Below are 72,089 nucleotides of genomic sequence, written 5' to 3'. Positions count from 1 at the left end.
ATATATATTTCATGGAAAATCACAGTGACACACATAGTATATGCAGGTTCACAAAGGAAGGAGGGAAAAAGGAGGCCAGGCAGATTGGGGAGTCTATTCCTCCCCTCTGCAATGGAAGGACACCACCTTTACTAGAGGATGTGTTACATTCAACAATATGTAGGGCCTTCCATTTGAGAATCTAAGAGCACTTCACAAGCTTCAGAAGATGAGATAGATTAGTATTTTCCATGTTTTACAGGAACAGAAACAGAGGCACATAGGTAAAGTGTCTTGTCCAGTATCAGAGCATGACAGTAAGAACAGAAAAGAATTCTGATCTCCTGTGCCTCAGAACTGCACTGTTGCTAGATAAGACACACCTTATAAACTGATTTGGCTGAGATTAAGAGCAACAAGGCCCAAAATACTCGTAATCTTTTTTTCCCAGAGGAGCTGAGCATCCATAGTTCTCACTGATTACAATGGAAGTAGCCAGCACTCCGCTGTACAGGCTGTTAGTTTCTTGCATCTTATGTTCACTGTAGCCCCTCAGGACTTTCCAGTCAATAGATACAAGAAACAGATTGTAATAATGATGCAATGGAAAGTCCCATCACAGTTTAACATACATCTAACCTTATAAACCCTTCATATAGTGACTCTAAAGCAGTGAACATCAACCAAAAAAATACTTAATGCTGCATTATCCTGAATTCCTCAAGAGTTAGGGCAAACACAAATATCTAGTGGGTACACAGGCAACTAAGGCACGGCATGAAGGGAGAACATGCTTGCTTATCAGTCTGTGATGCTGACAGGCAGGGCATGTTATATTTCTTGTTCCATGTAACACAGGAAGGCGTACATGAGGGTAACAAACCATAAGATGGTCTGATAGGAGTCACTACAGTGACTCTATTTATAACTTTGTACTATTTCATTCACTGACATCTGCATTTATGAGGATCTTCTCCTCTACACACTCCTATGGAATAAAAGCCAACATGAGGAGAAATAATGTAAACGCATCAATTATTACACCTGAGAAATCGAAGTGTGCAAATAAGGAGACACTCACATCACTAAAGGATTCAGAGCCAAAGTTAAATTTCTTCCCAGACAGCATCACCTGGAGCTCCTCAAGACTGGCATCAATACAATTCAGAAAATCCTGAATCTCTTCCCTAAAAGAAATAGAATGACGATGTAAAAAGCAAGACGCATCAGGAAACCAGACATGTGCACTATACTGCAGGCTGCGAACAGTCCAGGCGATAATCCAGTGGCCAAGTGATAGGAGGAGAACAACGTGAAACGGTCAGGACCCATAGTGGGCCACTGCAAGTACAAGATATGTCTCATTCCCGTGCCACAGACCCTATTACACTGCAGTGTTGACAAATATAGCACTGTTTACTTTTCAAGTAGTCTTCCTCCTCATGTCAATATACCAAAATCTGTATCAAAAAGAAGCAGGAAAACCATCTTTGATTCTCCCCTTTCTGCATATATTTTGCTCTCATGTTAAAATTTCTTCCAAATATTCAGGATCCTGCTGTGGTCTGAAATACATGAAGTTTCTTTATTTTAGCTCAGGTTCAGGATGCGCAGCGCTTGCCTTATAGACAGCAGCGCTGAATGCAGCACGACAAGAACCTGTTTTCAGGAAAGTCGGTCTGTACGGACACTGCTTATGTTGTAACACGAGCAGCCAGACTCTTACCAAGCTGTACCTGCTTCCTATGGTGGCTGGCAGAACACAAAGGGCCTGGCCTCAAATGGAAAGGAAATGTGTAAAGAATGCAGACTGGCACGCGAGCCAGGAAGGAGAGAGACTGCAACCCCTCACTGTATGTTGAACTACTTTCCACAGTGGAAAGATATATATACAGCTAAACAAAAAACTGTACAAGTGCAATGCAATACTCCAGGTCTTGAATTCTCAGTGAGGTGATATACTACTGGATATTGGGGATTTGCACCCACCACTCCAACAACTGTGTATTGCTGCAGCTATTCATTCCTGAAGGATAGCACCAGGTCACTATGAAAGAGAGTTATTAGGTGTCATTTGTTCAGTAACAATTCTTGTCAATATGGCTCTGTTCTTATGAAACAGAATAAAGGAGCATTCAACCTGAAGCAAGAGTTAATGATAAAAGAATATGCTGCTAGAGGACTGCTTGGTAGAGAGACTATCACCTTTAAGTTACTGATCCAAACCTAGCCCGGGACAGTACTAACAGTCACCAGTGGTTTTCCACATGGCTTACGCGGAGTTTATCTCAGTCCAACTTCTCTTTATCTAATGTGCACTCCCATCCAATAGAACTCATAAAAATGGCACTATTCAGTCCCCTTATTAGCAATCCCAGCTACGGTTGAATGGACCATTGAGAGAATTAACTCTCCACCTGTTCTACACGGAATTAATTCCCCATCTGCTTGAGAACCTGGATGTGTAAACCTTCATGTCATTCTGAGATACCCGTTTTGTAGGATAACAAAGCACCTCAGTTTGTGGGGCTGGTCAGCCTAACTTCCTTTCCCAGCAGCATATAAATTCCCTGCTGACAGCCTCAAACCCCAGCCAGAGGCAAAGGATTTTTTGTGGTGGTTGGGAGAAGTCCAGCTACATGTTTATTGCTCCCCTCATCTATGCTAACATGGACTTTTAGAATAGGTATTTGCCATGTTATATTGACAGATACAATTAAGTTAGAGATTTCTACCCAGAACAGACAATGCTCAGTTTCAGGAAATGAGACCTATTCCCGCAGGAATGCCAAGTAGTATTAAGCATTACCCTCATTTAGGGCTTATTTTGAGAACGCTGGTACAGATGGAGAACAGATGATACCTGCTTTGAATTAGCCACACATGCCCAACAGCTTTCTGTATGACACAGCGAAAAATTTGAGGATCCGCTTATTTTTTCCTATGAAGCCTTGAACAGTTTGTGAAACAATAACCCAAATCACTTAATTTGAAAACAAAAATTGGAGTGGGTATGTTACAAACTATTGTGTTGAGGAAAAAAAGTTGTTTTTTTTTGTTTGTTTTGTTTTTAATTTACCAAGAGACTCAATACTGCTATCCTGTCTTGCAGGGTTTACTGAACACAGCCTACGGCAGCATTCTCCTCAGAGCTGTCATGTGCCTGTTTTTGCCTGGGCTGTTGTCTCAGAACGTTTTGATCCCATGTATCAAAGGTTGATCTGAGTGCATTGTTTTGGACAGTTACTCCTTTTCCCAGAGGGCTCTTTTACGTAGGATTCCATTCAGTCCTGTTCAGTGTGTATGAGGAGCAAGCGGAAGAGACAGCGAGACTGATTTGGGCTGCGATGCCATCAGGATACAAGAGACGCACAGATCTATGTCTAATATTTCCACCAGATCCAGAGGGTTTGGCATTTTTTTCTTTCCTAGTGCTTGACTGAGAATGGCATTTGGAGGGGAACAAATTGACTAAAACTAACTCTGGACAAGATGCAGCATATGATAGAGGGTTGCAGGCAGAGAACAGAAATGTGTAGCTCCTATCGCAACTACTTTGCCCAAGGGGTTTGCAGTTGGAGAGTACTTGCATACCACCAATTAGTATTGGTAGCAGTGATAGATGACAACACCTGATTTCACTTTAAAGTATTCAGGACCATGTCTCTTTGATCTGGACTTCACTAATGCTGCGCATACCGTTGGAACTTATACACTGGATAACTGCAAGTGCTCCACAGGGAGCCACCTTACAATATCCCTTAGCACCAGCTGCATGGAACTATTACACAAAAACTTCAACAAATCCACTGGCTTTCTGATTTCTTCTTGGTGCATTTCAAGCTGCTGATTCTGATTTTTAAAGCCCTACCATATACAGCATGACTCCTGACTAGCAGAAAGTCTGCCTCTCTCTACAAACTACCATGGTAGTCGATGACAGTGGGGCCATTTGAGGGGACAATCCTGAGATTTTTTTTTTTTAGTATCTGGAGGATATACATTCTCCGTGAATGACCCACAGCTCTGGAATTCACTCCCCCTGATCTAGTACAGATTGTGCTGACCTTCAACACATGGTGCAAGACCCATCTCTTTTCCAAAGCTTCTGAATGAGGAGTGGAGAATTATGATTAATGGAGGGAAGAGAGGAAGGTCTACATTTTTCAAAAGTATTTGCTGTGTTCCAATATGTACACACGTCTGTAATTAGAAGCATTTTATAAAATCAGCACGTTATGTCACAAGAATACTAGTATATAGACTAGTCACCAGAATTATATTAGTATAAAGATAGTCTGTACCTTTCTAGAAAAGCATCATTGTGAGTAGTGGAGCTGCTCTCATTCAAGATGGAATCAATCACCGATGCAGGATCTTCGGGAGCATTAACTTGTGCAGAATGCAGCTCTACAGCATCATTTCCTACTGCACTGGACTCGAGGGGATTGTCAGCAACTTGGGCTGGACAGTCTGGTTCTGTGTGACTTAACTCAAGAGGCTGTGACACTTCGCAGATAGGCAGATCCTGTTCTTGAGCAGTCTGGGGCTCTCTAAGAAATACAAGACACATAATGAAAAGTCTCAGTAGAGCTCAGCTACTGCAATAGTTCATAAAAAACATAACAGCCATAATGGGTCAGATCAATGGTCCATCTAGCCTAGATGCCTTCAGATGCTTCAGAGGAAATGAAAAGAACAGGGCAATTAATGAGTGACTGATCCCCAGTCTCAGTTTATGGCAATCAGAGGTTTAGGGACACCTGGGGCAGGGGAATGCATCCCTCACCATCTTGGCGAACAGCCACTGATGGACCTATCCTCCATAAACTTTATCTAATTCTTTTTTGAACCCAGTTATACTTCTGGCCATCACAGCATCACACGGCAACAAGTTCCACAGGCTGGCTCCGTGTTGAGACAAGGTACTTCCTTCTCTTTGTTTTAAACCTGCTATGTATTCATTTCAATAGATGACCCCAGTTCTTGAGTTATATGATGGAGTAAACAACACTTCCTTATTCACTGCCTCCACACCATTCAATATTTTATAGACCTCTATCATAGTCCCTCTTGTATGTCTCTTTCCTAAGCTGAACAGTCCCAGTCTTTTCAAGCTCTCCTTGTATGGAAATTGTTCCATATTCCTAAACCTATTTGTTGCCCTTCTCTGTATTCTTTCCAGTTCTAATAAACCTCTTGAGGTGGGGTGACCAGAACTGCACCTGGTATTCAAGATGTGCGTGTGCCATGGATTTATATAGTGGCCTTATGATATTTCTGTCTTATTGTCCATCCCATTCCTAATGGTTCCTAACACTTAACTTTTTAGGCTGTCCCTGCATAATGAGCAGATGTTAGAACTATTCACAATGAGTCCACGATCGCTTTCTTGAGTGGTAACAGGTAATTCAAACCCTATCATTTTATATGTATAGTTAGGATTAGATTTTCCTTCTTGTATTACTTTGCATTTATCAACAATGAATGTCATCTATTTTCTTGCCCAGATACCTAGTTGTAGCAGATCCCTCTGGAACGCTTCATAGTCTGCTTTGAACTTAACCATCTTCAGTAATTTTGTATTGTCAGCAAACTTTGCCACCTTACTGGCTACTCCTTTTTCCAGATCATTAATGAATATGTTGAATAGTGCTGGTCCCAGTACACGTTGTTGGGAGGGAGCTGCCATTACCTGTCTCCACTCTGAACACCGACCATTTATTCCTATCCTTTTTCTCCTATCTTTTAACCAGTTACTGATCCACAAAAGGACCTTCCCTCTTATCCTATGACTGCTTAGTTTCCTTAAGAGTCTTTGGTGAGGGACCTTGTTAAAGGCTTTCTGAAAGTTCAAGTACGCTATATCGACTAGATCACCCTTGCCCACATACTTCTTGACACCCTCAAAGAATTCTAATGGATTGGTGAGGCATGCTTTCGCTTTATAAAAGCCACTTTGACTCTTCAACGTATCATGTTCATGCTATGATAATTCTGTTCTTTTCGATTGTTTCAGTAAATTTGTCTGATACTGAAGTTAGGCTTACAGGCCTGTAATTACAGTGATAGCTTTTTTAAAAATCAGTGTTACATTTGCTACCTTTCCATCTGGCACAGTGGCTGATTTAAGCGATAGGTTACATACCACAATCAGTAGTTCTGCAATTTCATATCTGAGTTCCTTCAGAACTCTTGGGTGAATACCCTCTGGTCCTTTTGACTTACTGCTGTTACAGTAATAAATTTTTTCTGAAACCTCCTCTACTGACATCTCAATCTGGGACAGTTCCTCAGATCTGTCATTTAAAAAGAATGGCTCAGATGTGGGAATCTCCCTCACATCCTCTGCAGTGAAGACTAATACAAAGAATTAATTTAGCTTTTCCATAAATGAGTTGTCTTCCTTGAGTGCTCCTTTTAGCACCTCAATTGTCCAGTGGCTCACTGATGTTCAGCAGGCTTCCTGTTTCTAACATACATAAAGAAAATCTGCTATTAGTTTGTGTCTCTTGCTAATTGCTCTTCAAATTCTTGTTTGGCCAGCCTAATTATACTTTTACACTTGACTTGCCAGAGTTTATGCCCCATTCTATTTTCCTTAGTAGAATTTGACTTAGAATTAAAAAAAATCCTTTTAAAAATTAGGTTATTTAGCCAGGGTTGCATTTTTTTAGTCCTATTATTGGTAGGGTTTTCTCTTAAATTTGCACTTAGTTTGAGCCTCTATCATAAGGTTTTTTAACCAGGGATTTCACTTATGACTGTTCCCTTTAATTTACATTTAACCAATCTCGTCATTTTTGTATAGTTTCGCATCTGAAGTGAAATACTACTGTGGTGGGTTTCTTTCACATTTTCCACCCTTTAAAATTTAAATTACATTACGGTCATTACTACTGACTGGTTCAGCTATTAAAGTCTAACAGTGGTTCACCTGTTAGACCAAATCCTGTTCTCCACTTAGGACTAAATCAAGAATTGCTTCTCCCCTTGTTGGTTCTAGGACTAGCTGCTCCAAGCAGTAGTCATTAATGGTGTCAATTTTCTCTCTGCATCCCATCCTGAGGTGACATGCACCCAGTCAATATGGGGCCAGTCGAAGTCCCCATTATTGTGTTTTCCGACTTTGCAGCCTCACTAATCTCCTTGAGCATTTCACAATCACAGTTATGCTCCCTGGTAGTATATGCCTACTGCTACACTTGTTATTATGGTACACTGAGTCATTCATGATTTTACTATATTTGACTCTATGCTTTCTTTCACATATATTGCAACTCCCTCAACCAGCATGACCTACTCAGTCGTTCCTGTATGTTTTATATTCTGCTATAATCATGTCCCACTGATTATCATCAGTCCATCAGGTTTCTGTGATGCCTATTATGCCAATATTTTCATTTAATATCAGGCACTCCAGTTCATTCATCATAGTATTTAGATTTCTAGCATTTGTATACAAACATTTATAAAATTTGTCAATATTAAGTTGTCTGCTTTCTGTAATGCAGCGGTGTGCAAACTATCGCCCGCAGGCCAGATCTGGCCCCTCAGGGCTTTCGATCCAGCCCGCGGGATTGCCCCTCGTGATGCCATGGGCCCCATGCTGCTCGGGGAAGAGATCTCCATGCGTTGCCCTTGACTCCAGGCACCGCCCCGTCACAGCTCCCATTGCCTGGAAATGGGGAACCATAGCCAATAGGAGCTTCGGGGTACCTGGAGGTGCAGCAAGTGCAGCCCACAGGGAGCCCTCCCCTCCCCTCCCCCTCCCCCAGGGGCTACAGTGTTTCCTGGAGCGATGCAGGGCCGGGGACTGGGCAGGCAGGCACGGAGCCTGCCCTGGCGCCGGTGCGTGCTGCTGCCACCCCAGAGCTGCTTTAGGTAAGCAGCACCGCGCCAGAGCCCAAAGCCCTCCTGCCCTTCCAACTCCCTGCCTGCACCGTGCACCCCTCCTGCCCCACAATCCCCTGCCACACCCCACACCCCTCCTGCACCCCAACCTCCTGCCCTGAGCCCCCTCCTGCACTCTGCACACCTCCTCTGCCCTAATCCCTTGCCCTGAGCCCCTTCCTGCACACTGCACCCCTCCCACACCTCACACCCCAACCTACATACAATTTCCCCACCTAGATGTGGCCCTCAGCCCAAAAAGTTTGCCCATCCCGATGCACCGTAATAGAATGGGACTCTGCCATTTGACTGTTTCTTCTCTTCAGTTCCTACCTGTATGTTATCAACTACTTTCCTCTCCTCTTTACTAGGAAAGTATTTCCTTAAATAAATCCTCCCCTAACGGAAGTCTGTCTGAACCATGCGCTCCTCTGCACATGTTGACTTTCTCCAGCCTTTTGTTTTGAAAACCTCTCTACCACCTTTTTAATTTTACATGCCAACAACCTGGTTTTGTTTTGGTTTAGAAGGAACCCATCCATCCTGTATAGGCTCCTACTTTCCCTGAAAAGTTCCCCCATTCCTAATAAACCTGAATCCCTCCTCCCAACACCATCATCTCATCCACACATTCAGATCCTTCAGTTCTGTGTGTTTAACTGGCCCTGCATGTAGAACTTGGTAACATTCTCTGAAATGCTTCATGGAGGTCCCGGACTTCAATCTCTTACCTAGCAGCCTAAATCTAGCTGCCCGGACCTCTCCCCCACCTTTCCCAACCACCAATATTTCTACTAATTAAATCACCCACAACCATTACCTGTCTCTTCCTAATAACTGGGGTTCCCTTGCCCAGGAGGGTATCCAAAGTGGGAAAGGATACCATGACATCACCTGGAAGAAGGGTTCTAACCATGGGATCATTTCCCTCCACTCCACCTTCCCTGAGATTTTCATCGTTCTCAACAGCACAGAGGCTGTCAGATTTCACATTACAAGCTTTAACATCTTAGTTCTCAATGCTTTTTAAAGTCTGTCAGATGAAATCCTTTGAGTGCTCAATTCAGCATTCCACTCTCTTGTAAAATTAGTGAAAATACCTTTATAAAAAGAGAGGTGGAGAATCACTTATTATAGCTTAGAAAATGCACTATAATAGAACATTCTATTTTGAAGAACTGAAGTAGTGTCTGAAAACATGAGAGCTGAAAAAAAATCTCCCCCCCTAAAAATGGGAGATCATGCTAGACTTGAATGACAATGCTTTGAAGTGAGGCTGCATTTGGTATTGGTTGCTGACAACTGTGTGGCTTAGGATTTTGTAAGACATGCAGATTGAGAGAAAGAGAAACCATCTGTTTCAAAGACTCCATGCTTTAATGGGTCCTCATTCAGTATGCAGGGACAGGTGATTTTCTTTGAGAACAAAGATCTCTTTTCCCTGGGCTAACTGAAACAGACAAGAAACACTGCCCTTTTTACTTTGGGCATCATTTCTAAAGACTGAGATTTGCCAAATTTACAAACATTTGTTAGGCGACTACATTGGAGTCTTCAGACAATACAGTAACTGAGTCCCATCTTCAGATCATCTTGGCCCCGTCTAGGCTGTTTTATATTGTTCCTCCCAGACATCCTACAAGAGTCTGAGGTTGCAGGCTGGAGGTTTTCCCCCACCTCACTTATTTAATGGTTATGTTCTGTAGAATAGAATCAAGGACACTGGCCACACTTGGGTAACAACTCTAAGGCTTGCTTTGAATATTATTGCAAAACTTGCCTGGCACCAAGGCCTCAGCATGTAAGCACTTGAGCATGTGCTTAATTTTAAGCAGGTAAATAGTCCCACAGAATTCAACTCAAGGTGTTTACTTTGATTCAAAATCGGATCATTTCCAAGCTTAAAGGGAAGAACCCACTTAAGTGCTTTGCTGACTTAGTGCCCAAATGACCTGCATATTTTCTAACAGCTTTAAAAAAACAAAAAACCAAAAAACAAAACAAAACCACACAATTTGTATAGGCTGTTAAATTTTTAGATTCAAGTAGTGCCACTTCTGTGATCATGACAAGTATTAAGTATGTCTAAATTGCAAGTACTTTCACATCTCATTCATACCCATCACTTCCGCTTGTATGCACTAGAGCGAGCAGCCCATCAGTGGCATCATCTACAGTGTTGGTAATATCTTGAATAATGATGCCCGTTTCATTTTCACTGTTTTGATCATGTTCGGAAATAGCCACCTGTGTGCAACAGGAAACAATAGAAAGAAAAAAATCAATCATCTGGCATATTAAGGTCACAGTCTCTGATTCTTGTTGCAATTGGTGTTCCACATTTAGAGTTCTTTTTACATCAAGCATGTGTATTTCCATTGTTTTGGGGTCACAGCAGTAGTTTAACATCTTCTGTATCAGAAAATGTTTCACCCAACGTTGAGGACGTTATAGTTGTAAGATTGCTCAACAGACCATACAATGCCAAACACATCCACTAGTCTATGGCCCCTCAAAATTTACCACATTGCCATGCTCCACAGGTAGGTGAATATATTGCCCGCTAAATTTGGAAGGTGAGGCACCGGAGGCATCTGGTAGAGATCTGAGGAAAAAAAAAAAAAAAGAATAAAAATACAGCTGTAATGCACAGTTAAAAGTAGGAGTACAAGTCATAGTAATGCTCGATTTCACACACTTGCTTATGTAGAATAGCAGCAGCAGTTGCTAAGGGCACCTAGGAAGGGACTACTATTTAAGCGATTCAAAGCCATCGAACAGCTGGTGTAAAATGCATGCTCTCATTACTGTTAGCCTCATCCTTCCTATTTTTGTCACACACACTTGTTTTATTGAATAAGAGGGAAAAGTCTTGGGGGCAGGGATAATTTTTTCACATGATTTGCCCAGCACAAACAGAGCTCTAACGCTGGTTGGGTCAACTGGGCATTAATGCAACACAAATTATAACACACAAACACATAAACAAAGACATTTGCTCTGAAAAGAGTCTGGACAGCAACTTTTAGGACAAATTCTTAGTAGCCCCACACCATAAAAACCACAGAATCACAAAGCCACATTTCAATTAGCTGAGCTACAGTTTTAACAATAACCAAAAAAGACACATGCAAAATTCAGAAGAAGCCTGCGTTGGCAGCACAGTTAGGAAGCCATGAGACCCAGCTCTGTTTCTTTCTCATATGTATATAGACAGACATATGCCATACGTCCTTCAGTGAGAAGCAGTGGTGTTATGGTCCAAAAAAAGTAAAATCTTTCAAAAAAGTCTCCATATAGGAAGTTTGATGACTTGGTTAAAAAAAAGAATGAACTAGGAAAGGAGGGAAAAATAATAAAAGGAAGTGTGTTATGGACCTTAACAAGAGCTCTTTGGCCACCAAATAGTCAAATTAGTTACCTTTTTCTCTTTACTCCCACAACGTAGTTTCCTTTCATCAAACTCAGTATAAACTGAAGGATCTGAGGAAACAAAAGAAAATGTGATCAAATGGAAAGAAATAACTCAGTATCAATGCATCAGTGTATAGACTTTGCTACAAAATTATCAGCAGAGTGAGAGTAGATGTGTTAGATATAAATACCACCATGGCATGACTGTCTTTAGATTAAGAGAAAAAAAAACAAAATAAGAGGGCCCCCAAAATTAGATCTTCCCAGGTAGGTGAATTATGAACAGTTAAAAATCTCTGACACATGCAGCATTAACCATCATCACAGGCAGGATACAGACCAGATAGGCCATGAAGTTCCTCCAGCAGGACAATCCCTAAATTTTCAGTTTCAAAAATCTTCCCCGTCAGAATTCAGCAGTCTCTTCCCTTGTCTTCGAGATTCCCCCATAGATTTAACTCTACTTGTTCATAATTTCCATGATTTTCTATTCTCCATGAGGTCCCTGCAGTTCCCAAATCCCACACTCTGGCCTGATCTACATTTAAAGGCTTTGCTGTCAAAGCTATGCCAGTTAGGAGCATTGGAAAGAACAAAAAGAAAACCACACACATCTCTAAACGACACAGCTACGTCAGCAAAAGCCTTAAGGTAGATGCTGTCCTTCTGCTGGTATAAGCCAAGGGTGCGCTGGTAGAACTATGCCAGCAAACCCTTTCTGGTGTAGAAAAAGCCTCTGTTCTTTCCCATTTCTTCTATGAACAGAAAGCTCTTCTCCCAGGCCCTGTATGGAACAGGCCCAGTACACCTCTATGTACCACATATACTTCAAATCCCTGGTTTATGACCTAAACAATCCACCTTCATTCAGCTTCCTAGTTTTCTCACATGCTCCATCATTTCCCCTGAAACCTGCTCTTAACAACACTCTTGAAATTCTCTGCCCCACTTCCTGCTGGACGTATAATAACTGTGATTGCTTTCTCTCTTGCAGAGTTATACTGGGGGGGCGGGGGGGAGGTTTGAGTTAGTATCTTTTGTTGGACCACCTCCTGTTGGTGAGAGAGAAGTTTTCAAGCATACACAGGCCTGAAGAAGAACTCTGTACACTTGAAAGCTTGTCTCTCTCACCAACAAACGGTGGTCGCATAAAAGATATTACCTCACCCAAATATCCTGGGACCAACACAGCTACTACAACACACTGCACGTATAACAGCATCATCTGTCATTCTACATAATGAAAAAATGCCATGGAATGTCACTGACAGGAAGAAATAAGAATAGTAGCACTGAAGAGGCTGCAGTGGTACCTTAGACAGCAGCTTCTGTTGTTGGCTGTGCTTCTGCCTTAGAACAGCCACTTCTTTCCACAGGGCTTTATTTTCCCTGCAACACAGAATAAATCAAGAGGTAGGGATGAACAGAGAGTTTACTTCCTGTGCTCTAGTTCAGTTTTCAAATATTTATACTAGCCTGAGGGACTGAAGAAAACATTCCTTCCCTAGTTAACTGGGAATCAGTGACTCAGACCCACCAATCCAGACTCTGGGTTAAACTCGCTCCATCCTCCATCAGGCTGGACCAACCAATTGGTACTGGGGATTTTCACATCCTCTGCTGCTCAGCCACTCATTTTGGTCTGAGGTGTCCATCCAAAGCCTCCTGAGGTACTAAGCCCATAGCTTTCTTTTAACTGGTCATCAACATGTGATGCTCAGAGAAAGAGAGGCTCAGTGTAGCAAGGACCATCTCAGAACAACCTGAATGGCTACTTCAGAGAAATACAAAAGAATGTCTAGCAGGGGATGAAAATACTTACTGAGCTTTGGTTGGTGCTGCTTGCTTGTCAGAGGTCAGAACGGGATAACCCAGTGTCCAGAGGAATGGATCTGCAGGAACAGAGAGACTAGGACATGCAAATTCAACATACAGCTGACCTTCTCTCACATAACCACAACTGACCCTGTTTTGTATTTAAGAAGGCTAAATCACTTCCTGATGCACGCATCGACTACAACACAAATACTGCCATGGATTCTGATGCTGATCATCAAACAGAAATCGCATGAGTATTACCCAGGCTCTGCATACTGGAGTTGCTGAGCCATGCAGGTAAACGAAACCCAGAGACTGGAAAATGGATTATTCAAAGGAAAGTAAAGTAATGGACAATAATGAAGCTATATGCTTTTGATTAATCTGAAACTAAAGTTTGGTTCCATTAATTAAATATAATCTATGTCCAAAATATAAACTCATCTGAAATATAGACACCATCTACCTCCTCATACTAGCCAGTCTGACATCCATGTTGTTCTGTTGCTCCCTCATTTCCTGGACTTCAGAAAGCACTTTGTGTAAATCTTCTGAACAGATTCGGAGATCTTCCGCTCTCACTGCAGAGACCTAAAATGAATTGGGTTGCAGGTGCTTTATTAAGGTCTATACTTCGTGCATTTCATTTTTATAATGAACAGCACAATTTGATTATTGATTCTGCCGAAGAACAGTGTCTGGATTGCCTCAATAGATTAGATAAGATTGAAAAAATAAACTCATACTTTGATGCATGAGAAGTCACATCACTGCAGACACCATCTACTACTGTTGATTCATACTTGTTCCCTAAAGAAAACGCTCCACAATCTTTAGATTCTTTTTAGCCTGAAAAGTGTACAAAAACAGGAAGCCAAAAGGAGTGTGGCTATCATTGTAGGGTGGGTATTTAACACCATGCATGATGCTGAAAGTTTAGCACAGATTCAATCTTCTCCCCTCAAGGGCTCTCTGTATTACTGACATGAAGATATGCCAATACTGCTAAGAGTACAAACCTGCTGTAACCAGGTGCTAGAAGAAGCCCTGCTTATTGCACAACAGTGACATTACAGACTCTGAAACCAGCCCATATCAAAACAACAAGGAAACAAGGTAGAAGTTTACTGGGATCTAGATAGTTGTACTTAGATAATCCAGAATTACCAGGTGTGGACTAGAGACTTAATTCTTTTCCATCTCTGATTCTATGCTAATGTGGCTGCAGATGCTAATAATCAATAATACATTAGAGATTAAGATGCCTAGTTGGTATCCTGATCAAAATGCATTGCTGTCTGCTTCATTATCAGCACAGCACCAGTTCCTAGAGAGCACAGACAGCTAGGAAGTAAATTCAACTATCAGTCACTCTGTCACTAAAAACTGTTAGGCATTCACCTGGATGAAATGGGATTTACCCCCTTTAGTCTGTATTTAAGTGACAGGGCCATAGGACTGACCACAGGCACCCTATAGGAGAGAATGCAAAGACTCATCAAAAGCCTCAGTTAGGAGATAATCTTCACTCCAGCCTGCTTTGCCACTGGAAACCTGAAACAGAGTTTAGAGCAAACACTGCAGTTATGAGTCCCTTCCAGCTCAAAACAACAGGAGAGGCTGACGGCCATTTTATCTGCTGTAAGAACCACTCATGTTTGCAGCACAATGAAGACTTGCTTCCCAGACTATTCCATGGCTCAATGTGAATTTTCTTGGCATTAATTAAAATCTTTTGTCTCCAGGCTAGAGGACTCCACCTAACATAATGGTCTTAGGAAACCACATTAGCCAGCTATTTCAACATACTCGCTCGGTAGAACCAGCAAATAGGTTTGAGCCGAACCAAGCTAACAACTGTAGGAAATAGGGAGGGAGGGCGTGCATACGTGTGCGCGGAGAAAGGGAGGAAATGGCAGCATCAGAAGAGCAGATAAATTTGGTCCACTAGAGCTTCATGAACTCAAAATCACAAAATAGGGCATCGAGCAAAATAAAATTGTAGCTTCCTAACTAGTCCCTACATCTACAGCCTGGTCTTTAACAACTCAGGCAACACAACAGCCAAAGGATCTTCCACAGAGCTCCATGCACATTTGCATACTGCTAAACATCCACATTACACTCAGCACAATAATGTTCCGACGTGCACTGCTTGGTAAGGAGGTTTTGGTATCTAATGATCAAATACTGTTTTTACAAAGCCACTGTTACAAGACAGACTCAGTGTGTGAGTTTAGTATGTGGAAAAGTGCACTAGATTGATGGCCCTGGAGACTGAGGTCATCTGTTTTTCCTCAGGAGAGGAACAATATAAATGGGGCATGCATCCTCTAGATTACACCAGGATGACCGTGTTTGGAATTCAGTCTATATGGCAACACCCAGTCCTCAGCTTGTGCGCTGAACAGGGCAGCTGAAAAAACAATCTCTGCACAGGTGAGAGTGCGCTTTTTTGGTCATGCACAATTTTTTAGCTAGGAAGTGGGCTAAGACCCAACAACTTATTCCACATAAACTGCCTCTGAAGAAAGAATGAATACGCTCAGCGCACTATACCTTTCGTTTGATGTTTTCCAGCAGGTTTGCTTTCCCTTGTTTAAAGAAAGGGTGCTGGAATTCAATGGCTGCACTCTTCTCTGCTGTAATCATACCATTCTCCAAGGCAATCACTTTCCTGAACCCATCTGTTGAGGAAACATTAGAGCACTCATTTCTCCCAGCAGCCAAAAGGAAGTTCAAAACATGCAGTTAAACAATGAAAACCAAATCCAAGGAAGATGATAATATCTGTAGCACATAAGAATAGAGTTACCAAAAGCAGGACCTGAAAGTGAGACCAAATAACCTTCCCCCAGCCCTCAGCCACTTGACCAATGCTGAATGTCACAGCCAGAGAACGCACTTACAGTACTACTGAGTGTAACTGACATGGACTAACAGATTCCATTCCCAGGGAATAAAAGGGGATGTTGTTTGGAAAGCAGGCATGGTACAGGACTGGGAGGAAAGAGCTGAACAGTGATTTCCAAGGAATCATGGAAGTTAGAGAGAGACATGCCCTGTTAGGATATCTTGGGTAAATACCTGGCCCACCTGAAGTAATGGTAAAACTCCCATATAACTTCAATGGAGCCATGATTTTACCTATTGTTCATCTCTCGCTCTTACCCTCACACGGCAACTGAATGCATCAGAAACTGCCTATCCTTGTACTACCGTCAATTAGTAAAATAATGTAGAGAAGAGAAAGGAGAGCAGCCCACAGAGCGGGAGGGGAGACTACGGCTCAGTTTATGTATTCACAAACACATGCTGCTCTCCGCACATCACTCAGCAGGAAAGCAGCATAGCAGCATTAAATAGCATGTCTGCTCTAAAAACAGCACAGTGACATTAGTGCCATAAATACTAGGATGAGGATGCAGAGCACACTCTTGAGGGGTAATATGGGTTCTTACTATTCCCAATCAAAGTTTCCAATGTAAATAACATCTACTGGTTACCAGGATACAGCTCTCTGGGCAACAAGTCTGAAAACTGCAGTCAAAGCCTGGCTGAGCCCAGCAGGAATATCAAGCCCCATACATCTGCGTTTCTTTGTGGGACAGGGGAGCTTTTACATGTTTAAGTCCAGTCCTGACACAAGATAACTAGTAACTGTTCATTTAAGCCTTTGATGCTCAGAGGTCATCCACTAAACCCTAAATTCCCAGAGATTAACCGATCCCCTCATCTCCTACAACTAATATAGAATCTAACAATCAGAAATGCGGACAAGTCCGTACAAATCTACTCAGCCAAGGACAAAGTTCCTTAGTCACTTCACAACATAACCACAAGGGAATGCTGTGAAATGACTAAGGCCCAGTATCACTCTGTCAAGCCACTGAAAATCTGTTTCTTCTGCAAGTCTATATCCAGAACCTACTTTTTAATCCTCCTTTCCCTTCAAAAAGGGATCTGAAATAATGAGATACCTTCCTCTGGTTAGTGACAAGGGAGGATCTCCAAAATAAAGGAGTGCTTTTCTTTGCAGTGATCAGGAACATTCAGTAACTGACTCCCCCAGTTCACTGACATAGTTCCTAAAGAATTATACCCCAGGGAAAGGTCACAGGTAAGCAGAGCTATGTGAGTAACTGATTTTTTGGCTCATTCACTGAACTGGATGGCAGGCGAGGAGCAGAGGGGAAGAGAACACAAGCAAACAACAAAAATAGTTTTGGGGGGGGAGGGCTTGGGGGGGTAAACATTTAGTGAAATTGAAGCAAAATTCTAAATGAAAAGTTGTTTCAGATTGAGAGAAATCAAAATATTCTGAAAGCACTGAAACAAAAAACATTTTGATTTTTGGATTTTGTTCTTTCCAATCAAAACAGAATAGCGAATTCAACATGAACTCGCGGTTTCTGTTGACCCAGATTTGCATTTGTTGTCAAAAAACAATTTCATTCAGCTCTTCTGATAAGTCTGGGACTTTCCCATGGTACTCTACTCTTTTTTCCCTGGGGTCACACATACACAACATATTCTGACTGAAAATTTTAGATAAACATCGGAAGTTTCACTAAGGGTAGTTTTTCTATATAGTTTCCATCTCAAGTTGTCCCATGAAGTATTCCAACTACCAGACAACCAGGGATTTGGAGCAATCACATTTTTTAATTGCTACGCTCCAGCTCCGGGCAAAAACCTACTGGTCTATGCTCCAGCTCCGGACTCCACTCCAAAGCCCTGCAGACAACAACCTGTTTGTTCTGCAGCATAGCATTGTATCGTGTCTTTGGAGCAGAACCTCGCTCAGCCTTGGCTGACAAACTGTATAGGGCATACATTTATGGTGTTATAAAAATAAGAATGCACCATATTTTCAAGGATGCCGTTCAAAAAAAGTTATGAACAAAGAACTTAATCCATCTGATCAACATGACTAATCCTGTTTCAACATAACATGCAGCACAGATTAGAACATTTTGTCCTCCAAAAGATTAAAGCACGTGTGTACATACGGCCTTGCTTCCTTTTAAATATGTCTAAGTTTCGTACTCACGAAAATGAGGTATTAATAGCACTAGCTGGAGCCAGATATAGAACGCAAGCATCCCATGCACAGCTCTGCCAATACACATCATCTCAAACAACATTCTCTGCTATTTTAGCTCTGGATCCTCTTGAGCAGAGACCAACTATACCACCCAAGTGAGCAGCAGTTTTGTGAGGCATACAAACCAAGACTGAGATGAACTCCAGCACCATACACCTCTTCTGTTGTGAGCCAAGCTCAAGACTAGACTAGAGTGTTGTACGGGACTATTTTTAATCCCATTCCCACTATTATGGCAGTCGGTCTTGCGAGACTCATGGGATCCTGGTCCTCCTGCAGGCCTCTACACTAGTCCCACACAGGATTCTAGATTAGACTCCACGTCTTCAGGGGTAAAAAGGTCAGAGTACTCAATCTCCAGCCAACACCATTCTTTTGCTTAAAGAAATTCCATATCATGGGGTAGCAAATTTAGCAGCATTGACACACAAGAACAGCCATTACTTACACATATTGAGCTGACGTATGAAGCTGCAAATATTGTTGTGTTTGAAGTATTTGGGAAGTAGCTCTTTAGCAAACCTCTGCTCATTCAGAATGCAAAAGCTCTGGCCACCCTAGAAGCAAGTTAAGGGTAGAAATTTAAGCATAAATACATTTCCAAACTGTTTACATGCAAATGCCTTCTAGGCTGGGAACTACTTCTTTAAGGAATGAGTAAAATAAATTCAGATAGATTTTTAAGTTGATAGGGTCCCTTTGAGCTCCTAGTAATACAGGGAAAAGTTTACAGTCAAAAGATACCCACAGCAGCATTTCTATAGGTAATGGGTGTCATAAATCCTTTTCAATTAAATGTTGAGCCTAAACCGTTTGAAAGCATGCCTCCTGAATAAGCTGTGGTAAGTATGGCACAATCTTTCTAAAAGCAAGTCTCAGGTCCTCTGACAAAATATAAGAATCGCTTGTGCATGTTAGAATTCAGCCACTAGAGGGCCCTTCCACCTGCCCCAAAGCCAAGCCTTCTGACTTCCTTCTTCTGAGGAGGTTCCTCTGCGCTCCATTGCTTTCCTCACAATCGTCATCACATATAAATACATATATAATCTCAAAGAGATACTGAAAGTACAGAGTGTGCAACCCAGCAATAAAAACAGCCATTTTATGGTAGCTGAACTACTTTTAGGTTCATTCTATTTCCAAGTTTAGACTTGCTGGAGCTGGGCTGATCTTTCACCATCCTCTTGCTGTTTGTGTTTATAGAATGATACAGCTCCTCCTCACTTCTTATCCTCCCAAGGGCCAAACACAACAAAGTGCTAGCACAGCAGGGACTTTAATTCCATGTTATTTTTAAATAAATATCATGTGTGTTAACCTCAGTTTCATGGGACTACATCTGTATACAATATCCAGAGCCTGGCAGAATCATAAGCCAGTCCTACCTTCTACTATCATCTACCCATGAGGCACAAAATTTGATTTCACTTAAAAGAAGTTGTACAAAACCAAAACTAATTAAATTTTTGCATAATTTTTTTAAAATTTTCCAGCTGCGTCTGGAGCTCACACATTGCATCATCATACTGTTGCATACAAGTGAAACCCATTAGTGCACATTTGCTGTTCAAGATTAGGTGCCAGAAGCAAATAGCGAGAACCTTAAATTAGATCCATTCGATTTTGATGTTCTAAGGCACTAATTCCAAGGTGAGAGTTGCTTTTCATTAAACTGTTTGTAATTCTGCATCTGACTGATCAATGCATTTAGTTGCACTGTGCTAATACTAGTAACACAAAGGCACTCACACAGAGTATGACAGTGGTTTCTCAACCTTCCCAGACTACTGTATCCCTTTCAGGGGTCTGAAACCCAAGCCCCACCACCCGAGGTGGAAGCACGTAACTTAGCTTTGAGGGCTCCCTTATGGCATGGTGTCCCAAGCAATTCCCCTGTTTGGCACCCCTAACACGGGTCCTGCACTTGCAACCCACCTAAATCTGTCCCATGACCCTCCTAGGGTTCACAACCCCTTAGCTGAGAAACACTTCTCTAGATGAGTTGATGTACCCCCGGAAGACCTCTATGTAGCCCTGTTTGAGAACTACTGGTATATGACGTATCCAGCTAAAGAAAAGATGGGAAAACGGCTGCAGAAGATCAACACAAATACACCTGTGGTCCTGGCATATCTACAATTGTGTGTGCATACAACATATACCCAGACATACTTTATACCGGGGTAGTTAATTATTTTTTTGTCAAGGTAAAGAGTCCAGAGTAAAGCATAAAATTTCAGGGTTCAGTCAAAAACGTCTGGTGGCCTAGATTCGGCCCACAGTCCACCTACTGACCAGCCTGCTTTACACACACACTCCTTCTGAGTGAGTGAGCATAACCTGCACCGTACACGTGCAAACACAAGGGCTACTCGTGCACTAGCGCTAACCCCTGCAAACGCCGCCCCTATGTGCTGCTACACTACTAATGCACCATGTAGTACTTACCCGGGCACAATCCCCTCCCGTACCCCTGCCTCCCCGCACATCCCGCACCGCCCCGGCACGCCCGGCCCAGGTGCTCTCTCGCCACGCCCCAGGAGGCTTAAACTAGTCGTGCTGCCGCGCATGCGCCTTGCCCCCAGCCGGGGGTGGGGGGGCTGCTTACCCGGCCCCAGGCGATCACATCATCGGTGCCCGGGTCCTCCACCAGAGCCCAGAGCTTCGCCAGGAAGCCAGGCACGGGGGCGGCGCCGGGACCGCCGGCCGCTACCGTCGTTTCCCTCATCCTCGCGCACAGATCGGAGACGACGCAACACGCAAGGAACAGTCAGACGCAAACGGCAGCACGGAAGCCAACGACGCTACGTGAGAGGCGGGACCTCCCTTCGCGAGCCTCCTCATTGGCTGGGCCACGCCGGGCCTGGCTCCTCCCTCGTCTGGGCGCCCCACCCAGAACGTGGAGGTTATTGTGGCGGGGCGGGGCCTTCAGGTCCTCGATGACGTCAATGGAATGCCCGCAACAGGCCAAACAGCGTGAGACGCTGCGTTGCGCAGTTTGGTTTGCAAACGGCCTCGCAGCCATTTTTAAACCTGGCCCCGGGACAGGGAGGGGCCGCTCGTGAGGAGAGGGTGGGGGGAGGAGCAGGTTTAGGCGGCGACACTGACAAGTTGAGGGGAGGGGGCGCTCAGCTCCGGACCCTCGCGCCCCTGACACGCGCGTAGGGGGTACCAGCCACGCACGTGCACACCGTAACGGCACGGGACCCAGCGTGGGGGTGGTGCAGTATTGCCAAGGGTCAGGCTTTTACTGGATGTTTTTTCTTAAAGCTTTGGCTCCTGCAGTCATCCTATGGGGAGACTCAGCTTTCATGTCAGAGGGGTGGGAGCCACACAGCCACTGTGAGCAGCGTGGCAGCTACCGCGAGAGCGACACACAATCCTGAGTTAGGTGTAGGGTGACCAGATGTCCCGCTTTTGTAGGGACAGGCCTGATATTTGAGGCTTTTTCTTATATAGAAACTTATTTCTCCCCCCCATCCCAATTTTTCACACTTGCTGTCTGGACACGCTAGTTAGGCACCTGGGCTCCCTTTACAGCAAATGGCCAGAGACAGGCCCTAGGAATGCAATCCACAAAGCTGGCGTATCTAAACTGTCTGGCAAGCCGCCTAACCTCATCAAAGGGCAGTGCCAAGGAGTGGGGTGTGTGCTAAGCCTATCTCCACTTAGCCTTTCGCACAGAAGAATCCAGTAGCTGGAGTCAGGCAGCTTAGGTGCATTAGGTACATTTTCAAGGGCAGCTGCCTCACTCCATGCAAAACAGCAGGAGGAGGTAGTGGCAGTGATGCTACACTCCTTATAGGCTTTAGCCTAGTGGCTAGAGGACCTTCCCTGAGAGGTGGGGTGACAGACCCTTGATCAAACCCCTCTGGCTGTTGCTGTGGGTGGTATGATTCTGGATCTCCCACTTCCCAGGTAAGTACTCTAACCAGTGGACTAAACATTATAAGGTGGGCACAACTTTTTCCTCCAACTAGATTTTGAATGGGACTTGATCTACTAGATAGCCTCTATCGTTGCCAGTTTTGGTTGGATGTATTCCTGGAGATTTCATCACATGACAATCTTCAAGAATTAAAGATTAATCTTTAATTTCTGGAGACTCCAGGTCAATCTTGGAGGGTTGGCAACTCTATGTCTGAGCCTAGCTACCACATCATGTCCCACCTGCAGCTTATGCAGCCAAATGCCTGTCTTCCCTGGTTCCTGACTTGCTTGTTGTCTTGAGTGAGGCAGCAGTGTGCATGCCCAGACACAAACATAGCTGCCTAGGGAACTTCAAAAACTTAATGCCTAAACTCACTCGATGCCTTACAGGGTTCAGCAGGAGTTTTGAGGGTTGCTGTGGTGGGATTTAGGTGCCCTTATACCTTTTTTGGATCAAAGCCAAAGTTTCTAGTCCTCGTGGAGAACCAGAATGTACCCACAAGGCACAGAAAAAAAAATTTTTTTAATTCTCCATTTTTTCCAAGTCTTATTATTTTTGGAGGACTAACTTACGACTTTTCAGCACTTACAGTTAGCAATACTGCACATCTCATGGGTATGTTCTTTTTGGGTTGAGTCTAGCTGCAGTGCAGAGATGAAGCAAGAGAACTTTTTGAGCTTCACCAATGAAACAACCATAGCAGCTCTTTTCTAATAGGTCTGTTTTTATAGACATAATTAGGACAGGAGTCAGCTAATCTGCAGTTGCAATGGTAGACAAGTCTTATAAAAATTTCTAGCCTTATCAGCATTTGAATTCTCTACACCTGTAGTTTCTCTATTAAGCTATACTATTTGCCTCATGCTCTGCAGCCAAGGCTGTACTAGGGAATTAATTTAAAAACACGGTTCTGGGACCTATTACTAGCATTAGCTAAGGGAGTTCCGACAGTTCAAGTGGTAGAAGCCTGTGTTTTTGCAGCTGAAGTACCAGGTGACTTAGTCCCAGCTGCCCAGGTTTATGTGCATTATTAATATAATTGTTTCTGTTGCTTGCAGCAAATTAATTTAGCACACTGGGACCCACTGAGGCATTTAACAAGTACATGCATTTGTATATTTTATATAAAATCTTTGTATTAAAAACAGTTATAGGCTGACTCCAAGGGATATATGCTCCCCTGCCCCAATGGAGATCAAATATGAATTCCTTTTCATAGGCTACAAGAAGTCCAGTGGCACCTTAAAGAGTAAAAGATATATTTGGGCATGAGTTTTCATGGGTAAAAAACCCACTTCTTCAGATGTTCCTAGGCTTAGAGCCTTGTGGAGAGAGCAGTATGCTCAACTCCCTATCACTCTGAAGTGATCTCCTCCTGTGGCCAAGGCACAAAAACAGATTAACAGGCTCTTCTACAAGCAGTGCTGTCCAGTCCTCAGATGGAGAGTCACCATGCCAGGGCACCTGAGGGCGAAGCAGGAAAGATAAACGAGGGGCAAAGTGGAAGAGGCCCCAGTACCCAGTTGGCCTCTGAATGAAAGCATGAGAAAGACAAAGAAAAAGAAAAAAAAGAACAGGGAGTGTCTACTGTGTGATATCTTATCTGCAATGCCTTTCTCCTAGCATGTAATTAACTATATTAATACAATTTGTTTCCTCCCTGCCATAAAAAATACATACCTGGTTTCCTGTTTCATAATTAATCCTCAGATATGGTGCCATATGGAGAGGTTGCGGTAGCTTTTAAAAGCCGAAAGCAAAAACAAACGTTGATGTGCAGATATTGTTTTTAAATTATGGGTAGGGCCCTACCAAATTCCCAGCCATGAAAAAAGTGCCACAGACTGTGATATATGGTCTCCATTGTGAAATCTGGCTATTGTAAGTGGGTTGTAGTATTGCCACCCTTACTTCTGAGTTGCCTTCAGAGCTGGGGAGCCAGAGATCGGTGGCTATTGTCCTGGAATCCAGCTCTGAAGGCATCATTTGTGGGGTGGAGGCAGAGCTAGCCTTATGGGTGGGCAACGTGGGCAACCACCTAGTGATCACACCATCTCCACTTGATATACAAAGCCCGTTCAAGGCCTCTTTAACACCCTCGCTCTCCCCCTGAGCTCTGGGTGCAGGGGAGGCACCCCAGCCATGCGCTTCTACCAGGCTCCAGCTGCTAGTCCCAGCGGGGCTGCAGAGGGGCAGGGGAAGAGGAAGTCTTGCATGAGCTGCTCCCAGGGCCAGGTCAGACCTACTTCCAGCAGCAGCACAGAAGTAAGGGTGGCAGTACCATACCATGCCACCCTCACGTCCATGCTGCTGTTGGCAGCAGCGCTCGCTGCCGAGCTGGGTGCTCAGCCAGCAGCCACCGCTCTCTGACCACCCAGCTTTGATGGCAGTGCTGCTGCCAATGGTGGTGCAGAAATAAGAGTGGCAATACCACAACCCCCCTACAATAGCCTTGGGACCTTTTGGATCAGGATCCCCACAGTTACACCATTGTGAAATTTCAAATCTTTAAAATCCTATGACTATGAAATTTATTAAAGTGGACTGTGAATTTGGGACAGCCCTAATTATGGGTGATGCCTATGTGAGGCATTTCTATAATATTTGTGACCTGAATATAGCCAGTCAGGCTGCTCGCATCGTGACTATTCAGTGTCTAGTACATTCCTGAGACAACCCACAGCTCAGTCCTATCAATTAACGGCTAGGCATCTCCCTTCTTTACAACCTGGACTTTGCCCCCTCTGCATTTATTGATATTTCCAGGTTCATTATTTCTACAATGCTCTAGGCGTTTAAAGAAGAGAGTCTCAGCAATGACTAACCCATTCAACATTGCCTGTTTCTAACCCAGCTCAACAGAGTAAGTAAAACAGCAGATAAGTTAATTTAATACTTTCTTCTTTTTCTTGGGTAGAGATTTCTTAGTGGCGGAAGTGTGACAGTCAAGACAGCGACTGGTTTAACTTGATAATATGGTGTTTCACATGCCACAAGAAGAGAAGTAAAGAATAGTAGTTTTCTACCTTTATATGCATTTCTTATAGTATCAGAGAACAATGTTTGGCTTTAAGATGTTCAATGTATGTTTTAGTGTCTAAACGGATTTATCTATTTCAGAGATGATTAGAATAAGGGAGTTGAAATGTCCGTTTTCTCTCTGTTAGTTCATAGGCCCAATTCTGATTTTTTTACACCAGTGTAAAGTCAGGAATAACTCCTTACAAGCCAATGGAGTTGCACCATGGTAAAATAAGTGTGAGTGATAGCAGAATCAGGCCCTATGAATCTGAGTTGAAATAATCTGCTTTACCATTTCATAGAAATGGAGCACAGGAAAGTGTAGTAGCCTGAATCAAACCCCTACTTTGTTCCTGACCTGGTCTTTGCCTCTCTTTTTAGGATCTTTCTTTCAACGTCAAAGATTCCATTTCAGGTTTTTGCATTAGGGCTGGACAATTCACGGGAAATTTAGTTTTAGGTGGACATCCATGTAAGTAAAATGTATTCAGTAAACCAGCTAATGCTGTCATATTGGGTTTCTAGAACAAGTGACCCACCTGTAAGTGACTCCTTTCCAAATCTGCTTTAAAACCACTATCCATACTTGATATAAAGTCCAAACTCACCCTCTTCCTGAAATCTGATTTTATGAACAAAATATAAAGATTAGACCAAACCTTCACTCCACCTTTGACTGCTTTTAAGTATCCCTGTAGAACTGCTAAAGCACATCCCAGAAATCCTCTCCCCTAGATAGCCACTGCCACCTCATTTATATCCAGGGGGCTAATGAGCCACTTCCTAGATGAGTCAACAGATTACCCTTTCTCCTCGATCAGTGTTAATAGAGTAAGAGGTTTCAGGCTAATCCAGCTACTTACACCATCTATTCCTCCTCTTGGCTGGTCACCGCTGCCACTCTCTATTCAGCATGACATTTGTGTGTGTGTTAACTAAACTGTACATGTGTTATTCAACAAATTGGTTTGAAATCTATTTTAAAGAACAGCATGAGTGTATGTAAACACAGTCCTTTCATTTCCAAGTAGTTAATAATTACCTTAAGTGTGGCTTAGTGGATGGAGCAGTAGCACAAGATCTTTGTTTTAGTCTTAGCTCTGCTGGTAGCATGCTGGGAGGCCTTGGGCGAGATATTTCACTTCTCTTTGCCTTTGTTTCCCCATCTGTAAAATGGGTATGATACTTATCTCCTTTGCAAGGCACTTTGAAAGCTACTGATGAAAAACACTATAAGATTTACATATTATTGGATTGTAGAGTAGAAATTTCTCACGAGTTCAGAGACTGCTCTCAGTTGGAGCAGAGGAATGTGCGGGAACAGTTCACACATTTGGGTTTACCACAAAGAGGGGTTTTCCAGGTTGCGTACCCAGCAGTGAAAAGCTCAGCCTTGTAAGTTGAATGACTATCTGGGAGCTCATGCTCCAAAACGTCTGTTAGCCTGTAAGGTGCCACAGGATTCTTTGCTGCTTTTATCTGGGATTGATTAACAATCACTTCTGCCAGTTACCATTAATTTCTAGGGACAGATGAATTGGTTCAGGATTCTATCCATTAGCTCTCTATGTTAGCACAAGAGATAGTTGGAGGGCTAGTAAAGGCAATGATAACCTATAGTGCTTTTTATTCAGAAGGACCCCAAAGCATATTAGAAACAGATTTACAAGGACCACTTAACCCACCATAGCAGTACAAACACCGACAGTGGAGCACAGTAGGTGTTTTACAGTGTGCAGCAACATGACGCAAAGCTACAGAACAAGCAGTTTAGAAGAATACGATCCAATGAAAATTGACAAAATTGGCTAGGTCAGCATGAGAGAGAGTCAAGGCATGTCAAGCCTTTCTCCACCTGATAGGAATTACCCTAGTAGGACAAGCCAATTGTCCATAGTCCATTGCTCTGTTTCCTTCAGTGGCCAGTGTCAGATGCTGTTGAGGAAGGTATAACTCCTTCAGTACACTTTGTTGTACATAAATAGACCAGGGTGAAGGGGTGGAGGATTTTTTTCCTCATCCTGGAGCCGGTGACTACTTTATGCTTGAAGTATGGGAGCTGAGAATCCTTGTAATTTTCCCATTCTTTCTGATATAATTAAATGGTGACCATAGAAGTTTGTACATGTTGATTCCTCCCCATGTTCTCAGAACATCCTGGACCCTCAAACCACACTGCCTAGGACTAAGCTATGCGAGTCAAAGCCTGCTTGTTGTCCCATTACTCCAGACTCTTTTTATTTGTTTGTTTCTTTTCCAAAACAGGAGTTGCCTGCTCTTGAAGAGCCTTCACCTCGAGCTGGGATGGAATCTTGTCGGCAACTGCTGCCTCAGTCTCTGTTTTTCCTTCATTTGCTGCTGCTGCCCATCTTTGCTGAAGGTGCCACCAGAGTCTATTACCTGGGTATCTGTGAGGTGGAATGGAATTATGCTCCAACAGGGAAGAACATAATCACAGGCCGAAGCATTAAAGATGACCCGTATGTTTAACAACTATAAGTATTTGAGTCTAAAAAAAGCAAATGGCGCCGAGGTTTATGCAAGAAGTTTTATTTAGCAAGCAGTTGACGTTGTCACATATCTGATCTTTATTGGCTTAATGGTTAACCTGTTTTTTCGTAGGAACATAGAAATTATTACGTTGGGATAGGCCAATGATCAGTCTAGTCCAATATACATTGACCAATTCCAGATACTTCTGAGGAAAGTGCAAACCCTTTAGAATGCACCTTATTGCACGATGCTATATCATAGGATTTATTTCTTCCTGACCCTAGCAGGTGATCTGTTTGTGTGCCTTGAAGCCTGAGAATTTTATATCACTATGTACACAGGCGGTTAGAGCTGGTCAAAAATGTATTGTGACAAAAAAATACCTTTTGACTAAATGGAAATTTTTGCAAGAAAGCTTATGTTTTCATCAAAAATATTAAGCATTTTATTGAAAACCCAACAGCCTGAAAACTGAAAAAAAATTGGTTTTCGATAATAAAACCCCCCCCATATTTGGTTTCTGGTTTTCGAAAGCAAAAAAATAAACCAAACCAAACCAAGTCTTTTAAATCACAACTTAAGAAAAATTCTGAAAAAACATTCTCTGAAAATGAAAATTGTGCATTTCCTGTTGAAATTTTTCATGATAAATAAAATCCATTTCCTGGTGCTACACTGTCACCATGAATTCTTTGTACAATTGGATCACTTATTTCAAAAAGCATATAGCAGAAATAGAAATGGTTCAGAGAAAGGCAACAAAAATTATCAGAGGCCTGGAAAGATTTTCATATGAGATATTTAATACGTTGGGACTATTTAGTTTATAAAGAAGACAAATAAGTGGGGACATAATGGAAAATACATATAAAATAATGAATATTTTAGAGAGGGTAAATCTTGTGTTTCTATTCACCTTCTCTCATAATAATACAGGAACAAAGAGACAGTCACTGAGATTAAACATAGAATTAGTCTGTGGAACTCATTTCCACAGGGAAATAGATAATGAAACTAGTTAAAATTTTTTGAAGGAAAAGTTTTTTAGTTGAAAATATGGCCTAGGTTTGAAGATGAAACTAAATTTGAAATAAACAGATTTTTTTCTATAACTATTTAGATCACACGTGCATCAAGCTGGCAAAATATCAATATTTTTCAGAGACATTTTGAATTTTTTTTGGGGGGGGTAAAATAAATCACAAAAACTACTGAAAGAGCATTAGGGGTTTTCATTTTGAAATGGAAACAGCTTCAACCTTTTGAGAGAGAGAGAGAAAGTATATGTGTGTCTGTGTCTGTGTTTTTTGCTGGGTGACTTTGGGCATGTACCTTTCCCTCCCTGGGCCTCTAAAACAAGGATAATGATACCAACCTCCTTCATAAAGCACTTTGAGATGAAAAGTGCTAAATAAGAGCTACCACTTATTACACTACATTATATAATTTTTATAAGATTTCATAAAATGCACATTCTCTTATCCTTTTTAAAACATCTGCTGTGGCCCTGCTACATAGAAGAGCTGGCTGCAGGAGTGACTCTGTGGATGTGGTGCAGCTCTGAGCTGCATACCTACAGCTCCACCCTGCTCTATTACAGCGAGTGACAAAGCTCGGGGTTGACTTCAGAGGTACAGCACTGAGCCCATACAGAACAGTTTTTCTATTTGCTCATGTGCCAGGACTATTTTTATTGCTGCAGCAATGATGACGCCTAGGAAAAAAATATCTTCATCATCCATGACTTTGACACACTAATGCTTGAGCCACCTATCATCTAGTAGGAAAGGAAAGAAAAAAAATCCACTGTTGTATTGACCATTGGACACTTGTAAGAGGTTTAAACTCTGAAAGTTAGATATGTGTTGTGGACACATCAGCCTCAGCTGACTACTCTTTCCAGTAATATTTCACATTGGCTTTTGACTAGAACCTCACCTTCTTTTCTTGTGTCAGTCTTTGTGAGAGAGCTCAGGAGATTTTTTTCCCTCTTGCAACTCACAGAGCATAGCTCCAGTCTGCACTAGATTTAAAGGACTAGAACAATAGACAGGATAACAATCACTTGGGCTCTCAACTTTCATTCTTTAGTGCATAAAATGATCACAAGATAAGAAAGAAATTTCCCCCCATCCCACCATAGTATAGCATCCTCAGTTAAATACATTTAGGAGGACTGTGTCAGGTCTTCCCCTGAAGCATTCAGCACTGACCGTAGCCAGAGACAGAGTCTCAAACTAGATGGTCTGATGTGCTGATCTATTACATTGTGTCAGTTCCTCTCATATTTTACAACACTCAAAACCGGACAAGAGTAGCGAGGCCAGTGTTATTGTCCAGTCAGATTGCATTCCCAGCATTGCCATAGGGTCCTGGAAGACGAAGCACGATGCTGGATTAGGAGTAAGGATAGAGCGCTGGCACAGCAGAAACTCTAGGAGTCAGCTGAGCGAGCTACATTAGGTGTCCCTGTTATCACTACTCCCCATGTTATGCAGCTGTAGTAGATGGCACATTATTCACAATCTGTTATCTTGTTTTGAATTTAATAGAGAAGCCTCTACATTCCTCCAGTCTGGCAAGGACAGGGTGGGAAGCACTTACAAAAAATCTGTGTATAAGCAATACTCAGACTCCACGTATGCAAGAGAGATCCCCAAACCTGCCTGGCTGGGATTTCTTGGGCCCATCATACGAGCAGAAGTGGGTGACACCATTATAGTGCACCTAAAAAACTTTGCCAACCGGCCACACACGGTCCATCCTCATGGCGTCTTCTACAAGAAGGACTCAGAAGGTAAATGAGTCCCTGCTGAGTTGATTCAGTTTCCCCACTGTGAATTTAGGAGTATATAGGAAAGCAAAACCAGCTGAGAAGGAGTCTTGTTTGGATTGGCTCAAAGCAGTATCACCTGGAAAACTGGTATAGTTAGGTAGGCTTTTAGCAATGCCACCGGAAGCAGGGTTATCGGGTTCCTAAGCATTACAGTACCACCTGAGATGGACGCACTTTTTCCAAACATGAACTCTTTAACAGAATGTCTAAATTCCTTCCTAAAGAACACAGTCTTAGTAACACTCTCATTGCCTGAATACAGCAGCTCAGGATCAGCAAGCTAGTAGCTAATAAATGTTTATATTATAGTGCGACACATATTTAGATATCTTTAATGTGATGAATCTTGTAGGTGCCACAGGGATGACAGAATATCAGAACAGATATTGAAATAGTCCTAGAGAATTGAGAAAGGAACTATTTCTGGGGTACTGCAGATTTGAACTGAAACTTAGCACAGTTCTGTTTTCCAATGAGAATATAAAGAAGCAATTTTTAGAACATGGAACCATGAGTCACCTTTCTGGTTCGGCCACCAGCATACTGGGCAAAGTCACTTAACTTTCCTGTGCCTCAATTTGCCCATTGGAAAAATGATTATTATATTACTTATGTGGTGTGAATCTTAATTTGAAAGGTGCTACAGAAGTGGTAAAAGTAACTTGCAGCTGTCTGTGCTGTATCTAGTGTGAGAAATGCAGTACATGTTTGTATGTTATATACTCTCTGCCAAAATTGAATGGATGCTGTGATTGCTCAATTATTCCAGGGTCACTGTACCCCGATAAGTCCTCACAGGATCATAAGGAGGATGATGCTGTTCCACCAGGAGGGAATCACACATATACTTGGACAGTCCCTGAAGATCACAGCCCGATGGCTGATGACCCAACCTGCTTGACTTGGGTCTACCACTCTCACACTGATGCACCGAAGGACATTGCTTCTGGGTTGATTGGGCCATTACTGACATGCAAAGAAGGTAAAACCTCAGGAGAAAGACAGCTCAGACACATACTGAAGACTTTGCGATGATCTCACTTATGGTAACACAAGCAGTGATGCTTTGTTAGACAGCTCTCTAGTTCACGTGGAACTTATATGTAATCTGAGATAGTTCTCAATTTCTAGATTGATTCTGACTGTTATTTCTTTGTGGCTTAGAGAGTTAGTGCATTGACTTCTAAGCTCTGTGGATCAGTTCAAATGCACAAGTGGAAATTAGTGTAGGGATCTTATTCAAGACCCCATTTGTACATATTAAGAAAGAAAGAAAGAGAAAGAAAGACAAAGCCCTCAAACCTCCTCCAAACTCTACAGGATTTCAGCAAGAGTGACAACACTATTGAAAGATCCAGGAGCGCAGGGGTTGCTGTAAATCAGAAGTGAGATGCATTGGAATTTAGGAATGGAATAGCAGGAAGTACTGCAGGTCTAGGGTGAGGTGCATTGGCAGACCTCAGTGATAGTCTGGGCTGGAAAATCACTCACCCTCTCTCTTGCCCTAGGATCTCTGACTGGCATCTCTCAAAGACGGCATGACGTGGACCTTGATTTTTTTCTCATGTTCAGCGTGATTGATGAGAACCTGAGCTGGCACCTGGATGAGAATATTGCATCATTCTGCACAGACCCAGAATCTGTTGATAAGGAAGATGAGGAGTTCCAAGTGAGCAACAGAATGCATGGTGGGTGTCACCTTTCACACTGGCTTTGCCCAGTCAGTCTGTGCCTAGGGAGCTCCTTCCGATACCCTGAAGTGTAGTCTCATCTGATGTGTGCAGGTATGGTTTGAGAAGCCAGTGAGACCTTGTGCTGAAAGATGCCCCATCATAGGGGCAGCCATATCAGCACCATCAAAACAATCATAATTTTTGTCAGGGTTTTGGCTTTTACCTTCAGTGAACGTGTGGCCATTAATCTGATGTCAAGAATAAGATCCATGTTAGAAAATGATTTATGGAAGCAGGCTCACCGAGATTGGGCAGGAGAAGGGAAAGGTGTTCTGCTGAGACCTGTTTTCTGAATGTCTCATGTTTCTATAATGGGACCTGCAGGATGGAGCTGTGAAACCTACCTCCACCCCCTTCCTGATCTCTGCTTCTGTTTCACTTGGTTTTACAGCTATTAATGGTTATGTGTATGGGAACCTGCCTGAGATGACAATGTGTGCTGGGGATCACGTGGCATGGCACCTCTTTGGGATGGGCAGTGAGACTGACATTCACACAGCCTTCTTCCATGGACAGATACTCACCATCAGAGGCCACAGGTCCGACGTGGCCAGCCTCTTTCCAGCCACTTTTGTTACAGCTGACATGATCCCCAGTAACAACGGGAGATGGCTTCTGAGCTGTCAGGTCAACAATCACCTGCAAGGTAAGGCACAGTCTGGAATCTGTCCTGCACCCTGTGGCCCCCATTCACTTCCTTACTGTGGCCCCTTGACACTATGGGATGAAGCAGACCAGTCTTGTGGGCAATGTCCCATGGTAAAAGGAGTTCCCCTGCTGGGTAACCAATGATTTGATCTGATGGCTCCTCCTATATTGCATAAAACTTGTGAGTTACAGCCATCCTGGTCTTTAATATGCAGGTGCAGCCTACAGGGATTACAGATGCCAGATGTGACATCTCTTGTTCAGCACTGAATATCACAGGACTGGAGCACCTGGTGGTGCTGCAGAAGGCGCTTTACATCAAAGTGGAGCACTGCATGCTGGGACCTGTAGTCTCTCCAAGCTGTACCTATATGGTACACATGAGGGTGGCTGAGGGACATTTTTGTCCACCGACCACCCTAGTGCAATGTCTTGTATTTATGGTAGGAACTCATGCCTGCTGGAAAAGAAAACTCTCCCATGTGAAGCCATTGCCTAAACACTCGCTCCCAGCTATGCACAATTTGGGACAACTGGGCTCAGTGACTTGTGCAAAGGGAATGGGTGGCACACTGTAGAAATAGGTCCCCTGTCTGCCTTCCATTCAGAGTGGCAGACAGGAGTTAAGTGTGCGTTTGCTTCTCCCATGTGCAGCTGGAATGGAAGCGGTCTATGAAGTCAGACAGTGTTCGCAGAACACTCCGGAGTCCTCCATGAACGGGACAGTTCGGAAATACTATATAGCTGCAAAGGAAGTACAGTGGAATTATGGACCCTCGGGGCTTGACCAGAGCACTGGGAAAAGTCTGCAGGAGCCAGGCAGGTAAGAGGGTTTTTGCATGCAAGGCACTATATTAAATCTGTAGCCATTGTCTGGAATACAAGCTTGACAGAAACGCCCTCAAGGAAATTTGGAACACTTTTTTCAACGAAAAGGTTTAACATGCAATTCACATAACATACATTCACAAAGCTTCCAAGTGTCCCAGCATGCTGTATGGTTGAGGGACACAGCACAGTTGTCTCCAAGTTCCATCTCTACTCACTGTACCTGATTTACCAAGAAGCCTGCAAGTTTGATAAAAGAATGTAGGTACAATTAAAAAAGCAAGTCTCGTGGCAGACACAGGGTGGCATAGGTGGACTGCAGATTTACACTGAGCTTCCATCTAGCCTTCTATGTGAAATCTAGCAGCAAATGCAGAGCAATTGAAATGAATAGCTCTCGAGAGTTTTACATACTTTCATTCCGAACAGCTGAAATAATATTTAACATATATGTGTGTTTAATATTTTCAGAACACGTTGCAAATAGAAACTAATGAATTCTTATACCCATCCCTGGGAGGTGGTAAATGTCATGCCCATTTTTTACACATGGGAAAACTTGAAATGCACAGTGGTTAAGTGACTTGCGCACCACACAGTGAGCCAGTAGCAGAGCCATGGTTGGATCTCAAGAGTCCCAAGCTCTGTGCTCTCTCCACTAGACTCTGCTGCTTCTCCTGGAGGGCACATTTTGGAATGCAGGGGAGGGGATTAGTCTCTTTTCATTTCATGTGTGTTTCTTTTAGAGTTAGGATTGACACTACCCAAAACATCCCAATTCTCATAGTGCTTTCCTAAGACCTCCATGGAAAGTGTTGTTGAAGTGGTATTGATTCAACAGAGGGCATCTTTCCCTTTGAGTCAGTACTGCAGTTTCATTTGGATATACTATTCTGTACATCCTGACCCCAAACTGTTGTACAGAATTGCTGTATAACTATTAAACAGCATCCATGTTCCACCAGAGAGTGGGCCGCATTCCTGGGAAGAGTGAGCTGATCCCTACATAAAGTCTGTCTATCAGTTTGTAAAGGGCTTTGTCACACTCCTGGATGAAAAGTGCTACCTAACGGCATTATTATACTTAGCACTGCTGGGTTTTCAAAATCAGAGGTTTTGACTCAATTTGAAGGGCTGCAGAGCTGAGAGCTGCTGCTGTCACTGCCCTGATGGGGCAGGGGAATTTGCCTTTTTGTGAAAGGACATGAAATTTGTTCTCTGTGTTTAGCTCTTCTGAGCAGTTCTTCAAGCACAGCGCCAGCCGGATTGGGGGAACCTACTGGAAGGCCAAGTATGTGGAATATACTGATTCAACGTTCCAGGTAGAAAAAAAACGGTCAGAAGAAGAGACGCATCTTGGGATACTTGGTAGGGATTGTCTGCAACATAAACCCTCTTACAGCACCTTCTAGAATGATCTATCAGCACCAGAAATGCTGACTGACTGGCACTGTCCCATAATTCCTAGGAGTAATAACTTCTGTGGTGGAGGTGTTTTCTGCATGACATTACAATGCAGCTCTTTAGAGCAAGGAAGACCTATACTGCGGGGCGATGAGGTGGTCTTGTGATTGGTGGGGACCCAGTATTGTTCTGCCACAACAACCTTTGGAAGCTACCAGGAAGGGGCAAGGAACTCATTATACCCCTATCTCTAATTAAACAAATCACAGCAAAGAGCTAGTCTGACTGAGCTTCTGATTATGTGTTTCTGACTGCGTCTTCAGGACACAATGCAAACCCCACTTTCTGCTTAGAAACTTCTTCCAAGGAGGAGCTGTCAGTGCTCTTTCTGATCAGATAATGCCGAGACAAAAGGAGTGGGACTTGGAGAGCGAATGAATCATGCATGGAGGGGCACAGCATTAATTCCTTTGAATAAATTTTAGTACTGTCTATAATTTGAACATTTGATGCCTAGATAATATTCTGGTGTGAGACACAACAGCAATGTGATAGATCAGAGTAGAGTAGAGTAGAGTAGATTAGATGAATTAATAGATTGATTAGTCTGGCTGGTTGGGGTTAGTTCTCATAGAGGCCATTAGGGAGACGAAAGGCCTGATCCGGTCCCACTGAAGTCAGTAGAGCTTTGGTCACTGATTTAAAGTAGGATCAGGGAGTTGTGAGTAGGAACAGGACAGAAATAACTGCACCAGCTAAGGAGAAGGGGGTAGCTCTCCCTCTCCCTCCCATTTAGTCCCAGCCTTTTGGGCCTGGAGTAACTGCTTCACTGAATTCTCTCAGTCAAACTTCAAGCTATTTTACCTTTAAATAGTTCTCCCATCCCTGCCCTGAATGCCAGTCTGCCCGAAGGGCCAGCAGTCCTACTTAGCATGGCCAAAACCAGAAAGCTGGTGCTTCTGCTATGCCCATTTTTGTTAGTCATCTGTGGCTGTGAACTCTGGGTAGAAAATGGCCATTGATAGCCTGCTTTGTCCAGTTATCTTGGAAATCACTTCATTATCCGCCCCCCTCTCTGTGTAGGTCCAGTGATAAAAGCTGAAGTGGGAGACACTGTCTTGGTGACATTTGCTAACAAAGCCTCTTGGCCCTTCAGTATCCAGCCCCATGGTGTGCTTTATGGAAAGAAGTGGGATGGAACGCTGTACCACGACGGTTTGTTATTTCATCCCACCCCCTTTTTCTAAACTGAGCAGTGACAACACCTGTGGTGTGGTTCCACAGTCTGCAGTCACACCTCATTAGGTAGTGGTCCTCTCCGACCTCGCTAGCTGAGCAAAGCGTGGCCTGCTCGGCTAGTGTACCATGAGTAGTGGGGGTGGTGATGCAGGAGGGGATGTTCTTCCCTTTGACCTATCACTGAAGCACTGCCCAGCGTGGCACTACAGATGTGGTGGTGCTGGAGGTACTATTTCTTGGAGGAGAGATGAAATCATGGTGCTGACCATTTCTGGCCCCTAAAGATCCCATGACACTTGTTTCAAGAGCAGAGATATATCCCTGGTCACACTGTAATTTGGGTAGCTATATTGCACCTACCAAAATTCTCTGTCATGACACGTACAATAAATTTGCCCACACATGTATGTCCAGTAATATGTAAATATGCCTCTACTGTATTTCTGAGATATATAATGACTGCCCCATTCTACCCTGGAGGTGGCTGTCCTTTGGTGGTGAGTGAAATGAATCACAGTAGCAGATGACACTGAAGTGCTGCAGAGCTTGCAAAAGGGGCTGTATACATGAATACATATCAGCATCTTGTGTTTTAAAGGTCTGTCATGGAATGGGGCTTCCGTTGAGCCTCTCCATAACTTCACATACCACTGGACTGTACCACAGCACGTTGGACCCACTGCCAGTGACCCTCCTTGCCTGACCTGGATGTACTCCTCTGCGATAAATCCCATCCGAGATACCAGTTCCGGCTTAGTGGGCCCTCTGGTGATCTGCAGACCTGGGACTCTCAACACTAGTAACAAGCAGGTACAGTCAACTCTCCCACTGCAATGATTCAGGCTCTTCGTCCTGTGGTGAAGAAATAACTGGAGAAAGGAGACCCCAATAAAACCTTGGTAACTGAAATATAATTAAAAATACATGGGTGGGGGAGGCCCACAGATTAGAATAAAAGCATCTAGGCAGAATATGTGCACTGCCTCAACCATGCCAACATCATGCATCAAAGTGCCTTATGAGAGAATCCTAACACATTGGATTCCTGTGGTATTTGACTAGTCTTTGACTAATCTAATCTTGGGGTTTAATTTAAGGGGAAGGGAAACCTTTTGCATTTAGATGGATTTTGTCAAAATTCTTGGTCTGACCCTATACTGACGGTTATGGGATTGCACAGGGATACATTTGTCCTAATATATGAAGGGCAGAATGCCCTATTCTTTTTCTTCCTCTTCTTCCTATTATTAATGAGAAGTGTCTGAAAAATTCACCATAAAATTGAAAATACTGAAAATCATTTTCATACTAAGTTGAAAACAGTCCCATTTTTGCTAAAGCTTTGTGCAATTTTTGCTTGAAAGATGGAACATTTTGAGTTTCAAATGGAGCTAGGTTCTACTTTAAACTCAGCCCATTTTGAGAAGAACTCAAATGAGGGGGTGATTTTACAACAAAAGCACATAAAATGCGTGGTGTTCTGCAGGCTTTTGTGATGTGGAGATAAGTGAAATCCTAGGGCTGACTAACACTTTCCCTTGGAATTTAATGAAGAAATGGTCATCACTTTTGCGCAGGTGTTGCCAAGGTAGCACGAGTACACAAGGGAACAGGAGCACTGACAGCACTGAAGTAACAGGCCCGTGTGACAAACAGAGGGCAGCTGAAAACAAAACTATCTGCATGATTGTGAATACATTGTAATGTGGATTGGGGAGTTGCTGGTGACTTTGCAAAGCAGCTGCTTTAAAAGCCTCCCTTGAAGATCTTGCTTTCTGGAGCAGAATGATGTGGCTAAACTAGATGGAATTCAGAAGACAGCAAACCTGGTTAAGGGGCAGGAGAGTTTGATTTTGAGGAAAGATTAAACTATGTATAACTTGGCAGGTGCAGGGGAGATTATAATGATAAATGATTTACAGGTATTTGAGGGTGTGTACATAAATCCTAGTGTCAAATAATTAAGAGTGGTCCAAGGAGGTATTACCAAGAATAAGGGGAGGAAACTGAGCAAATGGAAATTTTGGCTAAATATCAGCAAAGCTCTCCTAACAGGGAAACATATTAGTGTGCGGAATAGGTTCCTCAGTCGAAGTTGTGGAAGTCTCATTGCTTGTCATTTCAAACTGGACTCAACAAAGTTTTCAAGGCTTGATGGTAGGAAACAAATTGGGATTCTGATCTTGTATTAGGGAGGAGTGAGGTGGGCCCAGCTCCAGACCCTGCACAGTGGAGAGTGTTCTGATTTTGACCCCATTGGAAACTAGTGGGGAGTGTCCAGCACCTGAATCTATGGATTGTGGGGGAAGGAGAGAATGACTTTTCAGTCTGGGAAAAATTCTGATCCCTTTACTCATGCTGAGAAGCACCTTTCTGCACATATGGTCCCAGTGCTGCTCTGGGACCACTTGTAAAGTAAGTGCTACTCAGCATGAATAAAGAGATCAGCATTTGGCCTCTAAAAGGTGGAAATGGACAATTTAAGAAACAAAAAATTGGAAATTGCCATCATGCAAAGCAGCCTGTACTTTTAACAGTTAACAGGTTGGGTGATCTGTGTGTTTTAAAATGAATGACCATTATTGTGATTATTATTGTAGAAAGGGATCGACAAGGAATTTTACCTCCTATTCAGTGTATTTGATGAGAACCTCAGCTGGTATTTACCTGCAAATATGAAATACTATTTGAGAACGGAAGAAGCTTTCATGAAAAAGGATGAAGGCTTCAGGGAGTCCAACAGGATGCATGGTATGGCCCTGTGCTCTTTCTCTTACATAGACAGTGAGGACAGAACTATGAGGCGTGGGTCCATCTTTAACTGGTCTAAAAACTCTGGAATGGTCCTAAAAATTACTGCCATGGTACCTAAGGATCCCAATACCAGTACATTGGACATGCCATGGAGGGGTGGGGGAAGAAAGAGAGCAAGAGAGAGATCAGGTGGACTTAGGAATTAAATTTCTGATTTGCATCAAAGGCACCTCTTTTGATAATTCTCTACATAGCAATGTCTGTAGAATGGGTCATGGGACATGAGGTCCTGCTGTGCCCAAAAGCATGACTTAAGCAAATACCAGGGGTGAATTGCCGGTGAACTGTACTGAGGAATACACAGCAATATGCAATTCCCATAGGTTGCCCTACATTGTAGGTATGTGTGTACAGAGGTCACCTCCTATCTAGTGTGTAACTGTGTGGTTTTAATTCTTTTCTGTTGCAGCGATTAATGGATTTATGTTCTATAGCTTGCCCAAGCTGGAAGTATGTAAAGGGGACACTGTGTCTTGGCACTTTCTGGGTCTGGGCACTGACACAGATGTGCATGGAGCTGCATTCCAGGGAAATACTATTCAGATGAATGGGATGAGGAGAGATGCAACCAATCTGTTCCCTCACACGTTTGCTACTGCCCTCATGCAGCCTGATCATGAAGGTAGATGCCTGCATGACTTCTCTGATGCCCAATGAGCTATTTCAAATGTTAATATTTGTTCTCTCATGCTGATTTGTCTGCAAATGGTGTCAGAATTACAGGACAAGCTGCACTTTAGACCCCTTTCACTTCCTCTTGAGTGCACCCCTGCAGGGACAGCACCAGCTTCCTGCCCCTCACTCTGGGTGGAACCACCCAGCCATACCATTAATAAACTAGATCTTTGGGCTGTAGCACTCATTTCCCAACTGTCTTAACCTGACAGGCCCAACTGATTTTGACACTGGTCAGTCCTCTCACTCTGGCAGCCTGTGACAGGATAAATTTGCAGTAACGCAGAAAGAACTTCTTCAAAACAAAGTACTGATTTGCCAAAGAAAACACACTGCATGTAGGAAAATGACTTAAAAACAAAAGGTCACATAGGCATCTTATCATACCTAAGCTTAGCATCTCCAGCTATAGCTCAGGTAGGTCCAGTTTATCCCAGACCCCCTTTCTGAATCTGGGGGTTTGTTTTCATCCCTGCAGACCCTCTCACTGTGTCAATCCTTCCTTCCCCTCCGTTTCTGCAGGATGAATCCTTTAACTGGCCGGTGTCTTTTAATCTCTCTCTTTTCACACTTGGCAAAACAGCTGTGTAATTTTTTTGGCACCAAGCAGGTAGCTTCTTTACAGCCAATAACTTGGCTGGTGTGTGAGTGCTTGCTGGGATGTTCCTTACCTAGGCCATTGTTTTGCCTTCCTGCTTGGCTCCTCTAACAACTCCTCTCAATCTGACCCCACAGCAAGATACACATCATAAAGAGACACACAGAGGTATGTACCATATTCATACAAAATAATACAGCTATTTCCCGGTTCATCTCACATAGTAAGGAAAGGACTTGCTTAGCTCTTTAGAGCTGATCTTTTTGTTTATGATGCCTCTAGGCACTTTTGATATCTACTGTCAGACTAGCAACCATTACCAGTCTGGGATGAAGGCACGTTACTCTGTCTCAAAGTGTGGCAAAGGGGCATCTGCTCCTGACCCCCAGTACGAGGAGGTGCGGACACACTACATCATGGCACAAGAGGTGGAGTGGGACTACTCACCAGATCGCAGCTGGGAGCTGGAACACCACAACATCTCTGGGCAGGAAAGGTAAAGAGGGCACCTTGGGGAAACCTGTGGCACCTTCAGGCAAACTTTGTAAAACCCATTCAAACAGGGGAAGCGGCTTTTTACTGGAGACAGCCAAACCTCTGCTGATTGGATGGATACTGGCTGACCATGCCATGGTACTACAGACAGCCCTCATTGGGGGTTTGTGGGCCAATTATCCCCTTTAATCCAAATGTTGGCAGTGTTTTTCCTCCCTGTATTCTGCAGCTCCCTGCATATATGTATGTGAGAGGGAAATTCCGTCTCTGTGGCCCATTTTCATTACTGGCTGCTCACTGGTGCCATCTGAGGTGGTGGTTTTTTGATGCAAACATCTGTCCACCACCAAATAGACTGATCTTCCCCTAACACCCTTCATGTAAGCCAGCGAGCAGCCACCCCTCATAAGGGAGTGCGGTAACTTTGATCACTATCATCCTGAGACAGATTCCAATGGGTGGCTTGGAAGTGTGTGGCTCTGTATCCTCTTACCAACTTCCAGAGCCATTCAGCTCCCTCAGCTGATGTCATATGAAACTGGATACTCTTCGGGGAGGAAACTGATTCAGTTAATGAATCCTCTGCCTACAGAGGAGAAGTGGTAGTTTCTTTAATGCAAACAGAGCAGTGTTAACGTAACACAGCACTCTCCATTTCTCAGCTATGGCAACCAATTTCTGAGCAATGAGAATGGACTTCTGGGCTCCAAGTACAAGAAGGCAATTTACAGGGAATACACTGATGGGACATTCAAAATACCCAAGAACAGGACCAGCGATGAGGAGCATTTAGGGATATTGGGTAAGCAATTATTTGAGTGGTGCATCTCTCACTTGGACAGGACTGAGACTTAGTCCTGAAGAATGAGCCAAGGAACTGGGACTTGGGAGAGCTGGGTTTGACTCTGCCTCTGACTGGCTGTGTGACTGTGGCCAAGCCAGTTCTCACATCCGTTCCCCCTCATCTGTGCAATAGGGGCAAAGAGTCCTGTGGCACCTTATAGACTAACAGATGTATTGGAGCATGAGCTCACCCACGAAAGCTCATGCTCCAATACGTCTGTTAGTCTATAAGGTGCCACAGGACTCTGCTGCTTTTACAGATCCAGACGAACACGGCTACCCCTCTGATACAGTACGATAGGGATAAACCCTACCTTTGTAAAGCACTTTGAGAGCTATGGATGGAAATCTCCAAGTGTGAAAGAAACCCCTCTGTGTAGCATCATTAAAGAAAAACCCAGGCACTGTGAAGCAGAGGAGCATGCTGTGGATTCTTATGAGAGTCTAAGGAGGCAAGAGCTCCACTGCCTCACTCCAGGATATTTCAGTACAGGACAAGCAACGTGAGGCAATCTAAAAGAGCAGGCTATGGATATGAGCTGTGATGGTTTCAAGCCATTTTACACTGTCAGGTCTGATTAAATCAGACCGTTGGATGATTATGATGAATCATTTGCATTATGGTGGCACTCAGAGATCAGAACTGGGTCCCACTGTGCTGGGCACTGTGCTCATAACAAGGCAGGTTCCCTGCCCTGAAGAGTTCACAATCAGAGTTTTCAGGATCATCTTGAATGTGGGATTAACTATGATTCTTTACTTTGGAGAAGGGATACAGTGATGAATAATTCACCTTCCACCCCTACATTAAAGTGATTTCAAAAAATGATAGAGAGAAATACTCTCTTTGGCCATTGATGGAAGCTGCACTCACAGTGTGATCTTCCTGTCTCAAGGTCCTTTTATCTGGGCAGAAGTTGGAGATGTCCTCAACATTGTGTTTAAGAACAATGCTACACAAGCCTACTCCATTCATGCGCATGGGGTACTGGAAAGGAATGATGGACAGGTGGAAGCTGCAAAGCCTGGTGAGTCAGTAGTCAGCTATTTGTTGGGCTAACTTCTGTTTATACGGCAATGACGACTCAACCCATTAAAAAGACCCAGCTAGGAGAGAAGAAGTTATTCTGGTGTGTGTGTTTTAATGTGATAAGTAATTGGAGCTGAATAGAAACCAGCCTTTCATGTTCAGTGTATTTTTATTGTTCATCTAATGTACTGGCTTGGCAGCCCTGGACAGTACCATCCTCTCTTTAGCCACAGAAGGCACACAATGTGGGTAGCGGCAGTGCAAATTTCCTTCTCCAGGTTACTCACCACCAGTGCACCCCTACCCTGGAGGGTTCATCTCTAGAAATGAGAGGGACTGTGACAGAGTGCCAAGAGATGGAGCTTGAGCCAGCTATCTGGCCACTATTAGCATCAGTTAGGATCCTCTGGAGAAGGCCTGAGTCATCTGGGGAATGCGTGATTATTAGGCCCCACTAGGACTAGAAAGCTAATGGGCTAGTTAGCCCATCAACAGGCAAGCAAGGACTATTTCTCTGCAAGGGCAGGAGGACGGGGAAATCACTGGAAGGTCTTCAGGAGCTCTCTTTGCCATTGCAGAGTTCCCTCCATCACCGAGGCTGCCAAATCCCCACACCATCCATTTGAAATGGATGCAGGCAAATCCCAGACAAGCCCCCAGTTGTAACTGGGCAGTATGCTTGTCATGGTATCTAGCCCCAATCTGAACCTTAGAGTCCAAAAAAAATGGGGTACCAGCATGAATTACTCTAAGCTTAATTACCAGCTTAGATCTGATAAGCTGCCACCAATCAGGATTTGGAGTGCCTGATAAACTCTAGTCTCCCCGAAACCTTCCCTGGGGACCCCAAGACCCAAATTCCTTGAGTCTCACAACAAAGGGGAATAAACCATTTCCCTTCCCCCTCCTTTCTTCCTCCCAGATCTTTCCCGCCCTGGGTACACCAGGAGATCATCGTGGTTCAAACTCCTTGAATCACAACACAGAGAAATCAGGTTTCTCCTCCCCCTTCTCACCCCCTCCCAGGCTTTTCCTCCCTGGGTTATCCTGGAGAGATAGACAGATTCAAGCTCCGTGAATCTAAAACACAGCGGAAATTCACCTTTCCTCCCCAACTACTCCTTCTCCCTTCTCCCCACCAATTCCCTGGTGAGTACACACTCAGTTCCTTTGCCTTAACAAGGGGAAAAAATTAATCAGGTCTTAAAGAGAAAAACGTTTAATAAAAGAAGGGAGAATAAAGATAATCACTGTAAATTCAAGATGGAATATTACAGGGTCTTTCAGCTTATAGAAACTGAAGAAAAAACCTCCTCCAGCAGAAATACAATTTAAAATACTTCCAGCCAAATACACATTAAAACTCTACCAGCCAGATATACATTTGCAAATAAAGAAATCCAATTAAAAAGACTAAACCGCCTTTCTACTTGCACTTACTGCTTGAATAGAAAATTAGAGCCTGTAGTACGTCTGGTCACTCTCAGATCCCAGAGAGAACAACGCAAAACCCAAAAAACACAAACAAAGGCTTCCCTCCACCGAGATTTGAAAGTATCTTGTCTCCTGATTGGTCCTCTGATCAGGTGTTGCAGGTCACTGTTTGTTAACCCTTTACGGGTGGAAGAGACATTAACCCTTAGCTATCTGTTTATGACAATGCTACACTCCCACCTTGTCCACAAACACAGACCTCCCTGAGACCCTCTTGCCTGTAAACACCATCAGGTAGTTTACAATGTTTTAATCCCTCCATCAGTACATAGCAGTGTCCCCACTCTTTTGAACTGTATCCCACCTTCTAATCCCTTCTCCAAAATGGGAGAGATGGGGACAGGGAAAGTAAGGCAGCTCTGCTCTACAAATGCCCTTTGTCAGTCTTACCTTGCCTTCTTTTTCTCTTCCTCTCTTTCTGCCTTCCTCAACTCTTTTTAAACCACTTGTCTATTAATGGGCTAATTAGCTCATTAGCTTCCTAACCCCAGTGGAGCCTAATCATCAGGCACACCCCTGACTAATCAGGCCTTTGCCAGGAACCTAATTGACGCTAATAGTGACTGGAGTGCTGGCTCTCCATCCCCCAGCACTCTGGGGACCAACTAGTGACATTGGGCTGTGATAGTGTTCTTTTATGATGTGGACAACTGTCTGCTAGGAACTGCTGAGACCACCAACTCACTTCCCTGCACAGCCCTCACTCAAGGTAACAACTTTTGGTCACTGCCACCATGGGCTTGACTGGAGCTAGCATCTCATAGGCTCTGTATCTGGACTACATAGCCCTTCCACGCCATCCAGACTCTCAATCAGCTTCTATTTTTAAAACTGTGTATAATAGATAACAAAAAGTTGAATCTGAATGAGAGTGGCAGGCACCTCTGTGAATATACTTAAAAGCTTCCAGAGGTCACGCCGAGTCTCCCAGGAAGTGATCCAGAATTTCCCTGGAGAACGCTAATCCTGGGTGATTCAGGTAAAGGTGAGGTGATTTTCCATAAGTTGGGGTTCAGATCCTTTTCCACTCCCCATCCCCATCATGCCACCTCCTTTATTTGAAAGGGGAGGAAAGAGTCTCTAGTCTACTGTTCACAACAAGGGAAAGAATCTGTAATGTCCACATGACTGCCATAATATTGCTCTTTGGGGCAGGCACCATATTTTTTTTTCTGTGTCTGTATAGCATATAGAGATCCTGGCCCTGGGCTGGGGCTGCTAGTTGCTGCTGTAGTACAAATAGCAACTACTACTACAGTCACTCCTTTTTGTCTCTCAGGTGACATTGTAACTTACCGCTGGGATGTTCCTGAAAGATCCGGTCCAGGACCAAATAATTTTGTCTGCGTTTCTTGGGTTTACTACTCTATGGTGGATCCTGTAAAGGTAAAATATAGTTGGAATCTTAGAATAAAACAACTTAGAGATGGAAAAGCCTCAGCGATCATCTAGACAGTCTCCTAGGAAACAATCGGGGTTGTTCCCTGTAGGATATATTTTAGACTTTGGTCCAATTTAGAATGCGATGTCCCATGTGATGGAGCTTCCATCATTTCCCTTAGGGAGACAATTCGACAGGTGAATAGATCTCACTGTTGATCTTGACGTTAAGCCTAAATTCTCCCTTTCTTAATATAGTCCCTCATAAAATAATTCCTCCCACTCCTTGGTGTTAACACCCTTCAAATATTTATACGGTGTTATCACATCTATCAGGGAGGAGGTAAGGCCATTCTTCACTGCCATATAGAGCTGGCCAGCTATGGAGCAGATGCATGTACCTTTTAAGGGATGGCTTAATGTCCCCATGTACCATCAGTAGGAGAGTCACAGCTCCATGTTGCACCCAATGCACAGCAGTAATTAACCGCTAACATCTGGCCCCGCAGTGGTAGTTTCTGTTAACTATTTCCAATAGAGCATATTTCACACACAGGATTGATTATTCAGTGGCTTGCAATGTATTTTATCGAGAGTACTACAGGGAGCAGCAAGCCAGGGTGCTGAATGGTAGTGGAGCTGTGTGCAGGAGGGATGGGAGGAAAATCTCCATCTCTGAACACCTTCGACTTTCTTCTCTTTCCTATTAGGATATATATAGTGGCCTGATAGGCCCCCTAAAGGTCTGCCGTAAAGGGGCGCTGGGCTCTGATGGGAGGAGGAAGGGCATCAACAGGGAGTTTGCACTCCTTTTCCTGGTTTTTGATGAAAATCAGTCATGGTATCTGGAGGAAAATGTGAAAACTTATGCACATGGGAATCAGAGCAAAATCAACCTGCAGGATGAAGAATTTGTGGAAAGCAACAAAATGCATGGTGCGTGGCCTTCACTTCACATCTTTTACTGGGCCCCATTCAGAGCTGCCTTTGCCATTTGCATGGGCCTAATTGACAAAGGTACAGTGATAGGGAAAGACAGTTCTTGACCTTCTGGTTCCTTCTGGCCCTACGACAAGAATTAGAAATCCAGACAGGAGCCATTTCTTTTTGAGTTGTATGTGTTATTTAAGATAGCTAAATTGTGTAAGGTACATTGTGCATTGGCTGACAGATGCCTAATACACAAGGGCCTGATTCCTGCTGAGTGCTTCCTTTGGCTTTAGTGGGGCTCAGCACCACACAGAATCAGGCCCTGGGTTGCTGCTATTAATGTGTCATTTATAAGGCCCCAATCACAGATGAATGTAGGTGACAACTAGTCATTACTATTATCCAAGCAACAGCAACGGAACAGAAAAGTACAGGTGCCAGAAGTTTCCGGCCTCACAACATGTCTCTCCAGCACGTACCCTCTCCCATTGCCCTCAGTGGAGATTTCCTTATGGGCTGCCTTGCTTTATTATGCTACTCTTTCATTGTTTTGGATCTTTATTTCATTTACAGACAAGGTGCAGCTCTCATTGTTGCTGTGCTAATTGTGAAATGAAATCCTACTGAATAGCAATTTACAAATGACCAGCACCTCAGAGTAATGTATGACAACATATAGTATGCTGGAATTTGACTGTTGACGGGGACCTGTAACATTTCCACTGCTCAATAAGTGGAACTGCAGTTAGGCTACAAAGACCATTTTTACATGGCCAGATCTTTAAAAGCACCGAGCTGCTTCTGCTACCTTCAGCTCTTGGAGATGGAATGTTCTTCAGTAGTAAAAGCAAAAGAGCAGGAAGGAGGAGAGTTCTGAGATTTAGCCAAGCTACATCACTGACATAACATCCGCTTGGGACAAGTCACTTGACCTTTTTATGACTCAGTCAACCCAGCTGAAAAGCAGGTGCAGTAGTTGAGTTGGGAGGTGATGGACAAAACATCAGGAAATCATGCTGTGGGGGAATCTCACAACAGAAGAGAAAATGTCTGATTTACGTGACCCTAGATTAGCTTTGAAAGGTTTAACCTGCCTTGAGGGAAACTGTGTTTGCACTGACATGTGAGGTCCTGATCATCCACATCATTTTGCTGTCTCAACACGTTGTCTACCCCACAGCTATCAATGGGAAGCTCTATGCAAACTTGCCCGGACTGACCATGCACCAAGAAGACTGGGTGAACTGGTACCTGCTGGGAATGGGCCAGGAGATCGATGTGCATACAGTCCATTTTCATGCCGAGACTTTCACATACAGGGTGAGAATCTCCTGCTGATTGCAGAGCCCAGCAGCAAGGGAAGGCTGGGGCTGGGGCTGGGGCTGGGAGACCATTACATTCATTTGACCCCTTAACTAACTTCAGGCAGTTGGATGTGTTTGCAGCATTGTCATGTAACCAGCAAGAGGAGATGATTTTACATGCCCAAATCAGACCCAGGAGATCCCAGTATTGTGTTGATCTCTCTATCTAACCAATCTCAAGCTTAGGCTTTAGCAGGCTACATTCCTTTTTCACTTAGGACCTTGGAATTGCTTTTGGTAACTTTTTGTTACAACTCTTATCAACTGCTGTAGCATGAACAAGGTTTCCAGGTCCTGTCCCCCAGATCCTTGTTACTCTACACCAGAGTTCTCTAAAGATACATGAACCATTGCATGCTAACAGACCCCTTCCCTTTTTGACAGAACGGCAAGAGTTACAGGGCAGATGTTGTGGATCTGTTCCCTGGGACCTTTGAAATGGTGGAGATGGTGGTTGGGAACCCTGGGACATGGTTGCTTCATTGCCATGTGTCAGATCATATTCATGGTGGTATGGAGGCACTCTACACAGTCTTACCAAGACCAGGTAGGGAGAGAGCAACAGCCATTTCTATGCAGTCATCTTCATAAATAACTTGTGTACTTCCAGATAATGATAATACTTAGTACTTATAGTGCATCAAAGTCTTCTATACATACAGTAATTCACTCACTAACTAAAGTATTATTAACTTAAGCTGCTCCTTGTTAACACCATATAAACATTATTTGGGGCTAATGAACACTTCGGTCCCAGAGTTTAAATGGCCCTAGATATTATTATTAGGTTAATGTTGTTGTCTATCCTGGAAGCACTGTCCATTGATCCTCCAGCTATTGTTATTAGTAAAAGTGCTAGCTACATTAGAGATGCACAGTGAAAGTGTTCTGATCTAAGCACAAAACATTAGAAGCTATTTTGTGATGAACAGTGCTTAAGGGCATCTTGTCATACCTTTCCCTTCCACAAGTTATCAAAGGATCGTGTACCCCATAGGAGCCCTATCTGGCTAGCCCTGGTGCCCGAAATTAACTGACACTTGGGAGTGCAAATGTGCTCTCCTGGATGGAAGGAAGGTCAGAATAAGAAAAAGAAAATCTAGCAAGTGCTGAAAAATACTCACCATGTTTTAATAAAGTCAGTGTCTGAGTTGGAACCAAGGAAACAGCCTGAAGTAGTACGTGACATTCACCACAGAGACATAATACAAAAAAAGGATTAGGAAATGGATCTTTAGAGGCAGATTTTGCAAGGACATTCTGCTTGGCCTCTTTTCTTTTGAGGAACAATTTTATACCCGCCATGAACTCTGGACATACAATTACATCTCTAAAAATGGAAGCCATTGATAAGTGTTATAATAATCCCTTCACATAACACAAGAATCAGAGGTCACCCAATGAAGTTAACAGACAGCAGGTTTAAAACAAACAAAAGGAAGTATTTCTTCACACAATGCAGAGTCAGCATGTGGAACTCGTTGCTAGGGGACGTTGTGAAGGCCCAAAGTATAACTAGGTTCAGAAAAGAATTATATAAGTTTATGAAGAATAGATCCATCAATGCTCATAGGCAACGTGGACAGGGATATAAGCCCTTGCTTTGAATGTCCCTATGTCTCTGACTGCCAGATGTTGGGACTGGACAATAGGGGATGGATCACTCAATAGTTGCCCTGTTCTGTTTATTCATTCTGAAGCATCTGGCATTGACCACTGTTGGAAGACAGGATACTGGGCTAGATGGACCATTGGTCTGACCCAGTATGGCCATTCTTATGTTCTTATAATTAATATTTGTTCTTGTTATCTAGGTTCTCGCTCCAACTGTCCAACTGGTGCTGAAGCTGGTTTCCACTCCCTTCTCCTAGCCTTGTGCTGTAGGGGTCGGAAATGGCATCACCTATTAGTGTGCATTGCCTTCTACAGGCATTTGCAACAGAGTTTAGAGAGAGGCTAACTTCTTCAAAAGCACCTAATTGATTTAGGAAACTAACTGTCGTTGAAAATCATTGAGACTTAGTCACTAGGTGCTTTTGAAAATTGTACCCAGGATAGATAACAATAGCCTTCCCATAAAGTCTACACTGATTGCTTTTTTCCTATGCAGCATAACAATTCATCACTAATTTGTCATTCTCTTTCAGAGACAGCGTCCATGATCTTAGAGACAAAAAGAGGTATAATTTGCATTATACTGCTGAAAAAGCCTCTTGCATTGTGTGTAGGGGATAGTGCTGGTTGAACTTACCCTACAGACAGAAGATTTGGATCAGGTTGTGGTTGGATGTGTGTGGGGGGCTGGGCAGGGTGGAGGCACAAGAAAACATATCTCACCCCATTTCCATGTGCCTCTGGGCTGAGGTGTATCCACGTCCCAGTCTCTGTGTTCCCCAAGTATAAATATGGGGGGAGTTGTGTTAGTGTGCGGGGTATGACTATAAGCAACGCGAATGGTGGGGGGGGGCTCTGTCTGCTTGTGTGTTTCATCAGTAGAATTGCTGAGGATGGAGAGGTTATGGAGGAGGGGCATGGCATGTGCTTAGTTAAGACAATCCAGCAGATAAAAGTGACCTGCAAAAAAAAGGGTTTGTACCCTTTTTGCTTTTTTGTGACCACCTAAAAAGAAGGCTTGAAAGATTTCTTTGTGTTTTAGAAGGGTGTTTTTCCTGTTCTGTTATACATTAGAACTTCTTACTTTATCTACCTGGCAGACTGTGTAGCAACTTGAGAGCTAGTGAAATTGTAAACTCACAAGAGCACCGAGACTGAGTAAGCAAGGGTGAAGAAGAGTTCATTCAGATTGTCTAAACCTCCTTGAGTTTCTTTTATTTTCAGTAAGACCTAATTAACTCAAATGACAAATGAATAGTGTGGAGAAAGATAGTCCTTGTTAAAAATTCAGCACCCGCAGTCAAGGTGTGAAAACTCACAACACACATGATCCTAAATCCACTTCTCTAACAATCCAGGGGATAAGAGACTCAATATTTCACACATAAAACCCAGACAGAAAAACACGTAAACATCCCTTCAGGTGGTCTTTAGCTATCACAAAGGAGCAAGGAGGGCAGAAGCCCAGTGCTCTGCAGGTGACCTTTGGTTATGAGGTGTTTTGAGTATATTCTAAATGGAGATTTTTGACTCACCTGAATCATCATGCTGGATTGTCTGAGTTTCTAGCTTGTGTTTGAGGAGGTTTTGGTTTATAATAGCTCCAAATATATCTGCTCTATGCAGTTATTAGATTGAATTGCCTTTCACTTCAAAAAGGGTCAGCTCTTCTTCTTGCATACTCTTTCCTGTGGTTTCACAGGCCTCTGCACCACAGGCATATAATAACTTCCAGCTGGAAGTTACTGTTTTGCAGCTCTCACATTGTGTAAGACGCTCTTGCACTAGGAAGGCGTGAATTATCTTGGCTGTGCTGCCCTGTGCTTGAAATGACAAAGGAGCAGAGTGAGATGATTTAAAAAAATATCAGAGGTGCTTTAACACCTGTTTTCATTTTTGCTTTGCATTTTCTGTACATCAGGACTAGTAATAAAGTGGCTTTTTCAGAATCTCACTGTGTGTGCTCCTTCCTCACCAATGAACCCACTTGCTTTACAGAATCACAGATCAATCACAGAGTTGGAAAGGGCATTTAAAGCCCTCAGGTCTCATATACTTTAAGGCCAGAAGGGACCGTCATGATCATCTAGTCTGACTTCCTGCACATCACAGGTCACAAAATCTTGCCCACCCACTCCTGTAATAGACCTATAAACTCTGGCTGAGTTATGGAAGTCTTCAAATCATGATTTGAAGACTTCACATTACAGAGAATCCACTGTTTACATGGTTTACATCCAACAATTGACCTGTGCCCCATGCTGCACAGGAAGGAGAAAAACTCCCAGGGTCTCTCTCAATCTGACTTGGGGGAAAATTCCTTCCCAACCCCAAATGTGGTGATCAGTTAGACCTGAGCACGTGGGCAAGACCCACCAGCAAGACACCTGGGAAAGAACTCTCTGTAGTAACTCAGATCCCTCCCCATCTAATGTCTCATCACCAGCCTTTGGGGATATTTGCTGCTAGCAGTTGCAAATCGGTTTACACACCATTCTAGGCAGTCCCATCATACCATAAACTTATCAAGCTCAGTCTTGAAGCCAGTTAGGTTTTTTACTCCCACTGCTCCCCTTGGGCTGTTCCAGAACTTCACTCTTCTGATAGTTAGAAATCATCATCTAATTTCAAGCCTAAACTTGTTGATGGCCAGTTTAGATCCATTTATTCTTGGGTCCACACTGGTGCTTAACATAAATAACTCCTCTCTCTTCCTGGTGTTTATTCCTTTGATGCTTTTATAGAGAACAATCATCTCCCCTCAGCCTTCCTTTGGTTAGGCTAAACAAAGGTCAAATTCATGCCTAGCATAGTGCTGTCTTCAACGAGGTTGCACCTCAGATAAATTTGTCTCTGAGGCTAACCCACTGAACAGAGAACAGAAGGATCTCCCACTATATTACATTTATCATGTACTTATTCATCTGCACAGGGATTTCAAGCTTCAAACTCGTATAGAGTACAAATAGGCAATTGGGGTGAGGATAACTTCCCTTGCTCTGTCAACCAAGCCCAACAGCTTTCATAGTCACATTTGTAAAAGTCTCACTCTTCTTATGAATGACCACAAGAGCCCTCTTACTGAGGGACGCTGTCAGTGTCAAACATTAGCTTTATTTCCCTGTTAAATGTACAGTATGTATTTTCCTGTCCATTTCTTCCAAAAAGGAGCCTAAACATCCACCATCACAATTTCTAACATTATCTCAGGGAAATTAATTGCTTGAACCAATGTTTTCTGAAGTGATTCAATAGAACTAATGGGGGAATGAAGTATTTAAAGGTTCAGAAGAATCTCACATATGAGCTTCTTTTAAAATTGCCTGCCACAGGGAGTTAATTGAAAATTGACTCTGGGTTGCTGTCTCTCATCCCTTTTCATACTGCATCAGAATTACTACACTCAATATATATGGGCCAGATTTGTAGCTAGAATGAATGGACAGAGGAGCTCCATTGTCTTCAGAGGCAATTTAGATCTGCTGAGGATCTGGCCCTATATTTCCAATTTCTCCCTCCTGTCCCTGCCATCATTTCAGAGTTATCAAAGAATATTTTCCTTGCTCAAAATGAGCACTAAACGGAGGAGAAATAGAAAACCTGTCAGGAGTTATAGGAGTAAGCAGTTAATTTTATACCAGTCTCAAGTAGCTACCTGTTAATCAAACCCCTGGTCTACAGTTCTTCACACAATTAGCCAAGCAAGTCTTGCTTCTCAAAAGCTTGTCACAGCCTTGCAGGACAAAAGCAGTAAGAGCAATATTGGAAAGCATAAGATCTTTAATGACTTACCATGGTCATTTAGCTACCAGGGCCAGTGACTTGGAACAGCAGCAAAATGATGCAGGATGAGTCTCGTGTACTCCTTGGGCAAGTCACTTTGCCTCTGTGCCTCAGTTTCCTTATTTGTAAAAAGGGGGATAATGATACTTGCTAATAGGGATGTGTGAGTTTTAATGCGTGAATGTTTGTGAAGTACATAGAGATCCTTGGATGGAAGGGTTTACAGAAGGGCAAATTGTTGCTCACTCTGCAAATTCCTTCACAGCCTGAAGGATGAGGGACCTATGGGACTGAGCAACAATTGATAGGCCCCTTCCATATATTGAATCTCTCCTTCCCCTCTACTCCCCTTTCTCCATATTTCTCAGATGCCTTAAATTGTCTCATTCCCACCCCGCAACAGTCACTTTCTCCTTTCATTTGTTCTCAGAGACCTCTCCTGAGGATGAGTCCCATAAGGTCGTTGTGTTTGGGGTTAAGATGGCTCAGGAGCAAGTGGAGGTCACAGTCATCGTTCTGGCTGTTGCAGGGATTGTGCTGTTCCTCGTTGCCAGCTTCCTGCTGGGTATGATCATCCGCCTCGAGAGGCAAAGGAGGTTAAGACGCAACAGGAGGTCCATACTGGATGATGGATTCAAACTCATGTCTAAAAACAATCAAGTAATTTAGGAGTTGTGTAAGGCCTTTTACCCACAAGCATGGAGCACAAGCCACTTCATAAAGCCAAGCAAGGAGCCCTCAGCACTTTGTCAACAAAAATTCCTCCCACGAGCGTTCCCCTTTCAGTTAGCTGAAGAGGGGCTGTGGGAGTGAAAAGGATCTCCAAGTGCCTTCCTTTTCCCAAAAGGGGAGAAGCAATTATGAAGACTGTTTTCTCACAGCAAATTCTTTCTCCACTGAAGCAGCCTCACTTGCTTGGGTCTTCTCTTTCTAATGAAGGAAAGAATGAGGAGGCAAGAGCTCTCAGGCTGAGTTCTATCTTTGCCCAGCTGCCACAGTTGAGTTGGACATGGTCTCCCTAAATGACCATGAACCATGATCTTACACTGAACCCAAGTAATCTGAGGAAAAAGATAATTGTTGGTGTTTGTGAATAAAGAAAGATGAGAATAGATAGGTGAAAGCACTTTATTTATATCTGATTTCTCTACTTTTTATGAGAAGCTGGAAGAACACATACAGTACACTGTGTCACAGTGTCTAAGAAGATCCATCAAGAACATAACAGTAGCTGTGCTTCAGCCTTTGGCACTGCTGACACATCACAGTGCATATGCATGCTACAGGGAACACATTTGAACAGGCTTTCAAGAGTTTACTATAAGTGGTTGGGGGTGGAGCTTTTACACATGCTGCAAAATGCCTCGACAGTTCCCTGCATTAAAACTCTGTTAATCTGTAAGTGTAAATTAAGTGCAATATTTAAGTGCTTGTACAGTTCCTAGTAGAGCGGGGAGCTGATATGCTACGAAGCTTTGTGATTTATTTTCATGTCCATTGATGCAATGCTCTCTCTTTCCACTCTTCATATCAAAATACACATTGTTTTATTTAAGCTACCCTAGCATTTTTGACTGTTTCAGAGTTATCGCTGTGAGCTAGGCATGGGAAAGGCCAATATGCTCTCAGCTCTGAGGAGAAGCCGCAGGAGCATGCTTGAAGTGAGGCTTACGTTTTAGCTCAGCTGGGGTTCTCAGACAAAGACACGGATCAAGGATCTCATCCTGTGCCATGAAATTGTATTGAAGCACAAGTGAAGTCTAAACACCATGAAGGGAGAAACAGGTTTGCACGTGCTAAAGTGCCAGTAGCAGAGTTTGTTGAGAACACCAATGCAAGTTTATCCTTCATGGTCCCTACAGTTAATGAGACTGCCTGAGCCTTGAGATTAAGGGAACTCCTGAAACAAAGAAAGTGGCAGTTGCAAGTAAAGTGGGCTGGGTTTACCTTACCTCCTGTACATCTCACTCAAACTACACAGAGTCAAAGGTATTAGAGATGAAAGGGCTCTCAAGGTCAGTGAATCCCTTCCCATGCGCATGGAGAGTTAGCCTGTACTCAGGGCCAGCGCTACCATTTAGGCAGCCTAGGCAATCGCCTAGGGCGCCAGAATGTTTGGTGGGCGGCATTTTGGCGGAGGGGGCGGCCGGCGGCTCCGGTGGAGCTGCCACAGTCGTGCCTGCAGAGGGTCCACTGGTCCGGTGGAGCTGCCGCAGTCGGGCCTGCGGACACTTGGCTGCTCACGCGGCTCCGGTGGACGACCCGCAGGCATGACTGCAGCAGCTCCACTGGAGCCATGGACCACCGGACCCTCCGCAGGCACCACTGCGGCAGCTCCACCGGAGCCGAGGCACGAGCGCGCGAGGCGGCGAAATTCCCGTCCGCCTAGGGAGTTCAAACCCCTAGCGCCGGTCCTGCCTGTACTGGACAGTCTGCTGTTATCACAACTCTGTGGTTTCTGTGGGTTGAGAGGTGGGTAATGAAGTACTAGGTTGAAGCTGGGGAGATTCAATTCCTCTGTTCAGACAGAGGAGAAATACAACCAGGGCACTGGCATGGCAAAATTTCCCCACATTCTGACCCAGAGGGGCTGCCTTTGGAATGAGAGGAGTCTCATGGCACTTTCAGCTTCTCTGTTTAGACAGCCCAGCAGACTCAGACAATAATGGTATGGCCCCCTGTTTTGCCAAGGACTAAACCAAAACCACCAAAACCATTTCACACAGGCCACTGAACAGCTCTCAATGGCAAGAACTTTGATTGCATACTATCTGGTTGTGTTTAACCCCTCTTCCATTACCAATGCTCTGAGCACTCAGACCTAAAGTGTCTCCTGTTTTCACACACACAGGTCTGGCAAGGAAACTGCATCCAGAGAAGATCTTGTTGACAACACATGTTTAAAGGGTAGGGATTGGGGAGGGGAGCGGAATCCTTTCTCATGAGTGGCTGTCAGAGGCAGAAACAGCTAAATGGACTTAATGCCAGGTTATTTATGTTATTTAAGCACGTCAGTTCTGTTTTATTCAAAGCAATATTTATAACACAATCATGTTCAGCTCATGTGGAATCCCTGCTTTTCTCCAACACTTCTTTGCTTTGGTGCTTGTCTTATATCTGACAATTTTAAAGCACTCTACAAGCATTAAGGATTTAGGCAGGTAGGAACCGTTGTGTCCCCACTACACATGAGTGTTAAGGGATACATTTTCTAAAGGTATTTGGGGGGGGCAATTTATTTAGGGATTTCATTGGGGGGGCGCAATTTGTTTAGGGATGACAGGGACTACAATGGTACCCAGCTGCTGCACAGGGGGATATGGGAAGGGAAAACTTCTTAGTTTCTTTCCCTCATCTCTCTGCACAGCCATGTGCCTCAGACTCAACCTAATCCTTAATGTTTGTCCAGCACGTGAAAAACAGAAATGGCTAGATGAGTGCAGCATTCATCTCTCTAGCTTTCTATGACAGCATTGAGTGTGGAGGGTGTGTTGGCACTCAGAGCAGTATTGTGAGGCCTAGATAACAGTGTTCATAACTTAAAGGAATCCTACTCATTGACTTACTGCAATAAGTAGAGATATTTGCCACATTCACCTTTCGTTTACATCAGTATAAACCCCGAGTAACTCTATTGACTTCAGTGCCAATGAGAGGAGAATTTGCCTCCTTGGCTCATTAAATTTCTTTTAGCATATACCACCATCTTAGGCACCAAATATAAAAAGAAACAGTGGCAGAGGTTCCTCTTACTTAGGATTCTACGTTTTGCTTGCAGTTTCGATGTTGCCCTGAATCAGCAAAGCACAGGTGTAATTGTGAGTAGTCCCACTGATTTGTATAAAGTTCTGTAAGTGCTTTCCTGGGACAGGGCCATAATCTGTAAAGAAAATTAAACTGTTCTGTCTAAGCAGCACCACTTAACATTTGCTGCAGGTCTGAAATGAAAAGCTCTCCCTTTTTACTTTATTAGTGCTCTGTCAAATTACTTCCTAATGTCCGTAATCAAACAACACATTTCTCCAAGTAGGCGGACATCTACTTTCCCCTCTTATTAACCATGGTCTATGCTCTTAATAACTCAGTTCTTTTATATTGTTCTTAATGGCTTTGACGTATAGTCAGCCAAAACACTGGTTATGTTTTTGTGCTATTTAACAGTGATGTGCGTTATACTTTGCCTTTTTTAAAAAACACAAACACTAATGCCAAATAACCTAAAGCATAGTATAAAAACATCAAGGTAATGGCCTCTTCTGGCAATGAAGGGATGTGTATTACATATGTTTGATGAGTAATTAGCTCTTTGGTAATGTGTGCAGTGGCTTAGGCACATCATAATAGCTGCTGACAGTAACTCTAGAAATACATTGGTATTTGTATTTTTTTTTTAAAAAAAGTAATGGAGATATACCTGTCTCCTAGAACTGGAAGGGACCCTGAAGGGTCATTGAGTCTAGCCCCCTGCCTTCACTAGCAGGACCAAGTACTGATTTTGCCCCAGATCCCTAAGTGGCCCCTTCAAGGATTGAACTCACAACCCTGGGTGGGTTTAGCAGGCCAATACTCAAACCACTGAGCTATTGCATGGGGAAGGACCATTAGCACAATGGTTAGCAAAACCAAGAGGATGGGAGGGATCACAGTCTACTGGGAGTTGAAGCAGAGACCTCCAAATCTAATAATTCAGCCAGATACATATCCTCTTTTAGAAAAGTAGGGAATGTATGTGTGACTCAGTTTCCCCACTCACTGTTGTTTTGCCAACCACCCCATATTAAGGGATTAATTTATTTTCAGAGACGGGGAATAAGCAGGATTGACTGGGTGTAGGTCTCACACACACACGTTGGTATGAACAGACTATCAGCATGTGAATGAAGATATCTTGGAGATAAAATGGAAACCAGCAACTAGGCCATTAATTTTTAATTACTACTGGCCACAGAGATCAGATGGGCAACTACAAATCTGACCTCCAACCCTTCCTCTTCCTGAACATGGTCGGGGGAGTCGGTGGGTAGGAGGCAGGACACATGCAAATAAAGAGTAGAACCTGAAACAAAGGTCTAAGGTGTTAGGGGAGTGGGATCAGAATCCTGCCATCACAGCAGAGGGGTAGTTGAATCCAGGATAGTTCAGCAAGGCCAGGGTGGTTTGCTGCCTTCCTACCAGGCCATGACACAGAGAGGCCCACCTCACTGGGCAAGAAGCTGACAAGTTAGGTGAGAGATGTGCATTTAGGCTTTGCTTTACCATTTTAACCTACTGTCCTTAAATACTGTATTCCTGGCAAAGGCTACTCTAGTCATAGTCAAGCTAGGCAGCTGCCTGGGTGTGATACCTGTTGCACTGCAGACTGTCTGGACCTGCTGCACATTAGTCATCCCTTAACCTGCTTTGATTTAGTCATCTTTGAAACAGGACTAGATCAAAGCACATTAATGACAGGGATAGAGTTAGACTCACTGTGGGCCAGGGCAGAAACTAAGGAGTGAGTCCCAACCCTGCCACTCGGGCCCGAGCCCTGCCATCTGCAACTTACCTTCTCAAGGGCCCCTGCTTCTACCCCAACACCGGCCCTGTTAACAGACTGTTCATGCGCATCAGGAGGGTGCCCAACACACACACAGGCCTTGGCACAGACCATGCCACTGGAGGGCCTGGCCTGATGAGGGCAGCCTGGGTGAGCCCACAGCCCAGCCCCTGGTGACTTCTCCTTGGATGAGCCCAAGGACAAAGGCCTCTGGGAATGGGCAGTGACTAGGTAAGTAGCACCTCCTGACCCCGTTGGCCTGTTGCCCTAGACCTCCTACCCCAATGTCCTACCCTACTCCCCATTTCCTCTGTGTCCTAACTTCCTGCCCCAAATCCCCCTCCCATGTCCTAGCCCATCTCCCACCCTGACTCCTACCCTTCATCTATCTCTCACCATCTTATCTACCCCAGACCACCTGGGATCTGCCCCCTTCCCCAATTCTCCTGCCCCACCATCTCCTGTCCCCCAACCGTATTGGCCCCCTTCTCTAGCATCCTACCTGATATGCCCCCTCTGTATCCCCCTACCTCATCTGCCCTCTGTTTTCCTAACTACCCCACCCATCTGCCCCCCATATCCTAGTCCCCACCATCCCATTTGTCCCCCAATGCATCCCAAACCCACCCTATATGGCCCCTGTGTCATGACCCCCTATGTTCATTCTCCAGCCCCCCCATATTATCTCCCCCATTGTTCCACTTATGTATTGCTTGGTCCCCATCTTTCCCTCAGCCTATCAGGGACCCCCCTGCCCTTACCTGTTGCTGCTTTCCCCACACCTTACAATGCCTTCAGATCGACACTCAGAGAGGTTTGCTCACAGGAAATGGAGCTCCATGTCAGGAGTCCCAACACATGGTGCTCTTAGGTATAGATCCCTAATGCAGGGCTGGGAATGGCTGCTTGGGGTAAGGGACCCAAGTAGGGTCCTTCCAGAGAAGTCTGTTTATAGAGGTGCATACTGTTATATTTGCCACTCTGATAGGGAAGCTGAACTTAGTTTGGTCAGGAGCTACAGAGGGTCAATATTGTCTACATAGGGCATCACTTTGAAATGTGTGTGGTGTTTTAAAAGAGTCACTTAGGTCCCATATACATTTTATACCAGAACTTGGTCAGGGTGGGGTCATTTACACACCCAGGCCAGGGTGGTAGCTAGGTTAGCACCACAGTTCTGTTCAGTCCGTGGGGACCAGACTTCCCCTTGCACCCTTACTTTCAATTTTTTCTCCTACCTAGGGGGCTTAACTCCCCACTCCCGCTTTATCTGTATAGGGGGCTCTTCCTTGGACCCCATTGGGCTTCCCCCCCCAAACCCAAGCCACACCAAAAATTTTACAAACGCAGGGCCTATGTTAAGGAACTGTTAATGTGTGCAGGGTGCATGCTATGTAGCAGAAGGGGGCTGGCCTGATGACAATCTATTGCCTTAGGTAGAACATCTTGAGCAACCTCTGATTCCAGGCGACTATTAAATAGAAAAGCCCATCCAGTGTTGCTGCAAGCATCTTTTGGAAACCTTGGAACCAGCAAAGTAATTCTCAAGCTGGATCCAGCTCATTTGGACCAACTGAAGGAGCCACAGAGAGAAACAGGTGCTGATGCGAATGTGGAAAAATTGGAAAAAAAGAGTCCAGCAGAGGGCAACAAAAATGATTAGGGGGCTGGAGCACATGACACGAGGAGAGGCTGAGGGAACTGGGATTGTTTAGTCTGCAGAAGAGAAGAGTGAGGGGGGATTTGATAGCTGTTTTCAACTACCTGAAAGAGAGTTCCAAAGAGGATGGATCTAGACTGTTCTCAGTGGTATCAGATGACAGAACAAGGAGTAATGATCTCAAGTTACAGTGAGGGAGGTTTAGGTTGGATATTAGGAAAATCTTTTTCACTAGGAGGGTGGTGAAGCACTGGAATGGGTTCCCTAGGGAGGTGGTGGAATCTCTTTCCTTAGAGGTTTTTAAGATCAGGCTTGACAAAGCCCTGGCTGGGATGATTTAGTTGGGAATTGGTCCTGCTTTGAACAGGGGTTTGGACTAGATGACCTCCTGAGGTCCCTTCCAACCCTGATATTCTATGATTCTATGCCTGGGACCGAGTCTCAGGGACACAGAGTCACAGCTCCCCCCTCCACCTCTTATGAACTATCTGGAGGCCCAGGCCTTGTCACAAAGATGAATAAGCTTTATACCAGTTTTTCTGGGGTGTATCATAGCAAGCCCTGTGGATCAGTGACAGTAAATTCATAAATTAGCCCTTTTCTTTAGTCTAGCTGATTTGCTTTGTCCTAGATTATTGCTGCTAAATTATTCTTGGTCTGAATAAATCCTTTTAGCTTTTCATTCACCTCTCAGCACTAACAAATAAACTACATTGGAAGGGACTCAGTGAAGGCTCATAAATATAGAAATAAATTGCACAGACCGGTGTTGCTGCTCTATTGGGTTGTTGCTCACTGGCCACAGACGCATCTGGGCAATTTTGTTGCTATACAATTACAAACTATGGGGAGGGGGCAGAGCAGGAGGAATATATACAAATAATACATCAACCCTCCATAAACAACTCAACAGTAATTGATTAACAAAGCCACAGGCTATTGGGGTGATGCAAGAACAGCAAGACTGTACAGCTGATAGACAGAGCAGCCTCCATTGGAAATTAGTGTTTATGGTGTTCAGGTTCAGTTATTCACAATTACAGAATGTCGCAGAACAATTTGGCTGCTATTTTTCCTTTTTCCGGACAAGTAAATCTATTACACAGCATGTCTCCTTTAAAAACCTCCCACCCTCCACTTTACTTGCTAAGTCAGAGAAGGCCAGATTCTGTTTTCATTTGCACCAGAAAGAAAGATCAAATATACCCAAGGAGCCATAGACACTGAGTAAGGGAAGACGGCAGATTATCAGCAGCACATGCATGGCATTGATACTAGCACAGGGAGCACTGTGTGTAATCGAGAGTTAAATGGAACTGCAGCTGCAAGCATGGTGGACTCAGCATGCTCAACCCCAGAGCTGGAGATATGATGGAGGGCAAATGTCATCTCCACTGCAGCCAGGAGTGGGCCTCCCAGCCCAGGTAGACAGACACACTAGCTTGAGCCCTGCTAGTGTGAGCTAAACAGAGCAGTGTGGCCATTGCCTCTCCAATGGAGACTCAGGCTAGCCACCCAAGCCCAGACCCAGAGTGGGGTCAGGTAGGCCTGAACCACAATGTCCATACTTGCTATTTTTAAGCCCACTAACTCAAGCCCCGGTAGTGCGAGTCTGTCTACCCAGGCTGGGAGGCTCATTCCCAGCTGCAGTGTAGCCATGCCCTGTGCTGCTCGCAGCAGCAATTCCTCCCGTAGCAGTGAAAAGATCAGCAACGGTGGTCTGTGAGAGAACCCCATCTAGCCTATCCCTGCTGAAGAAAGACAGCGATTGCAACACGAGGCCTTGAGATCAGTCTGCTCAGCCCTGCCCAGAACTCAAGCCTGGTGCCTGCCCCTAGATACTTCAATCTAAAACCTTTTTTGTACAATTTCAAAATTTAATTTTCTTTAAATGAAAGCTTAAATTCTGCAGGCACTGACACGGTTTTCAGTCAGGCTCACCTCTGATTTATATTAAACAACAAAACAACAGAAGAAAAAATACTCCACAAGACAGAGCACACAGCGTGCATTTCCTGTGCATAACAGGCTGCCACTAAGCACAAAGTGCAAAGAAGAGGAGAGTCTCCTCTCTAGTTAAAGGTGCAACATACCAAAAACATTTCACAATAGGCATAATGGAAATAAACCACCCCGATTAGTCCACGGGTAATGTGTACTACTGAGTCATGGCTGAAACCAAACCCTGCTGCTTACAAGGAGGATATTTTTGGGAACTGTTTCTCTGCCAAGTACAGGAAGATAATTGAACAAATGACGCAGATTTAAATTGTGAAAGAAAAGAAGAACGACAAAGAAAAGGCATAGAATGTGGCTAAAAGTAAGAACTGTGACCCATCCAAATTGTGGTCTCTAGATTTGTTCAAAAATAATAAAATGTTTATAATGAGATTCTGACTTTCAAAGCAGCTGAATTGCTAATTGGATTCTATTTAATTGGAACCAGTGCAACGTTTAGGAGGACCTCATTAGTGGCCTATTGCACTCCTCATGTTCTCTACCTTCTGTCTTCAATACTTAGTTGATTAGTCACAATAAAGAGACCAGAATGAGCATGCTGTGCAGGAAACTTTTCCTTCTGTTTGCTTATCCTTTGCATGGATTCAAGATTTATTTTCTTTTATTGTCACTTGCTCTTCAGTTTGGCCCAAATGTTCAACAGTATGCACATAAAAGTGCATTCACACATGGATAACATCTGGTCAGAACAGTCCCAGGGCCTCCCACTTCCTCTCACTGTGCTGCCCCTAACCTTCCTGGATGTGGGGGATGGAGGAATCCTCTCCCATGCAGCACTCTGAGGCATGAAGGCAGTTCCAACTCCCTGCAAGAGGTTCCTAAATTCAACCCTGCCATGCCGTCACGTTGACTATTATTTGTATTACAGAGCTGAAATCAACCTGATAGTGAGCTGTACAAATAGTAAGAGTAGTCCTGGCCATGAAGTGTTCACAGCCTAAAACAGACAGACATGTTATAAAAGGGGGAACGAAGGCACAGCGATCACATGACTTGCCCCATATCACAAGGGAAAACTGGTAGAACCAGAAACTGAACCTAGATCTCCTAGGTTCCACTACCTTAACCACTATACCATCCTTCCTCTCTTTCCAAGAGGGGGTGCAGGCTCCGGCTGGGGGTTTGGGCTCTGGTGTGGGGCTGGGGATGAAGGGTTTGGGGTGCAGGAGGGGGCTCAGGGCTGGGGCAGGGGGTTTGCAGGCTCTGGGCAGCGTGTTGGGTTCCGGTGGCACTTACCGTGGCTCCCAGGAAGTGACCAACAGGTCCCTGCAGTGCAGCCCCTAAGTTCATGGGCAGCCAGGGAGGCACCGCCTCCACAGCTCCCACTGGTCATGGTTCCCGGCCAATGAAAGCAGCAGAGCCGGTACTCGGGGTGGGGGCAGCCTGCGGAGCCTCCCTGGCTGCCTATGAGCCTCCGGGCTGCAAGGACCTGGGGGCTGCTTCCGGGAGCTGCACAGAGCTAGGGCATATAGGGAGTCTACCTTAGCTCCGGACCCCTGCTGCGCTGCTGACTGGGCTTTTAACAGCCCAGTTGGCAGTGCTAACCGGAGCCGCCAGGGCTCCTTTTCAACTGTGCTTTCTGGCTGAAAAACGGATGCCTGGCAACCCTAACAGGAAGGTACAGGATTTAGCCCTAACTAGATTATTTTAACAGTGAGCACTTTCACTTTGAGCTCTGCTGTTCAACCAGAAACTCCTCTTTGCTCCTAGTACATTAATTTTTCAGCTAGTAACAAAACAAATAAATGACTCAAAGCATTAAAAGGAGCAGTTAAACTTCAGAGGAGCCTACTATGTCCCAGATGAAACCCCAGTCAATGGTTGCAATACTGGAAATGTAGTTTACACTATTAATAAACCCTCGGATAAAAAGTGCAACAGAAAAGGCCAAAGTACTTTCCTCAGTAAAATCCATGGACTATCCTAGTTTTTCTCTTGCAGTCCTCCTCCCAGCAACGCAGAGAGAAATCTACACAGCCCAACTCATCTCTGCCTTCAATATCCTTCTTCTGACGTCCGATTCATGCAGGTTGCACTGTAAAAAGAAGCATATTCTTCCTATTAACTGTCATTACCAGTAACAGGTGATAGGGCATTATCGACATGTAATCAGTCTCCCTGGAAACAATTCTATCCTTGTGCCTCTTTCCATACTGCCTTGCTAGGGGTAGAAGGACATCCTGAGCACAGCTCACCAAGTTACCACCTTCTCCTCATGTCAATCTCTCCTACCACCTCACTTGTCAGGCCTCCACTAAGAAGTGGGAGTTACCCTATTTTTCCAAAAAGAGCTGATGGATTTCTGAGCCATCTAGATGTGCCCATGGCAGGCTTAAGTAACACTGCAGCTTTAGCACTATAACCCTCACCCAACCTCCACCCTACCTTCTACTGACTGTAATCCCCACAAGCTACATTTGATCTAAAATAGGATTGAAAAGTCTTTTGAAGAGGGGACCACGATGTGTCTTCATTTGCTCTCTGCAGCACTGAGAGTACTTTTTTCGGTAGTCTGTAAACAACTGTCGTACAGCCAGAATGAGTGGGAGAGAATGCAGGCTACCCACCACCTACTGTCTGGGCTCCCTTGTTGAAGCTATTATCTGATGGCTTCTTTGTGCTCCTCTGTAAGGTCAGAAATATGCTGATTTTAGAGAGCTAAAAAGTGTTTGGAACCATTCCTTTCCCTCACCATAGTTGATATGGCTGTCTGGGTGGGCTGGATTGCTTTAAGGAAGCAGTGATTTTGGCTTCTGGGTAACCAGTAAGCTATTGTAGAAGCTGTTTTGTTGCTGGCTTGGTGAATCTAATCATTAGAATAATCACCAGTTTTGGTGATTGTCTGCCCTATTCTCTGCAGTTTGATCTCAGTGGGCCCCTCTTCCCAAGCAAGTCACAAACATGCAGTTCACTCTCTCTCTCTCTCTCTCTCATTATACACTTGAATGTTAAATGTCCTTCCTCCTCCTCCCCCCTTCTAAGCCTCCTCATTTTCTTGTGTTGAAGTGCAAGCCAGAATAGGGCCAACACACCAACCGGAAAGACAAAATGAAAGGAATTCAGAGAAGAGCTGTACACATGATGAAGGAGCCAGAGGGACTGGCTTATGGAAAAAGATCAAACTGGTTTAATATGTAGAATTTGTGTAAACAACCAAGGATAGCTTGAACCATCTCTAGATAGTTGGAGGAGGAGGAGAAGAAATTGTTTAGCTCCAAGGGGGTATAATTAGGAGAAACGAATGGCCTGAAGTTCAGCGAAGGATATTTTACACAGGAAAAACTTCCCAGTGGTCTATTAGACTGTGGAAAGCTCTCGTAGGAAGTAGTGGAAACACTATGTCCCAAGTCAGTTACAACTAAAGTGGACAAAGCACTGTAGAATGAAATGGAAGGAATAATATTGCTGGAGTTGGACTTTACAAACTAGAGGTGAAGCCAGCTTTGGCCTAGAGGTATTTTCCAAGTCTAGTTTCCATGAAGCAATGCTGGGAGAGAGAGCAGGATCTCCCTGCCAAGATGAAGTCCCTACTGCAAGAATTGCTATGTAAACCATACCATGTGTGGCACTCATTTTCATGCTGTTTATTCTTTTAATGATATCCCATTTCAGTACATTAGAAAATGCCTTCTTTGTAGGTAACAAAATTTTATCTCTTTCTCTCAAACCAAACCAGAGTCATATGATGGAGTTAGATTTGGAATTTTAAAGAACACAGGGGAAAAAAAAAAAAAGTCTAATTTTTGTCATTGTTTTGTAAAAGCAGCAAAGAATCGTATGGCACCTTATAGACTAACAGACATTTTGAAGCATGAGCTCTTGTGGGTGAATACCCACTTCGTCAGATGCATGTAGTGGAAATTTCCAAAGGCAGGTATATATAAGCAAGCAAGCTAGAGATAATGAGGTTAGTTCAATCAGGGAGGATGAGGCCTGTTCTAGCAGTTGAATGTAACCAAGGGAGGAGAAACTGGTTTCTGTAGTTGAGCCAATCATTCCCAGTCTTGTGTTAAGCCTGAACGCTGATGTTGTCAAATTTGCAGTGATATAAACCAGATGGATGGTTGCCAACTACCAGAACCATTCTCTCCCTGGTATTTCACACCTCAGCTGCCTTAGAACAGCGGCGTATCATCCTATTTGAACGAACTCATTATCCTAGCTTGCTGCTTATATTATACCTGCCCTGGGATATCCACTACATGCTACTGATGAAGTGGGTATTCACCCACGAAAGCTCATGCTCCAAAATGTCTGTTAGTCTATAAGGTGCCACAGGATTCTTTGCTGCTTTTACAGATCCAGACTAACACGGCTACCCCTCTGATACTTGATTGTTTTGTAAGGCGCCTTCTGGGAAATCTGCTGCTGATGCCAGAGATGAGGTGGCTGATTTCCCCCATGCTGTGCCATATGAAAAAGAGCTTTAGTAAAATTGATTGCAATGCTTCATTAGTCAGCACGTCCTAGAGGGTTCGTCATCTGTCACAGCATCGATGCAACGATAGTCAATAATGCTGGCTATCAAGTGACAAGAATAATGTCTTCCCCCTCCTCAAGACCTGAATAAATCACTCTATAAATAGTAACAAGTGGTCCTAGCAGAACTCAATCCACAGAGGTAGGATACAAGGCTTTGATGGGGACTGGAGCAAGCCAATGGGGAAAGGCACCTTGAATGAGACAAGGTGATAGCCAGAAATGCCTGGGTGAGCCAGTTTAGATAAAATTGCTGATGCCTAAGTATGAAGAGATGTTAAATGAGTCATCTTGAAGGGTCACATGCACTGGCCACCTTGGGGCACCCTGCCTCCCAGGGAGCTGGGGGCATAGGCACATTAAAAGAACTCTGACTATTCTAGGAAAATAAAAAATTAAGTATTCTACAAAGTAAAATTGAAGCAATCTTTCCTGCTAGGTCTGCATATTGATCCTTCCTCACTTGTCTGAATCACTCCGTGCTGATGAATGCACTGCACAGGCTGATTTCACAGAGGTTGTTCTCTCTGACTCACCTGATCTTGAGAAGCAAGCATTTGGAGACTTTGTCAGATCTTGTTATCGATTTCTGCAGAATCACTTCTGATCAACCTTTAAGATGTAAACATAGAGACACCCCCTCAAAAAAAAAATCTGTTCCTTCCCTTCAGGGTGTCCTTTGAAAAGCCATCTTTCAGCAAGAGCCAGAAGCAGAGTGCCAGATCTAACAGGTGTTAGGCCATGCCAGTGCCGCAAGCTCATGAAATGAACATGCTTGGAATGCAACTCATCTGCCTTTATCCTCTGAGGGCTGAGAATAATAATTTTCATTGGAATGGGGAGAGAGCTGTTTTTTCTCTCTCTTCTGAAGAACCCCATGTTGTGAGATCAGCAAACACAGCCCACTTGGGGGCTGCTCTCATCCAAGGAGCTTTACAAAGGGCATCTCATCTCTGTTCTTGTACTTTGCATAAGTCATTAAACATGATTAAGGCTGCGAGTCTGTCATGGATTCTGTGACTTTCTAGGACCTCTTTGACTTCTGCAGCTGGCAGGTGCAACAGATCACAGGGCCACCCAAGCTGCTCAGACAGCCCTGGGTCCAGCCACATCAGCCCGTGACTTGTCCATGACTTTTACTAAAAATGCCCATGACTAAACCTTAGCCTTAAACATGATGTCCTTGTCTTGCCTCACTTCTAGGGCCTCATTGCACATGTTTCAGCTCTCTTCCCTCAGACTATTTCTAACCCAGTTCTCATAACCTTATGATTTAAATGATGCGGATGCTCTTCCCATTAATCTAGACAGTACCAAATCATTATCTGAAATCCCTGAACTTTGCATGCTCAGATGAAAAGGAACCCAGATCTAAACCTCTCTTGGTTTTGGTTTGGCCAAACCAAACCTGATCAAGCCAAGAGCCTTCCCTAATTTGCCCATCTTTACTTAGCACTGCAGGGTTTGGTACCACATCCATCACCTTCCTCCACTGTGACCCATTTTACCATTGCAATTGGTCCTTGATCTCCTAGCCAGCTCCTTGTTTATTAAAGGATAGTGCCTTATGGGACATTCTTGTCAGCGCCTATGTGTTAGAGTCTCTGCATTGCAGTATCTGAATGCTTTTCTGAAATGCCTGCTATGTTATTGCCTCAATCCCTGCACGCCTACCAAAATGTGTCAGACAGAATGTATCTGCCATGAACCCTGCTGGCTTATGTGACCTGATCCCATTTGTCTTCAGATGATTTATGATCTCAAACTTTATTGCCTGGTTTTACTAAGTTGTGAGCCATGTATTAATTACAGCATATTTGTTTTAAAAGTGAGTTGCCTTGACAACAGCACATCTGGGTCTTTCAAAGATTCAGTGAATCTTGGAATATTGGTCTCAGAGGACAATGAGGCTCAGCCCCGTTACTTATGAAGTGAATAATCATAACTGGCCTCCTTCATCCAATAGAAATGGTTCAGAGTCATCAGAATCAGGTGATAAACCCCTCAGAATTCACGTCTTCCCATAATGTCGAATGTCCTGTCTGATAAACTGTCAACATATGAATATTCCAAGAAAGCAGAGGTGTGCCATGCATTTGATGCCATGAATGATAAACTGAACTCTAATGAAGGACTGAAAGGGATGTGAATAATTGTATAGCACTCAGTCATCCAGCCCATCCTTTGGGCACACTCATTCAGCTTTTAGGTCACAAACTGGCATGTCTTGAAGCTAATCGCTCTCAGTGTCAAAACAAACAACCCTCTCATAAACTTGTTTCTCTCTCCAGCCTCCTCAGCTGGGTGTTTGATTTGTTTTTGGGCTTCAAGGGGCAGCAGCAATGTGCTTACCACAGATGGACATTGACTTTTCACATCTTAGCATCCTTTGCCTTGCAACACCTGCAGCCACTAACCATTTATGAATCATTTGATCTACTTCTCAGTGCTGAAATAAAAGCTGCTCAGGTGGATGTCGCTGACAAAAACTTTTCCTTGATCATCAAATCCCTGTTTAATTTCCTTTATTTTCCCCATCATCTTTTCAGAGCTCTAGGTGCATTTTAGATGGTGTTTGTAAAACAAATTGTATTTTTATTCTTGACATACATTTTCCGCACTCATACACTTTCTCCAGGTCTGCTGTGTCTGAGCAAAAGAAACAAAAATAGAATATAAAATTAATGATATACTCCATATTGTTTCCTCCCATATCCCAGAAACACACACCTGTCAACTAACAGAGCAGCTGTAGGCAACTGGATTTAGCACTAGGTTGGGAGGCAGGGAAATAAATGTAAATACCTTGATTTATAGGAGGAGTGGAAATTGAGGCACAGAGGTTAACTGACTCAAGGCTACAGGAGCAAATCAATTCCAGAGACAGGATTAAAACTCAAGAGATTTCTGGCTCTCTTTCTCATATGCCACTTTTTCCACTGAAATCTAGAGCTGTGATCTAAGATTTTCAAAAGGGCCTAACGGAGTTAAGCAGGTTAATTTGTTTTCTGATGATTTGGTAATGATTTTTCCTAGATTTAAAGGGCCAAATTCTGCACTGACACCCATGCAACCCCAGTGAAGTAAATGGATTACAAAGGTGTAAGCAGGGTGACAAGACATCCCGATTTTATAGGGACAGTCCCCATTTTTGGGTCTTTTTCTTATATAGGCTCCTATTACCTCCCACCCCCATCCCGATTTTTCATACTTGCTGTCTGATCACGCTAGGTGTGAGTGAGGTTAGAATTTGGGTCAAAGTTTATAGCTCATTATGATTGTTTTATACATTTATAAGTTAAATGTATAAAACAAATAATTTACACAATTGTTTATGGATATTTCAGAGCACACCAGGAGGATTCATTAAAGCCGCACGTTCAAACTTATTTGCTTTTATGTCAGCTGAAAGATTAATTAAGACTTCTGGCCTGAAAGGATTTTTCCATTCCATTCTAGTCAGTTTCTTGTACTGCTGAAGTGAGATAGACAAGCCACCTGAAACTGTGCCCAAACCACAGGGGCCAGTTATTCTAATTGTACTGGTCTACAGCGTTCTACATTTATGTAATATTAAGACCCTAGTGCAACCAATTAACATTTTTTGTGTATCCAGTATGAAGGTGGTAAAAAGCTCACACAGTCACAAGTTAAAATATACTCCAAAAATAAAACATAGGGAGATTTTCTTTTAAGGCAGATATGTAACTGATTATTAGCATTATTTTTCTTTACATGAAGAATACTCGTAGTGATACATCTTAATTTGATTGAGCTACTCAGAATGAGAGGGGCAGCAAAGAAATGGAGTAATTATTGTTCAACAATAAATGGACCATATGCTGTTCTCACACACCAATATAAATCTGGTGCAACTGCAGTGAATTCAGGAGAATTGCTCTGGATTTTCCTGGTGTAATTGAGAGCAGAATCTAGTCCATTGTCTATAAAGCAGAGGCACATCAATCAATCTGGTGAACATACTTCCTGCTGTGAGCATAGATCAATCTGACTTCAAACTCAGTGCAGAAAGTAACTGCCAGGGGCTCAATTCACAAGTTATCTGAATGGTGCTTGTAAACAATTTCAACTACAAACAAGGGAATTGCACCAAGATGGACAGATCATGTTTTGTTTTGATTTTTAAGTTCTTCATTTGAGAGTGCCACATGTTGAAATACATTGTTTATATTCTTAGGCCAGCTAAGTCATCATTACACAGGCCTGCTGTACCCAGCCTGGTGGTATAGAGAAATTTAGTTGATATGTCCTGAGGCACACAATTATGTTGTATTGGTACATGTAACAGGCTGTGAAGTCAACATACATGTTGATTATAAAAGACATTCTCTCTTATTGTATGATAAAAGCCCAGAAACTAAGATCTGCCAACCTCAGAAGCTTCTGCAGACCTATCCCTAGATGAGCACATAGGGTTCTGCTTTTCCAATGTCCTCAACACACACACACACGCACGTGTGCGCAGCCAGAGCTCCATCCCTAATCTCATCCACAACCCCACATGACTGTAAAACCAATAGAAATTATGTTTAACTGGCCTTACCATCTATCTACTGCCTCAGAAGGTTTGGCAAATCAGGGAGTGGGGGTATGGCCCATCTGTGAAGAAGGGTTATCAGTGGCTGAGGAGCTGCACAAATAGGTATATCTGGTTCTGTCATGGCCTAGAGATGTGTCAAAGGCAGGAGGAGTGAGGTATATGGATGTGAGCACACACATGCTATTTCATACTAGGTCCCTCAAAACCTAGTGTGAGTCCAGTCACTGCAGATGCTATCCAGATTCCTATAATTGCTTTTTATGAATCTTGCAAAACTATTTATGTCAAAAATGTCCTGAGGTTATTTTTTAATATAACCTGCCTTCTCAAAGTAAATCCTTTGCCACTCTCTACTGGTATAGAAGAGAAGTGGGTTTCGTATAGAACCTTGCGTATTGTAGGGATGCCAGTGCCCTTCATAAAGCAATGGGTTACAGTCCTGAAATGCATTGCTTGGGCAGACAAATGGC

General features: G+C 43.7%; 2 protein-coding genes across 4 annotated transcripts in view; one reads left to right on the top strand and one right to left on the bottom strand.

Annotated features, from left to right (window-relative positions):
• LOC116816571 (heat shock factor protein 3-like) overlaps window positions 1-21,023 on the bottom strand; it is a 26,547-nt gene extending 5,524 nt beyond the window's left edge. For both annotated transcript variants that reach the window (XR_012656411.1, XM_032765903.2), the window contains exons 1-10: window positions 20,820-21,023; window positions 18,660-18,768; window positions 15,664-15,791; window positions 13,571-13,695; window positions 12,600-12,675; window positions 11,294-11,355; window positions 10,396-10,477; window positions 9,992-10,119; window positions 4,284-4,532; window positions 1,061-1,166 (exon numbers count right to left, since the gene is read on the bottom strand). Coding sequence is in view for 1 of the 2 variants with exons in the window: in XM_032765903.2 (XP_032621794.1) it covers window positions 1,061-1,166; window positions 4,284-4,532; window positions 9,992-10,119; window positions 10,396-10,477; window positions 11,294-11,355; window positions 12,600-12,675; window positions 13,571-13,695; window positions 15,664-15,791; window positions 18,660-18,768; window positions 20,820-20,939 (1,185 nt within the window). In the remaining variant the exon portion in view is untranslated. The remainder of the gene's footprint in view (window positions 1-1,060; window positions 1,167-4,283; window positions 4,533-9,991; window positions 10,120-10,395; window positions 10,478-11,293; window positions 11,356-12,599; window positions 12,676-13,570; window positions 13,696-15,663; window positions 15,792-18,659; window positions 18,769-20,819) is intronic.
• Window positions 21,024-27,432: 6,409 nt separating this feature from the next.
• Window positions 27,433-54,761, top strand: HEPH (hephaestin). 2 transcript variants are annotated; one of them, XM_032765901.2, is made up of 20 exons: window positions 27,433-27,643; window positions 30,209-30,453; window positions 31,262-31,474; window positions 32,001-32,180; window positions 32,617-32,871; window positions 33,528-33,696; window positions 34,930-35,069; window positions 36,189-36,320; window positions 36,943-37,154; window positions 38,945-39,095; window positions 39,568-39,780; window positions 40,714-40,927; window positions 41,589-41,728; window positions 42,666-42,797; window positions 45,573-45,679; window positions 46,384-46,609; window positions 47,784-47,923; window positions 48,352-48,514; window positions 50,115-50,147; window positions 53,795-54,761. In XM_032765901.2, the coding sequence occupies exons 1-20, from the start codon at window positions 27,468-27,470 to the stop codon at window positions 54,031-54,033; spliced, it is 3,480 nt and encodes a 1,159-aa protein (XP_032621792.1). In that variant the 5' UTR covers window positions 27,433-27,467; the 3' UTR covers window positions 54,034-54,761. The 2 variants fall into 2 exon arrangements, with proteins under 2 accessions (XP_032621792.1, XP_074924873.1); XM_075068772.1 differs by lacking the exon at window positions 27,433-27,643 and having other exon boundaries at window positions 30,218-30,453.
• Window positions 54,762-72,089: the final 17,328 nt, after the last annotated feature.

Source organism: Chelonoidis abingdonii, chromosome 8 (assembly GCF_003597395.2).
Source record: "Chelonoidis abingdonii isolate Lonesome George chromosome 8, CheloAbing_2.0, whole genome shotgun sequence".
Classification (NCBI taxonomy): domain Eukaryota; kingdom Metazoa; phylum Chordata; order Testudines; family Testudinidae; genus Chelonoidis; species Chelonoidis abingdonii.
This window is presented reverse-complemented; position numbering and strand designations above follow the sequence as displayed.

What these genes read in the sequence shown, in the direction of transcription:
- HEPH (XM_032765901.2), top strand. Translation starts at nt 27,468, where the DNA reads ATGGAATCTTGTCGGCAACTGCTGCCTCAGTCTCTGTTTTTCCTTCAT. An exon ending in AGTCTGCAGGAGCCAGGCAG is followed by an intron (nt 33,697 to 34,929) that starts GTAAGAGGGTTT and finishes CTCTGTGTTTAG; the next exon opens with CTCTTCTGAGCAGTTCTTCA. An exon ending in TGGAACGCTGTACCACGACG is followed by an intron (nt 36,321 to 36,942) that starts GTTTGTTATTTC and finishes TGTGTTTTAAAG; the next exon opens with GTCTGTCATGGAATGGGGCT.